Genomic DNA, 72089 nt, shown 5'->3' with positions numbered 1-72089 from the left:
ACGCTAGTTCAGACTAAACTGGTAGGCAGAGCTCGTGAGATATTTGCCGCACTGTCAGATGAGGGGCCAAGAGGTTAAACAGGCTATTTTAAGTGCTTATGAATTGGTACCAGAACCATATAGACAGCAGTTCAGAAACACAAAGAAGGAACAAGGTCAGACTTATGTTGAGTTCGAAAGAATTAAACATAGTCATTTTGATCGATGGGTGCAAGCTTTGAAAATAGATCAGACATTTGAGGCTCTAAGACAGATTATTCTGCTGGAGGCATTTAAAAACACATTTCTAAAGATGGTAAGAATTCACATGAAGGAACAGAAAGTTCATGAAGTGAGAAAGGCCACAGAATTAGCAGATGAGTAGATGTTGGTGCATAAGACAAGCTTCCAGTCAGAATTTTGTCGTGTGAGGGATAGAAGTTGGGAAAAGGGGAGATCCTATACTACAAACTCAAGAGCAGAGAACACTGGTAAGAATGTACCACTGGATAAAAAAGAAGACCAAGAGGGTGGAAAAGTGACGAAAGGCCTCAGGTGTTTCCACTGTGGTAAAGTGGGACAAGTGGTTAAAGAAAGGCGCTATAGGAAAAAATGTGGTAAAAGAAGCTAAGCCAGTGGCATTAGTGAAGGTAGTAAAGGAGACCCCAGAAGAGCTGAAGAGCAGCAGGAGAGTGCACAGCAATGGTAGGGGCTTGATATGGAGTTAGTACCTGATTTCTACAAATAATTTGTCTCTGTGGGTAAAGTTTACTCAGAAAGACCAGGAGAATAAGGACAAGAAGTTATAATTTTGAGAGATACAGGATCTAACCAGTTGCTGATAGTAAGAGATGAGCGAATATGCACTCTTTCTGCTCTGTTATCTGTGAGTGTGGTAATTTGTGGGATAGATGAACAGAAATTTAATGTTCCTCTATATAAGATCAGGTTGGAGTGCCAACTCAAGACTGGGTAAGTAACAGTGGGAGTGATTGACAGAGTGTCAGTTCCAGGAATTCAGTTTGTTCTTGGGAATGATTTGGCAGGATCCAAGGTGGGAGTGACAGCCCTGGCTGTGGAGAAGCCCAAGGAAGACCAAGAAACTGGGGAGTTTAAACAGAAATATCCTGGTATTTTCCCAGACTGTGTGGTCAGCAGATCCCACTATCATAAGTCACAGCACAAAGCTTAAAGTAAAGAGAAAGATGAAGGAGTTGCGATTCAGTTAGCGGATACCCTGCTTGATGTAATGGTCAGGAAAAACCTAAACAGGAAGCGGGTCAGACAGAAGTGTTTACTCCCAAAAGGCTAAAGGACTTGCAACAGCAAGACAAGACAATAAAAATATGTGAATGTGTACTCGGAAAAGGAGGCAGAGAATATTCCAGAGGGTTATTATCTGAAAGATAGAATCCTAAGATGGAAATGCAGACCACGGTAGGTTAGTGCAGAGGAGAAATGGGCTGAAGTGCACCAGATTGTGTTGCCAGTAGCATACAGACAGGTGGTGTAATGGGTAGCACATGAACTATCTTTAGGAGGTCACCTAGGTATTTGAACAACAGGCTAAGGTACAAAAACATTTTTATTAACCTGGAATGCACAAGGATGTGATTAACTTTTACTGTACGTGTCATACATGCCAAATGATAGGGAAGCCACAGGCGGTAGTAAAACCAGCACCTTTGTTGCTAATTCCTGCATTTGAAAAATCTTTCACGCAGGTTATAACTGATTGTGTAGGTCCCTTCCCAAGAACTAAAAGTGGGAACCAGTACTTGTTAACCATACTGGATGTGGCTACCAGATTTTCAGAGGGAATTCCATTATGGAGTATCAAGGCAATAAAAGTGGTAGAGGAGTTGGTATCTTTCTTCACATGGTATGGGCTACCAGAGAGTTTCAGTTGGACCAAGGGTCAGATTTCACTGCTAGGTTGTTTAGGAGGTTAAGGATAGCAGAGGTATACAGCAATTTAAATCCCGTGCATATCATGCTGAATCCCAGGGAACTTTAGAAATGTGGCATCAGACCTGGAAGACCATGTTGAGAGTATACTGTCAGGACTACCCGAATGATTGGGATAAAGGTATTGTTTGCCATTAGAGATACCCCAAATGAACCTACTCAGTGCACTCCCTTCAAGTTAGTATTCGGGCATGAAGTGAGAGGCCCTTTGAAATTAAATAAAGAAAAATTGACAGGACCAAAGTCGGAGATCTCATACTTAGATTATGTATCAGAGGTGAGAGAGAGAGACTAAATCAAGTAGGTGAGTTAGCTAAACAACACCTAAAGAGGGCACGGTAGAGAATGAAGCTGGTGACAGATAAAAGCTCTGAGACTTGGATATTTTCCTGAGGATATGACACGTTAATATGGTTACCAGTGATAGGAGATCCCTTCAAAGACAGGTTTAGTGGTCCCTATCAAATTGAGAAAAAGTTGAGGCAGGTGAACCATTTAGTAAAGATGCCAGATAGGAAAAAAAGGTATCGGGTATGTCATGTGAGCATGTTGAAACCGCATTGTATTAGACAGAAAGAACTGGAGAAACAGGTGTTAGTTACTGACCCGCAGAGTGAAGAATCAAATCCTCAAAATAGATTTTAAAAATGAAGAAGTCGTTGAGGAGTGGGATAGGTTAGTAAGCTATCTGCTCAGGAGTGTAGAATGAATTTTAAAGATATGCTACTGCAGTATAAGGTCATATGTTAGAATCAGATGGTGCGGACTAATGCTATTGTACATGAAGTAGACATAGGGAATACTGCTCTGAGAAAACAACACCCTATCGGCTTTATCCTTTCAAAGTCAGACAGGTCCAGAAGGAGGTGGAGGCCATGCTCGACAAGGAAATCATCGAACCAAGCCAGAGCGAGTGGAGTTTGCCAATTTTCTTAATTCCCAAAGCAGACAGGACTCAACGATTCTGCATGGATTATCAGAAGGTCAACGCCGTTACAAAATCGGACTCATATCCAATTCCTCGAATGGAGGACTGTATTGAGAAAGTCAGAGAAGCTAGTTACATCAACAAGTTGGGCTTAATGCATGATTACTGGCAGATAAGAGCCAGTGAAAGAAATTTCTGCATTTGTACCCCCAACTGGGCTATATCAATTTAAAGTAACAGCCTTTGGAATAAAGAATGCACTTGTCACATTCCAAAGACTCATGAACAGAGTTGTGGCTGAATTGGCAAACTGTGTGCAGTCAATTTGAACAATGTAGTGATCTTTAGTAAGTCCTAGAAAGATCACATGATACAGTTGGCAGAGCTCTATGAAAGACTACGAAAAGCAAAACTCGTGATAAACATACATAAAACTGAATTTGCAAAAGCAGAGGTGACGTTCTTGAGATAAAACATCAATCATGGAACATTGACCTCACAAAATGCAAAGACAGAGGCGTTTGAGGAATTTCCACAAACAATCTCGAAGAAAGAGGTGCTTCGATTCTTAGGACTCAATGGATTCTATCAGACATTTGTTCCAAACTTGAGCAGTGTAGTGGCACTGTTAACCAACTTGCTGAAGAAGAACACAAAGTTTTGGTGGACAGAACCAAGCCAGGAGGCTTTTGACCATTTGAAAGCCATATTAACCACCAAACCAGTTTTAGCTACATCAAACTTTTCAAAACCTTTTAAAGTTGCCATCGATGTCAATAACATTGGAGTTGGAGCTGTACTCCTGCAGGAAGATGAGGATGGGATTGAACTGCCAGTTAGTTACTTTTCAAAGAAGATCAACGTCCAACAGAGGAAATATCCCACAATCGAAAAGGATGTATTGAGTTTGGTACTGGACTTACAGCATTTTAATGTGTTTGAAACGAACAATGTGTCGGAGACAGTTGTGTACATGGATCACAATCCGTTTACATTGTTAGAACGCTTTAAAGACAAGAATATGAGACTATTTTGTTGGAGTCTTTTGTTACAGACTTTTAATTTAAAAATCATATATGTTGTGGGTCATAAGAATGTAATCACAGATGCGTTATCATGGATTTAATTGATAAAGTTTAAATGAGATTTATATTTATTTAATGTTATATATATATTACAGGTATAAGGGAAGAAGTTAATGCGAACTTAGGTTAAAGTTATCTGTATGTTAGGGTAATATGTTTAAATAATGGAAAGAAAAATGAAGCCATCTTTTCATTATGATTATTCTTTTTTTCTTAAGGGGGGAGATATTATGAAGGTGTAGAAGTGTATTATACCTTTAAGAGAATGAAGAACTTGACAAGCACATCGAGTGCTGGAGAACCTACAATGGAACATTTGGTTCAGAGCAGATAGCACTGGCTGAGTTGCTATGAGACAAAAACAAATTCAAATTCGGCCAATCAGTTTCAATTATACCCCCCAAAAAAACCACCAAACTCCAATCAAATTTGAAGTTAGTATATTGACAATCTTAAAAGCCAATGACACAATCCGATGTTTTGGGATCAGGGAAAATTGAACAGTTGGGAGGAGAACTGTCGAGCCACCAGCAAGTAAAGACTGCCCAAGAAATAAAGGTTACCTCTCTTAGAGGACCTTTCTCCATTCTGTGCAGCAGAATCCCCAAGAAGAAAAGAAAACAGGAATACGGAGAAGTACTGAAAGCTGTCTGGTTTTGAAATAAAAAGTTTTGTTTTGTAAATCTTAATCAGGACCTTTATCAGACAAGTATTGTAGAGAGGAAAATAAAAGATAGGTTAGAGGAAGGAGTTGTAAATCGTTGTTAGTTAATTATTCTCTGTTATACTTTAAGAAATAAAGGTGTTAATTTTTACTTTAAATAGTTCATGGTCTCTCGAATTTTCACAGATTACTGCATGGGATAAATCTTTTCTGTGTTACTGGTTTACATTAAACAGGAGGGTTTACCCGATGTTGCAACAGTGGTTTTGAGCATTGGAAATCATGTCTCACTAACTTGAATTTTTCAAAGAAGTAACAAAGAGAATTGATGAGGGCAGAACAATGGATATGAACTATATGCACTTCAGTAATGCATTCGACAAGATTCCTCATGGTAGACTGGTTAGCAAATTTAAATCACATGGAACAGAGGGAGAACTAGCCATTTGGATATACAACTGGCTCAAAGGTAGAATACAGAGGGTGGTGGTAAACGATTGCTTTTCAGACTGGAGGCCTGTGACTGGTTGTGTGCCACAAGGATCGGTGCTGGGTCCACTGCTTTTTGTCATTTATGTAAATGATTTGGATGAGAACATAGGAGGTATAGTTATTAAGTTTGCAAGTGACAGCAAAATTGGAGTTGGAGTGGACAGTGAAGTAGGTTACCTCAGATTACAACGGGATCTTTATCAAATGGGCCAATGGGCTGAGGAGTGGCAGATGGGATTCAATTTGGATAAATGTGAAGTCCTGCACTTTGGAAAGGCAAATCAGTGCAGGACTTATACACTTAATAGTAAGGTGCTGGGGTGTGCTGCTGAACAAAGAGACCTTGAAGTGCAGGTTCATAGTTCCTTAAAAGTGGAGTCGCAGGTAGATGAGGATAGAGAAGAAGGCATTTAGTGTGCTTTCCTTTACTGGTCAAGGAATTGACAACAGGATTTGGGAGGTCGCATTGCAGCTGTACAGGGCATTGTTTAAGCCACTTTTGGAATAGAGTGTGCAATTCTGATGTCCCTCCTGCTGAAAGGATGTTGTGAAACTTGAAAGGGTTCAGAAAAAATGTACAAAAATGTTGGCAGAGTTGGAGGGTTTAAGCCAGAGGGAGAAGATGAATAGGCTGGAGCTAACTTCCCTGAAGTGTCAGAGGCTGAGGGGTGACCTTATAGAAGTTTATAATGTTATGAGAAGCATAGACAGGGTAAACAGACAAGGTCTTTTCCCTGGAGTGGAGGAGTCCAGAACTAGAGGGCACAGGTTTAGGGTGAGAGGGAAAAGATGTAAAAGGGACATAAGGGGCAACTTTTTTTTACTCAGAGGGTGGTGTGTGTATGGAATGAGCTGCCAGAGGAAGTGGTGGAGACTGGTACAATTACAGCATCTAAAAAGCATATGGATGGGTATATGAATAGGAAGGGATAAAAGGCATATAGGCCAAATCCTGGCAAATGGGACTGATTAATTGAGGATATCTCGTCAGCATGGATGAGTTGGGCCAAAGATCTGTTTCCGTGCTGTACATCTCTATAGCTCTATGACTCCATGTGACAATAATAAATTAATCAATACAAAGCAATTAACCTTCAAGGCACCTCCAACCTGAACATACAGGCAGTCAGCTAGTTGCCTGACTTACTGCACAGATGTAGCTTCTAGTCAATGAGGGCTATAGTGTCCCATTTACCTGCCTGCTGCTCCATCTTGTGCATTTGAATGATGTTCCTGATTGCCGACACCACAATGTCATCTCCTGCATTGTCTACAGCACAGAGTCCAGCTCCCCAACTCATATTTGAAGTTCGTGGGGCTCCAGACATTCGCTACACGTATTCACCCTGTGTGGTGTGTGGTAGTTGACACAAACTGCAACAGCAACACAACTAGAGTCTTTTAATCAGTATTTAAGTTATAATTAATTACTCCAGCATTCCTGCTCTTTACACTTGGAGAGTCACCCATTCTTCAATCTTTTTTGTCATTAATTTTCTTTACTTCAGTCTCAATCGTCTACTTAACAAGCTATTTTTTTAGAAACAGAAAGAAACAAAAGAACTAGAGACCGAAACAGAAATTGAATACCTTAATTTAACTATAAATAATAGAAATTCTCATCATTCCTCCTCACCAATCAGCCACTTTCTCTGCAATCATACCAAACTGTAGTGTGTGATATTGCTGGTCTCATTCCAGGTCAGTCTCTCCCTCCATATTTTTATCCTCTCCCCTTTACCTCTCATTCTGGAGCCTTTAAGCTGACCTCTTTTCCCTCTCCGCACCAAATTCTCACTTTGAACCAAATCCCAGATATCCTTACTGTTGTCTTTATCTCACTCAGACTGAATTTCCCCTCACACTCACTGACATGTTCCTTACTTACCTTGTAGTTTAAAAATAATTTTCTTATATTATTGCTTGATGAGTGACCTTTTAGATTTAAAAGCAAAATACTGCAGATGCTGGTAATTTCAAATAAACACTAAGAATACAGAAGAAACCCAGTAAGTCTGACAGCATCTGTGGAGACAGGAACATTTCAGGTCTGATATGACTTCTATTTCTCTCTCCACAGATGCTGCCAGACCTGCTGAATTTCTCCAGCAATTCTCTGTGTTTGCTTCAGTTTTTAAGAGTTAATTCCTGTTCCACTAATTAATGTCTCATTCAGGCAAAAGATTTCAGTTGTTTGATAAATAGCTGCCAATTTTAAGTTATGCAAAGGGTATTAATTCTCGACTTGATTCTGACTTTTACTCTAAAATTGAACTTGAATTAAATACTTACCAGCATGGTTCCCAGATCAGTCTCACCCAGGCAAACTCTCCCTCACACTCACAATGCTCCGACTTATGCTTTTTTAATTTCCTGGTTGGCTGTCCACGAGAATCTATAATTTTATTGACAGCTTGATGGCTGGCCATCAATTTTGCATTGAGAGACATAAAATTCTAACCATAGAGATCACAGGAACTCTCAAGAAATCTTTCGTTGCAACCAATAGCCCGATTGCTTATTGACCTGCTGAAGCAAATTCAAGACAAGATAGCATAATTTTGTGGAACACGCTGGATGAGTTACAGACTTTTTCCCATCCATTACATTTGTCTGTTAGTCAGAGCAATATCTGTCAGCCAGTAGTTTTCTGGGCTCTATCTTGCCTCCCAAGCCAGCATGCTGGAAATAGCTAGTGAACAAATATGCTAGGTTGTCTGATGGAGTCAATCGATTTACCATGGTGACTTTTTTTTTAAATTTTCCCATTGCTGCGTGGCTGTCAAAGATCTTGATCTTTGAAACTGGACCAAAAAGAAAGAGTCCATAGGCTCCCTGCCAGAAACAAAAGAGGCCACAGCTTTGTTGATGATTTTGGCCTTGCTTTCAGACTCTGTCAAACAAGCGCAGGAATACTTCCTCACTGCACCCTACCACACCCCTCCCCCCACCCCCCCAACCGCTGATACAAACCACTGGCCCCTGATACAAACCGCATCCATAGCAGGGAGCGAGGAGATGAGTTAATGGTCAGGGCACAAGTATCCTAGGCAGCTCGAATTGGCTGGCTTTCTGTCAGGTGATCAATGATTAGTCACATGATACCTTGATTGACATACCTAAATATAAGAATTGAGAGTTTGGTGCTGGAAAAGCACAGCAGGGCACAAGCCCTGCACCATTCCTGATGAAGGGCTTATGCCCAAAACATCAATTCTCCTGCTCCTCAGATGCTGCCTGACCTGCTGTGCTTTTCCAGCACTACACTCTGATCTCCAGCATCTGCAGACCTCACTTTCTCCTATAGCCAAATATAATACATATGTGCGTATATGAGGCAGGTGTCAGCAGGGGATACACTTTTGGGCCTGACACAGCCCACCATAAGACCGTAAAATCCACCCCAGAGCATCATAGGTTGGCTGGAGTGAAGGAGGAGGCCAGTCAGCTTATCGGGTTCATTCTGGTTCACTGCAGAGAGTTAATCGGCTAGTCCTACCTGCCACACTTTCCCCATAAGCTTACATTTTGTTCTATTCAGGACCTTATCCAATTCCTTTAGAAAGCCATAATTAAAACAGTTCTCACTGCATTCTTCAGACAGTGCATTCCACATCTTAACCCTTAACTATGTTAAAAAAACCTTCTTCCTCACATCTCTCTTACGTCTTTTACCTATTACCATAAGTCAGTATCCTCTGTTTCTTGATCCTTTTGCAAACGGGGAACAGCTTCTCCCTATCTATTCTGTTTAGGTGTCCAAACATTTTGAATGCCTCTACTGAATCTTCCCACAGGAAAAAGTGAGGGCTGCAGATGCTGGAGATCAGAGCTGAAAATGTGTTGCTGGAAAAGCGCAGCAGGTCAGGCAGCATCCAAGGAGCAGGAGAATCGACGTTTTGGGCATGAGCCCTTCTGCCTGAAGAAGGGCTCATGCCCGAAACGTCGATTCTCCTGCTCCTTGGATGCTGCCTGACCTGCTGCACTTTTCCAGCAACACATTTTCAGCTCTGAATCTTCCCATAATCTTCTCTTTTCTTAGGAAAAATCCTAGCTCTTCATGTCTATTCATACGCTGTGATGAGTATAGAACATATAGCCAAGATTTCTCCAGCCCTAGGGTGGAGGACTGGGAGGGCAGGTTTGGGAGGACTGGGAAAAGAGTAAGAAGATTCCCTTGCCACCAGTTAGGAGTCTGCCAACTTCACTCAGCCTGTGGGATGCCATTGTGATCATCAAGTCAGAGATTTTAAAGCAAGAAAAAGACTTATTGATACATTGTGTTTGATCCAATCATCAAACATCTACCTGTTCCAATCCCATTTTCCAGCACTTAGCTCATGACATTTCAATAGTCAGCTACTTCTTAAATATCTTGAGGGTTCCTGCTTCTACCAGCCTTACAGGTAGGGAGTTTCAGATACAATCCTCTGGATGATTTATTTTTCCTCAAGTGTCCTGTAAACTTCCTGCTTCTGACCTTAAACTGTGTCCCCTGGTTCTTGAGCTTTCTAATGAAGGAAATGTTTCTCAGTGTCAATATCCCTCATAATTTTGTCTAGTTCAGTCAGGTACCCCTCCACTTCCTCCACAAAAAAACACCTCAGCCCTCTCTGCTGTAAGGAAAACAACCACTGCATATCTAATCTCTGCTCAACACTCCAGCTCAGGCACCATCCTGCTTTGCACCTCATCTCATGTAATCACATCCATCTGAGAATGTGTTGAGGCCTTAAGAAAAATCTTCCTGAAGTCCATATAGACTACATCAACTGCAATACTCTCATCTACACAGCTAGTCAACACCTCAAAACATCCCATCAAATTAGTTAGACATCTTCACCCCTTGACACACGAACAGGAGGCAAACAGAGATATAGGAACTGCACATGGGCAATACGTAGTAGGTCTAAATAAGGATTAGAATCAGTACAGGTATGGTGGGTTGAAGGGCCTGTTCCTGTGCTATATTGAATTGTATTGCATTGTATTGACAATGCCACACCGATTATTCTTGATTAATCCATACCTTCCAAGTAGAGATTAATTCTGTCCCTCAGACGTCTTTCAAATAATTTCCCTACCAATGATGTAGACTCACTAGTCTATAGACTCCTGGTTTATCCCTATCATCCTTCTTGAGATGTGGTACCATATTAGTTGTCCTCCAGTCCTCTGATACCCTCCCTGTGGCCAGAGAGGATTCAATAATTCATGTCAGAGCCCCTACAATCTCCTTCCTTGCCTCCCATAGTAGTCTAGGACATGTTTCATTTGGACCTGAGGGTCCATCCACTGACAAGCCTCCTAGCACCATTAATACCGCCTATCTCTCAGTGCTAATTGTTCAAGTATTTCACAGTCACCTCCCTGATTTATAAACCAACATCATTCTTCCCTATAGTAATTCCAGCTGCAAAGTACTCATTTAAAACCTTAGTTCTGTCTTCTGGTATCAGTTTGCCACGTTGATCCCTAATAGGCCCTACTCTTTCCCTGGTTATTCTTGCCCCTGATATACTTCAAAAATATCTTTGAATTTTAATTAATGTTACCTACCAATGTTTTTTTCATGCTCTTCATCAATCTCTTTATTTCATTTTTAAAGAACCCTCTGCACTTTCAACACATGGGCATTCATTGCATTGAGCCCGCGATATCTGCTAGAAGCTTTCTTTTTGACATTGTCCATTCCTTGCCATCCAGGGGTCTGCACTTGTTGGCCCCAACCTTCACCTTTACGGAATATGTTGGCCCTGCACACTTACTATTGCCTTTTTGAATGAATCCTGTTGCTCTGGTGAGGATTTTCCTGCAGGTAGCACCTTGGCTGGATCCTATCTTATTTTAAAATTACCTATCTCAAATTCAAAACTTTTATTCTCAGTTCATCTTTGTCCTTATCCATAATAACCTGAAATCTCACTGAATGATAGTCATTATCACTAACTGACATATTACCACTTGCTCAACCTTGTTTCCTAAAAATAGGCCTAGTGCTGCCTTCTTGGAGATAGTGAGGAGTGCAGATGCTGGAAGATCAGAGTTCATAAAGTGTGGAACTGGAAAATGTCCTGATGAAAGGTTCTGACCTGAAATGTTGACTCATCTGCTCCTCTGATGCTGCTTGATCCACTGTGCTTTTTCCAGCTCCACGCTTTATCAACCCAGTACCACCTTCTCTCTTGTAAGATTTCTTTTTAGTGCTGGCTTTAAAAGCTCTCCTGGACATACTTTGCCCCGTCTATGTCCTCCACACTTCATCTATCCCAGTTAACATTAGGGAAGTTAAATGGCCTCCTATCATTTCTGTATTATTTCTATACTTCTCTGAGATTTGCCGACATATCTGTCTCCCCTATTGTTTGGTGCCTATGGTACACCCCCAGCAAACAGCCTGCCCTTGTTTCATGTCTTTATGTTGTATCCATATGGCCTCAATTGAGGAACCATCTAATTCACATCTCTCCGCCTTGCAGTAATTGATTCCTTGATCAGTATTGGAATATCACCTCCTCTTTTACTTGTTTTTTTCACACCCAAAGATTTTACATTCTGGAACACTGCACTGGTAATCCTGTCCCTCTCTCAACCATGTCTCTGTAAAAACAATGGCATCTTATCCCCATGCATTAATTAATGCCCTCAACTCACCTGCTCTACTCACAAGATTCCTTGCATTAAAATAAATGTGATCCAGCCATACCATGTTCCCTTCTGCCTTAACTTGACTATATTCATACAGCCTTTTAGACTGACTTAGTACTTCTAACATACATGTCTACATCTCATCCCTTACTGTACCTCTGTTCTGTATCCCAGCCCCCTGCCAAATCTGTACAACCCCCACACTAGCAAACCCTTCCCCACAAGGAAGTCAGGCTCATTCTGGTTCAAGTGCTACCAATCAAACTCATCCCACCCTCTCCAGAAATGGACCCAGTGATTCAGGAATCCAAAGCCTACCCTCCTGCTCCAACACTTCAGCCAAGCATTCAATTGTACTAACTGCTACTTCCTATACTCATAAGCACTTGACAGCAGGAGTAAATTTTTTTTATAAGGTTACAGCCTTTGAGGTCCTGGGTTTCAATCTGCTACCTATCTCTGAAATAATCCATGTGCCAAACAGTGGACCATGTGAAGAGGAACTCTCCAGTGATACAGTTGGAAAGGCTAGATTGCCTGGTCACTCTAACTTTAATGTTGGTACTTAACCTCAAAGCCTCAAAATGAAGGCTTATCTCAGTAGTGGCCATCAATCTCAGTAAGATGAGAAGATATTCAAACTTTTATACTTCTAAATAGAGCAGCGTCTACATCCAACCTGCCACCTGTAATTAGATGGTGATCCTTCAGGACACTTGCTGAGCCAGTCAGACTGCCAGCAAATGGATGCTCAGTCATCCCTATGCATCCCAGTGTCAGAATCATAAAGCCCGTGGTTAAGATACGTCTATGTCCCTGGACCATTAGCTCTGCCCTCAGAATTATTACTCCAGTAACAAAACCAGAGTGCTGTCATCCACAATGCAATTGTCTCACAACACACTTCACCAGATCCCTGTGAAGAAAGTTTAAAAGTTGTTTTGTCGAAATCTACATCTGGTCTTTAATAGCATTTCCAACAGCTGCAACAATGGTAAAGCATTTTAACATGCATGTTAATCTACAAAGCTCTCTGTTTAATCCTGTCCACAGACAGGATTGCCCAGAAAGGCAAAAATGCATCTTTTAGTTGAATTCAAGAAACAAGATACTTTCGAACGTGAAATGTTCTGGAGCAAGATGAAAGTCATTTAGTGGTGAGTTGCAGTTTGAAAGAGTTAGTGTTCAAAACTGGAATGGGTTAAATTCCTGATGCCATCTGGCATTTTAAATGAATGTAGACATCACAATAAGAGTATTCCAATTTCTGTGGGAATGACAGCAGAATGTGAGGAGACGGCTCCAAAGCTACAACATGACCAGCTGATTCTTTTCGAGCTCGGCCTGAATTGTGACACTGTGACACTGTGACCCTTGACAGTGGATGTGCTGCACAATTTGTAATGACACAAGCATCAAGAAATTATAAGCAAAAGCTATTTGACAGTTCACTCAGACTGCCTGACATGACCCAGCAGAAGAGGATACTAGGATTTCGATTGCAAACAATTTCCTTTTCACTAATTTAGATCAAAACCATTCTTATAATTCCTTCCAACTTTATTTTTGTCATCTAATCGACAGAGGAACCATGAAACACAACTTGGGTAAAATACCAGCCAAGGACAGTTCAACCTTGACCAACAGAGACAGCGGTCAGGTGTGTAAAAATAAGCTTATAAATTGTACTGATACTGATAGTTTAAAAAATATACTCACAAAGCCATAAGTTATTTTTCAGAGATCATTGCTTAAATAATGCTCAGATGCCTCTTTCGTCTAGCAATGCTTCACATTTAAAATTCACCTCCTTCTATTCAAATCACTTGACAATCACTATCTCAATAATCTCCCCAAAACATGCAACACTGTGAGAACTTTACTTTCTCCGATATGGCCTCTTGCTCATCCCAACTTTCAAATGTCCATCCAAAGACAGTTGTGCGTAGGCCCGAAGTTCTGAAGTGTCTTCCCAAGCCCCCTCTGGTCTTCTTCACTTGCTTTCTTCCTTGCAAAAGCTCAGTAAAAACTAGCTCATCGATCAAATATTCAGCCACCTTGCTGATATTGGAGAGGCAATGGCCTAGTGGTATTATCACTAGACTGTTAATTCAGAGGCCCAGATAATGCTCTGGGGGACCCGCGTTCACAATCCTGGCATGGCAGATGGTGGAATTTGAATTCAATAAATATCTGGAATTAAGAGGTTAATGATGACCATGAATCCAATGCTGATTGTTGGGGAGAAAAAAAATCTGGTTCACTAATGTCCTTTTGGGAAGGAAACTGCCATCCTTAACTGGTCTGGCCTACATGTGACTCCAGACCCACAGCAATGTGGTTGACTCTTAACTGACGTAGAGGCATTTTTGGATGGGTTACAAATGCTGTGCTAGCCAGTGATGCCCTCATACTGTGAATAAAAAAAAAACATGACTTGGTGTTGAATCCTGTCTGACAGTACTCCTGTGAAACATCTCAGAAGGTTATATTACATTAAAGTGCTGTACAAAAGCAACTTGTTGCTAATATTCACAGCAACAATTTGCATCCTGTTTGCATATAGAGCCATAGATGTAATTAAGCATTGTCAGGCACATCACAGGAGCACTGTCAGGCTAAATACAACAAAGCCACGTAACTTGTTGGTTCAAGGAGGTGGGTTTTGAGGAGCAATTTAAAGAATGATAGAGGGTTGGAAGGGTGGAAAAGCTCAGGGAGGAAATTCCAGAGTTAAGAGAATGAATGCCTCCTGTGGTAAAGAGGTCAGAATTGGAGGAACTAAGGCATCTCAGAGGTGGCAGAATTGGAGAAGCTTATAAAGAAAGAGAAGAGCAAAACCATGAAAGGATTTGAAAACAAGATTAAAAATTCTAGTCGTGTGGTGCTACTTAACCGAGTGGATTGGTGAGCACTGGGCTGATGGGTGAGTGGGATTTGATGCAAGTTAGAACAGGGCAGTGCAGTGTTGGGTAAAGTCGAGTTCACAGAAGATTGAATGTGGCAGATCACCAGGAATTTGTTTGAATAGTCAAATGTAAAGGTAACAAGGGTATGTCAGAATATTTCAACGGTGAATAACCTGAGGCAGATATGGAGCTGGCTGATGACACAGGCATTGAAGTAAGTAATCTTAGGAATGTTGAGGATATGTGGTCAGAAAGTCATCTCAGGAAGAAGTACAACATTAAGGTTACAATCAAGTATTGGTTCATACTCAGTTTATAAGTTCATGAGATATAGGAGCAGAATTAGGCCATTCGACCCATCGAATCTGCTCTGCCATTTGATCATGGCTGATAAGCTCCTCATCCCCATTTTCCTGCCTTCTCTCCATATCCAACTCCTCCTTAAATTTACTCCCTGTTCCAGTATCCACCACTCTTTGGGTAGCACATTTCACAGATTCACAGCCCCTTGGGAGAAGTAGTTTTGCCTCAACTTTGTTTTGAATTTGCTGCCCCCTTTATCCTAAGACTATGACCTCTCATCCTAGAATGCCTCACAAGAGGAAGCATCTGCTCTGTGTCTATTTTATCCATACCTTTTATCATCTTGAATACCTCAATTTGATCTCCCCTCATTCTTCTAAATTCCAGAAAGTATAGGCCTAAACTGTCCAATCTCTCTTCATACAATAAACCACTCATCTCTGGGATCAATTTAGTGAACCTCCTCTGAACTCCCTCCAATGCCATTACATCTTTCCTCAAATAAGAGGATCAAAACTATGCACAATACTTCAGGTGCAATCTCACCAATGCTTTGTATTGTTGCACCAATACGTTGTTACCTTTTTATTCTTTTCCTTTCGCTATAAAAACCAACATTCCATTTGCTTTCTTTATTATCTGCTGTACCTATATACTAGTGTATTGTGACTCATGAACGAATACACCTGAGTCCCTCCGCACAGGAGTATATCCTGAAGTCTCTCCCCATTAAGATAATAGGTTGCCTTCCCATTTTTTTGACCCAAATGCATGATCTCTCACTTGTCCACATTAAACTCCATCTGCCACATTTTGGCCTACTCCCTTAACCCATCTATATTCATCTGTAAGGTTTTTATTTCCACATTGCAATTTACTTTTCTGCTTGTTTGTGTCATCTGCAAATTTGGCTCTAGAAGCCTTCTATCTCTATATCCAAGTCGTTCACGTAGATTTTAAATAGCTGGGATCCAAGGACCAAACCCTGCGGCATCCTGTTACTTCGTGTCATCCAACAAAATAGAAGAGAAGGAGTCAGTCAATGGCTTTAAAATAGAGGCCTTTGATGAGAGTTGATGAGAATAGCATCATTTATCTCAATATTGCACAATATTGCATAATATTGTTATTATTTAACAAGTAACATCAAACATAAAACATGACCTGATTGATGTCATGTCATACACTTTCAAGTTCACCACATGGGCAGGAACAAGGAATTTAAATCACTTGGATGTATAATAAAAGTGAAACATATTCATCAGATTATCATCCATAAAGTCAAGTGGAATGTTCACCCTACCCTAGTTCCTTTACAAATAAAACCATGAATTCACTGGAATCAAAAATCACCGAAAAATAACGTGGAGGGCAAAAGAAAGGAGTGAAATTGAGTTACATTATCATGTGAAACAGGCTTGTAACAAATTAACAGCTGATTTTTCCCCTTTCCTGATCTTCTTCCATGTTGGGCCAATGGGCTGAGAAGTGGCAGATGGAGCTTAATGTAGATAAATGTGAGGTGCTGCATTTTGGAAAGGCAAATCAGGGCAGGACTTATACTTTTAATGGTAAGGTCCTGGGGTGCGTTGCTAAACAAAGAGATTTTGGAGTACAGGTTCATAGTTCTTTGAAACTGGACTCACAGGTAGACAGGATAGTGAAGGTGGTGTTTGGTATGCTTGCCTTTATTCGTCAGTGCATTGAGTACAGGGATTAGGTGGTTCATGTTGCAGTTGGATAGGCCACTTTTGGAATATTGTGTGTCAATTCTAGTCTCCCTCCAATAGGAAGGATGCTGTGAAACTTGAAAGGGTTCAGAAAAAAATTACAAGGATGTTGCCAGGACTGGCAGGTTTGAGCTAAAGGGAGAGGCTGAATAGGTTGGGGCTATTTTCCCTGGAGGGTCAAATGCTGAGGAGTGACCTTATAGAAGTTTATAAAATCATGAGGGCCCTGGATAGGGTAAATAGACAAGGTCTTTTCCCTGGAGAGGGGGAGTTCAAAACTAGATGGCATAGGTTAAGGGTGAGATGCGAAAGATTTAAAAGGGACCTAAGGGACAACCTTTTCATGCAGAGGGCTGTGCATGTATGGAATGAGCTGCCAGAGGAAGTGGTGGAGGCTGATACAATTACAACACTTAGAAGGCATCTGGATGGGTATATGAATAAGAAGGGTTTAGAGGGATACGGGCCAAATGCTGGCAAATGGGACTAGATTAAGTTAGGTTATCTGGTCAGCATGGATGAGTTGGACTGACGGGTCTGTTTCCATGCTGTAAATTTCTAATACTTTGGAGGGATATGGCCGGGTGCTGGCAGGTGGGCCCGGATTGGGTTGGGATATCTGGTTTGATGGACGAGTTGGACCAAAGGGTCTGTTTCCATGCTGTACATCTCTATGGCTCTATAGCAATTCACAAAACAATACCTCAAACATATGTTGGAGATTTGTTTTCTCATCTGACTGTCATTCATAATTGGTTTGCGATTAAAAATCTTGCAACATTTCACCTCTGACAAAGATATGAATCTTCAACAAATGTTTGTCCATATGCATTACATGTAAGAAGAATGTGGTATGAGGAAAGTGAGATGTTAAATGGTTCTGAATGAGATGTGGTACACTGACGTTAAAGCATTATATGATGCATATACCTGAGATTCCTGTGAGATGTTCACCCCAAAACTCTGTTTTCAGTCGTAACCATATCCTCTCCATGTTCACAATTTCCACCACTCCCAGCATGATGTCACCAAAAAGCCCGTACACTCCTCCACTCCCATTTCAGCTTTCCAAATCAATTGTCTCATGATGCTTTCTCCTCAACAATGGAGAGGTGAAACGTAGACTGTCAGACCACATTGTGGGGCACTTCCATTCAGTCTGCAAGCATGACCCCATCCTTCAGGTCAACTCTATTTTACATTTCTCCTCCTCTCCCTGTCTGACTTCTAACCTCATCCACAACATAGCAATTGAAGCTTCACCTAAATTCACATCGTCAGCACTTTACAGGTCACTGATATAAACATTAAGCTGAACTGCCCTTAATTAGCCATTGAAACAGGCTCTGGTATTACCCTAGATCCATCTTTCCTTTCTTTACTTCTCCCATAACTATACCCTTTTGCCTTGTTCCATTTTCCCATTTGTGATTCCATCCCTCCTGCCATTTACCTGATCACAAAACTTCCCTTTGTTAATCTGTCCATCCCCACAACACCATCCCCTCTCCCAGTTGATATTAGAGCCACTCTGAATTCAATGGGGAGACAGTGCAGCACAAAGGTTTGCATGGTTAAGTTGTCAAATACACTGAGCACCGGGGACGAGTAGCACTTCTATAGGGTTTGATGATAGGATGAGGCTAAGGACAAGTAACCTTGGTTCTTAAATAGCAATATATTTCTGAAGATGCACTTGTATTTGCAAAGAAGTATTAGCTGTGCCACCTTTGTGGGCTGCGAAGCACTTCTTTTTGGTTCCCTTTCCACTATGGGCATGGCGAAGGGCAAATGCAGCCTGGCAGCATTTGATTTGCTGTGCAGCTGGGATGAGGAATTGGCACCAGTGCCATGAATCCAGGGAGGTCCTGATAGTGGCAAGCACTCCCTCCTCTGGCCAGAAGGAATGTAGGACAAGAGTGGTGCGTAGCTGTATGGAGAGTTTGGACAATAGTGTGAGAAATCTCACTGGGGCTCATAAAGAGAAACCCTTCATGAAACTCTCCAAAACTGAAACTTTGCAAATATAAGGGAGAGTTTTATACAATTACTCTTCTGTTCATTATGGGAACATAACTGTGCAGCCTTCATGATTTTCAATGCAATTCCTATTGAAACAAAGAACTACGGACGCTGGAAATCTGAAACGAAAACAGCAGTCACTTGAGAAATTCAGCAGATCAAACTTCGAGTCCAGCTCTGAAGGAGGATCACTGGAATTGAAATATTAACTCTGCTTTCCTCTCCACAGAAGTTGCCAGATGTGTTAAAACTTTCCAGCTCTTCAGATTGATATCTGGGATAAATATTTTCTGTTGGCCCGAGCCCATTGAAAAGCAGCTTCAGTATGCAAGCAGAAGACATTCATCTCACTAATTTAATGGTAGAATCTTGGTGTCATAGTATCATTTTAAAGTATTTAAAATATCCAAAGAACTCTTCAAAATATGCTTCTCTATTAACCAGATGAACAACAGCTCCCCCTGACCATTGCCAGATGATGAAAGACATTTTGGCTCATTGAAATTGGAACATCTAATTTTGACATGATTGTGTTGTAGTTTTACTGTGATTTTAATTGTATCATAAAACTTGGAACAAAGAACAGTACAGCACAGAAACACACTCTTCAGCTCACCAGGTCTGTGTCAACCATGATGCCATTCTCAAGTAATCCTGTCTGCCTGTTGATGGTTCGTATCCCTCTATTCCCTTACTGTTCATGTATCTGTATAAAAGCTTCTTAAGTATCACTATCGTACCTGCTTCTATCACCTTCCCTGACAGCACGTTCCAGGTACCAACCACCCTCTGTGTAAAAAACATACATCATACATTATACGTTGACCCTCTCACCATAAATCTGTGCCCCGATAGTATTTGACATTTTCACCCTCGGAAAAAGACCCTGGGTATCCATTCCAACTATGTCTCTCATAATTTTATTTACCTCTGTCAGGTCACCCCTCAGCCTCCGATGCTTTAGCAAAAACAGACCAAGTTTGTCCAACCTCCCCTTATAGCCAATACATTCCAATCCAACATTGGTAAGCCTCTTTTTCACACTGTCCACCACCTCCACTTCATTCCTATAGTGTAACAACTAGAACCACACACAAGACTCCAAATGTGGCCCAAGTAAAACTTTTTTAATGTATTTAATGATAATCCATATGTTATACTGACAGAAACAAAATCTCTAAAATGCATCCTCAGTGACCTTAGTCTGCTTCATTGAGACAAATCAGACAGATTAAGAGCTTCTATTTTGCAATGTGGTAACTATCAAAAATATTCAAATACAGATACTGTCATATTATTTGGCTAGTCCTATATAAATATCCATTAACTGGATACTAAGACCACACTGATAAGTATTGTTCAAGGGGCAAATTGGACCTGATACAATTCCACATTAAAAATACCAAATGGGGCAAGTTTGTGCTGCCAAATTACATGGAAAATTCAAAGACAGCTGTCAATTCACTCCTAGGCATCACACACGATTAATTGTTGGGTTCCAGTTGAGAAGACAAAGAATGAGTGGAAATACTTCCATGCCCTAGTGAACCATTCTCTACCCAATTTTGTTTCTTTTCTCCTTTTCCTTAAGCCTTTGATTAAAATTCCAAGGAACAGTCGCACCAGCTTCAAGACATTGCTAGGTCGGTCATATCCACAGACCGTTCTTTGCACAGGCATTAACCTGCTGCCTGATCTTGTCCTTGGGCACCATCTCAACAGCGAGCAAGAGATATTAATGAGGAAACAGCCTGATATTGATGATCGAAATCTCATTGTTACCATGCAATGTAATAAAATAAAGAACTGTGGATGCTGGCTATCTGAAACAAAAACAAATTGTTGGAGAAATTCAGCAGGTCGAACTATGAGTCCAACTCCAAAGGAGAGTCATTGGACTTGAAGAACTCTGTTCTCCTCTCCACAGATGTTGCCTGACATGTTAAGTTTCTGTTTTTGTCACAATTCAAAGCTGGGTTATGGCTAAGATCAGCTCACTCTGTGCCACAGCTAAATCCATCGAGGCGCGCAGCCCCATAAGCCCAGCAAATTCAGGAAAAGATAACAAAGTGGTGTCACAAGCCAACTGTCTTCCAAATGTTATGCCTGTCTCTTGCACACCTCTAAAAACAAGTTGGCAATTATCAGATGGTGTTTGCCTCAACACCATCTGAGGTAGGCACACCACCAGACCATGTATGGCTTTTTATCAATCATGTCCAGAGATGTGCAGGTTAGATGGATTGGTCACACTGAACTTATCCTTAGTGTTTAGGGATGTGTGGGCTAGATGGATTCGTTGGGGTAAATGTGGAGTTACAGGATTTGGTATGGGTCTGGGTGGATTGCTCTTTGAAGGATCGGTGCGGGCTTGACGAGTCAACTGGTTTCCTTCTACACTGTAGGGGTTCCACAATTCTATTAGGCCTTCCAACTCAGAATCCCTGTACTACAGCAGAATCCAGTCAATGATGAAGCATTCTCTGGAATGTGTCAAAGTTGATCTAACCAAGTTAGTTGGTTACACAAGACAAGTGGAAATTTGTTTCGTGTCTGCTATGTAGACTTCCCATCAGCCTGACCAGGTTAAAGAAAATTGGGTTAGAACTATTGCTGGAGTTGACCACAGACTGAACTAAACTAGCCATGGAAATTCTGTCAGCACAAGAGCAGGTCAGAGGAATCCTGCAGGGACTATGTCACCCTCTGACTCCCCAACAGCCTGCCCAAAATCAATAAGACACAAGTCAAGAGTGTGATGGAATAGACCCCACTCATTTGGATGAATGCAGCTTCAACAATACTCACGAATCTTCACATAATGCAAGACAAAGCAACCTACTTGAGTAGCACAATATCAGCAAAGATTTACTCTTTCCACCACAGACAATCAGTAGCAGCAGCATGTGGCATCTACAAGATACACTGGGGAGATACATTTCAGTTCCTTAGACACCACCTTCCAAACCCATAACCACTACCATCAAGGAAACTGAGGGCAGCAGATATATGGGAACATCATCACCCTTCAGCCACTCACCATCCTGACCGAGAAGTATACCACCGTTGCAGGAAGTTCTAAATGACAGAAACATTCTCTTGGTTAGTAAAGAATGGGATGGAATGATGTGTGTTTGCGTTCAGCAGGATATTTTACCTGATGTGGCACAGTTTATATAATCATCCATGATATAAGAAACTGGGTGTGAAGATCATGGAGTTGAATAAACTAACGGACACTTATGATAGCTAATGAATATGTCCAACCACTTAATGTACAAGCATATTAATGTCTAGACTAACATTTAGCTTTTAGAATAGAACAGGGAGCAACATGCTTCTTGTAATATGTCATTCCTCAAGTGATCCCAGGGTAAGATGGAATATGAGAGTTTTACCCCCTAAGGTCACATACTATTAATACACTGATTATGTCACAAGCATGACATTTAAAGATATATACAGCTTGAATCCTTTATCTGAAAACATCGGGATCAACTAGTTTTGGGATAAATGATATTCCCAGTTTTCAGATACACTTACCATGAAAGATCTATTTGGGGCCATTCAGGCCCTTCGCAAAAAAATACCTTCAGTTTAAGTCCATCCGACCAATCATGTTTTTTGGAAAAATAAACTTTGTTTTAAAATGTAAAAACAAAGCTTTATTTTCCAAATGGCCTGAACATATCTTTAAGTTGTTTATGTCTGCTTTCAAAAAAAAAGGTCTTTTCTGTTTTAGGACATGTGAATAAAGGATACCCAAGCTCTACTGACATACTGACTGTGTCACGTAACACAGCATTGGATTTGTCACCTATCAACTTTGCAGTGTCTTCATTTGGTTCTGATACTATGCAAACAGCTGTATTTGCATGCCAGGTATGATGGTTCAGTGGTTAGCACTGCTGCCTCACAGTGCGAGGGACCCGGGTTTGATTCCATTCTCAGATGACTGTGTGGAGTTTGTACATTCTCCCTGTGTCTGTATGAGTTTCCTCTGGGCACTCTGGTTTCCTCACACAGTCCAAAGATGTACAGGTTAGGTGGACTAACAATGTTCAATTGTCCAAAGTGCTCAGGGAAATGTAGATTAGGTGTATTAGCCATGGGAAATAGGCAGATTGGGTGTGGAAGTGGGTAGTGGGTCTGGTGGTATGCCCTTTGGAGGGGCAGTGTAGACTCAATGGGCTACTTTCACACTGTTGGAATTCTACGATTAGCTTTTGTTTGTTCAAGATCCAAAATCTATCATATATATCTCCTCATGGATACCATTTGTTTTGCCTCCAATGCCACGTTATTTAACTTCCTTATGTTGTAATTATTCTGCATTAATTCCTCATACAGTTGCTGTATGTGCAACTGTTAAGAGTTCATAATGGAATGGGCATGTCTCTCTTCACTGTTTCACATACTGAAAGTTTGAATCACTTTCTTTCTTGCTTGCTTAGATATAGAAATTCAATGTATTTTCCAAAGTTGACTTTTATTTTCTTGTTAGATTCATATTAGGCCCTTCTCAAACAATGAACCCGAAAAAGGAAAACTATGAGTTCGGACCTTTACCATTTAGGTAGCACAAATTATCATCATGTGCAGGCTTTCCTTCATTTCAATCCACTTCAATATGAGCCAAGTGTGTTCCTAGGATTTGATCTGACTTTTTCTCATTTCCTTGCTTCTGTAGCCTCTCCTTATGAATCGTAAGCAATCGTATTTTTTTGGGTGTTAAAGATATGCTTGCTATTTGCCTGTCATAAATAACATGATGATGATGCTTTGGGAGTTTGCAACACCACTTTGATATTATTCCCATTTGAATTGTGAGGCCTTCACAAGTATGCATGTGCTAACCAGCTTTTAGAGGAGGGATGATTTGGAGATGATGGTATTGGACTGGAGTGTACAAAGTTAAAAATCACACAACACCAGGTTATCATCCAACAGGTTTAATTCGAAGCACTAGCTTTCGGAGCACTGGACTTCATCAGGTGGTTGTGGCAGTGCTCCAAAAGCTAGTGCTTCCAGTTAAACCTGTGTGAGTTCCTCTCGCAATCTAAAGATGTGCAGGTCAGGTGAATTGGCCATGCTAACTTGCCTATAGTTTTAGGTGCATTAGTCAAGGGTAAATATAGGGTAGGTGAATGGATCTGGGTGGGTTACTTGTTGGAGGGGTGGTGTGCACTTGTTGGGCTGAAGGCCCTGTTTTCATACTGTTAAGAATCTAATCTTGATGCAATCTCGCCTGATAAGAAAATCGTGCAATAGCTGCACCATTTAAACTAATGGGGCCGGAATTGCATTACAGCTTCTATAGGTAAGGGAAAATTGCGTTCTACAAATAACGCTCTAATGTTTAAAATCGCATTTAAGCCAATTCGCATTGAAGAAACACGTGTTATAGCAGAACTGACTAGAAACATTTTAGGCAAAATTTTATTATAATATACTCATGTCCAAAAAAATCACTGTTGCTAGTAAATATTGCAAATCAATTCAAACACTAGAATTAGCCCCTTGGTCTACCACTCCTCTGTGTGTTCTTCAGTGGAGCTAATCAGTTCATCACCATTTCTCTTCCTCCTTAGATGTGCAGAGATTTCCCATCAAATGTTTATCCTATTTTCCTTTGAAAATCTGCTTCCACCACATTTTCAAATATTCATCAGTTATGTCATCATTAGCAGAGCCATGTGATTTCTAACTGTGGAAAAGAAGAATAGAACAAATGAACAAAGAAAACTTTCTCTTTATTGCCAAATGTGGTCACAGATCACTCATCAATGCCTTGCACAACAGGATTTCATTTGCAGGTGAATTAAAGACTATATATATTAAAAAAAACAAATTGAAACTCTGACCTTTACTATGACCTTGGCCAGAACTGAACACTGCATGTCTTACGTGACAAAGTACTAAGCTCACAAATGTTCACAGACAATTTCAAAAACAGCATCAAACAAACTCAAACCACAGAGCAATACATTCCCTTAAAAAGTGACCCTAAAAAAAACTAACGTTGTATTTTGCATCATGTTGTGTTTAATAACTTTATTAGGGTTTTGAAATTACATTCTACAATTCAGACTGTTTGTCTGAAAATGCTGATGTGTAATCGCATCAGCTAAAATATCAGAAAACGTAGATACAATTTCATGAAAGTAGGACTTGAAACTGTCAGAACCCAATTTTTAGTTATACTCATTATTTCTTTAGTTTTGCAAGAGGAAAGTAATGGAAATCACTGTATGGATTTCCAGTGCATTAATTAAATATTTGAGAAGCAGAAGATGAGGACAGAGTTCGACAATTTTATTTCTTGGGTGTCTGGAGGCATGGACCCTTGGGTGAACCTGATCTTTCCATTAGCGGTGCACTTTCCAGCATTTTGGAACCCACTTTTGTGCTTTGGAAATGAAAAATGGTGGTCAGTGGAATATAATGAATGCTTGCCTAACTCCAATAACAAATGGCATCTCCTGAGAAATGGAGATTGATTCAAAAGGCTTTAGGGCAATTGGCATCCATTTATTCAAATTGAATGCATGATAGTCAGTATTTCCTTTCAAAAGCAGAAACTTTTGAGAGACTAACTTTCAAGGGAGAATGAACTGTGTGAAAAAGCAATTTTCACGAACTGTTAGAGAGGAGATGGGGGAAATATGTTTTAACCAGAGAGTGACACAAAACTGGAATATTCAGCCTGAAAGGGTGATTAAAGCAAAACCTCTCAATCTGTTTGCAAAGCTCTGAAGTCTGCTGACACCTCCCATTTTTCAATAACTGGGCACCGCATTTAAAAGACACCCAGGTAATACTTCACTCTCTGCAGCCCAGGAATATCATTCAACATATACTCACTACCCGCACCAACTCTAAAGATGTCAGAGGCCAGTCAAAAGCCACACCATGCTTTAGCAATACCTGCCTACATATTGTCCTGGAAGCTGTCCTATAGATAAGTTATTTTCCACAGGAATGGCAATGAGAGGCCACCTTGACTGATGAAGGCAGCCTGGTGAGAGGTGACTGCAGAGGTCAAAGCCTTTGGGCAGCTCAAGAGAACTTGGCTCCAGTGCTACAAGAGGATGATTGATCTGCTAGACTCTGCCATGGGCTGTACTAGTGCTTTATGTTGCGATGTGTGTAATGGATCATTTTAAACCTGCCGCTGCACTGGACTGTCACAAACAAGATTGAGGACCAGGTATCCATCAGATGTCTTATGCGCAATAAGTGTCTGCCACTCCATTGCAGCTACCAATGTGGCACTATACAACATACCACAGTGCTATAGCATCGATCACATCTGCTAGGTTTCACACTTAAAACATAAAAGCAGCTACAATTCTTATCAGCTCACTGACATTTCACCAAATCTTGGAGAACATGTCCATCTGCAAGTTTTTTTTAAATCAAAGGTTTGCCTGAGACAACAATGGCCTTTTGAGTTGAGCTGCAGGTTTCCAGGTATCAGCCCGTATTGCTGCTTGACCAGAACAGGCTTGTGGACACAGTCAGGTTTCACTCCTAACATCAAGGGGCTGAATCTCAGCTATGTCCAAGACTTCTGTAGAAATTTCTGCAGCAAGGACTAACAGGGATTTGTGCCGTATTTGAACAAATTCACCTTGTTCACTGCCTACCCTGCCAATGGGCTCCATCACATTTGATTGTGGCTCAATCTTATCACATGCTGCCAGTGTTCCTGTAATTTTCCTGTTGGTGTAGTCTGAGTAAAATTCACATTGCAATTGTTCCTGCAGTGTGTTTATTAAATATTAAAAGTGCGTTTTCATAATTTTTCACAATTATATCTGTCCTGCTTGCTGAAATAAACAAAATTGTTTGCTCAGCATCTGGGGACCCATTTAGAGTCATAAAGATGTACAGCATGGTAACAGGCCCTTCCTATCCATGCTGCCTAGTTTTCACAAATAATCTCGTCCTGTTTGACTACGTTTGGTCCATATCTCTCCATACTGATCCCAGTCGCCTTCACCACTATAATAACCCCTGGCAGCCTGTTCCAGACACACACTAGCCTTTGTGTGAAAAATATTGTCCCTCTGGACCCTTTTGTATCTCTCCCTTGTTAACCTTAAAGCTTTGCCCTCTATATTTAGACTCCCCTAACATGGGAAAAGCTGTTGGCTATCTACTTTATCTATGCCTGTGATGATTTTCTAGACCTCTATAAGGTCACCCCACAATCTCCTATGCACAGGGGAAACAAGACTAAGCCTATCCAGCCTATTGTTTTAACTCATTCCTGATAGCATCTGAGTAAATAGTTTCTGCACCTTTTTAGTTTAATAATATCCTTTGTATAGTAGTATGCCCAGAATTGCATGGAGTACTCCAAATCTGACCTTACGAATGTCTTGAACAGCTGTATCAAGTCTTTTCAGTTCCTATGCTCAATGCTCTGACTGATGAAAGCAAGAAAACAAAAAGCCTTCTTCATCACTCTGCCTACCTGTGATGCCATGATCAAGGAACTATGAACTTGTACCTGTAGATCTCTTTGCTCTATAATACTCAGCCCACGACCCAGTTGATCAAGATCTCACTATATTCCCAGATGAATCTCTTCACTGTCAACTATACCACCAATCTTGGGGTCATCCACAAACCCACTAACCATACACCCTAAATCCTCATCCAAATCATTTACATAAATGACGAGTAACAGTGGACTCAGCACTGATTCCTGTGGCACACTGCTGGCCACAGACCTCTAATCCGAAAAATTACCCACTACCACTATTGTCTGTCTTCTGTCTTCAAGCCAATTTTGTATCCAATTGGCCAGCTCTCCCTGACTCCTGTGAGATTTAACCTTACTCAACAACCTACCTTGTGGTAATTTGTTAAAAGCCTTTGTCCATGTGAACAACATCTACCCCACTGCCTTTATCTACTTGCTTGGTCACCTCTTCAAAAACTAATGGTTTGATGGTGGAGCTATGTACACCGCATATTTAATGTGACCGAAAGATGTTTATTCAGTTCTTTGCTGAGAGCCATTTGCGGCCCTATGATTGTACTCCACATCAAGTTGATATTTTGTCCAAATAAAATGTACGATTATATTTGCATCAAGTAGTCTGAGTGATCTATCTCCACACTATTTCTGATTCACACTTAATCAGGTCCGTGAGGTTAAATCCAAGTTCAGAATAAACACATGGTGCCTCAAGCGTTATACAAATATACAAAAGAATGGATATTGCTCAAAACTGATCTTCTTTTAAGGTATAGCACACCAAATCACTGAATGTCTGAATGAAACTAGTCTTGACATTTTTCACAATCATACATTTTAACTCAGAGTGCAGCTCACATATATTTGTGGCTACACTCTTGTCATTGTTTTATAAAGGAGGAACAGTTTGATATCAGTTGCATAATATCGTCTTTTTCCTATTCATAATCATTCGTCTTGGTGATTGAGCCCAACTAAATCTAAATTATTTCAAATTCTGCTCCAGGAAATCTGTTTTCGAAGTGGTCTCCTAGTAACTGAATACATTGAAGGATGGTCGCAGTGTCCACATTACTGTGAGAACAACAACAACTGTCCTAACCTCATCACTACAATAAACACTTTCACACAGATACTGAGGCAACATTGTACTAACTTTGGCCTTTGCAAATTGCAAAGCTTCAATTGTTGTTGAACCGTTTCTCTGAAAGAATTTGCCCAGTGATGCCAGATCACCAAGAAGCTGTCAATGCAATGTGATATTGTGGCTTTGTAAGCATTTCCAGGCAATATTTGTTTATTGGATCATTGCACTCATTTGCTTGCTCTGTGTAGTGGTTGATCAAAACCTTGTAGTTTTGCATTAATGCACTCACTGTAAACTGTATTACATTCAAGGTTGAAATACCACTGTATCACACTCTTGTGACTTTGGCAAAATCTTCAAATTGTCCTTTCTACACAGTTGATCTACTGAATATTGAATATACTGTTCTCAACAACTTGCATATTTGGCACTTGCATCCAAGTGTGATCTACTCCCTGATCTTCTCTGTGAGTAACACAATGCTGTTCCAATAAATGTTTGATTTCATGTTGCATTTTTCTTTCACAACAGAAGCTCCACCTGATGTAAGCATCACCATCTTCTGCAAATCATGCTCACTGTTAATATAACATGGCTGGATTGCTGTCACATTGTCGCAAGCAGTCAGTTTCAGAATTCCTGCAAGACTCAACATAAGCAAGTTCCGATTCTGGTCAAAACGTGATATACAAAATCAATATTTTTTCATCCTGAAATGCCTGTACACTTGCCCACTGTCAATGTTGAAACTGTGATTAGTGATTCAATGTCTTAGTACAATTCAGCCTGGAATTGCCTCTGCTTGATAAAGTCAATACAATCTACAAAGGCATAATTCTTGCTGTGCCAACTCTCAATAATTGCTATGCATTTTGCCCACGTAATCATGAATACATTGCACAGCAGGGATAGACAACATAAGATTATAGACCATTCCATATAGGAGCAGAACTAGGCCATTCGGCCCATCCAATCTGCTCACCATTTGATCATGGCTGATATGCTTCTTAACCCAATTCTCCTGCCTTCTCTCTGTAAACCTTGATCCCCTTATTAATCAAGAACCTATTTATCTCTGTCTTAAATACACTGAATGAGCTGACCTCCACAGCCCTCTGCAGTGATGAGTTCCATAGATTCACTACCCTCTGGCTGAAGAAATTCCTTCTCATCTCAGTTCTAAAGGGTCGCCCTTTCATTCTGAGGCTGTGACCTCAGGTCCTAGTCTCTCCTACTCATGGAAACATCTTTGCCTTATCCACTCTATTCAGGCCTCACAGTATTCTGTAAGTTTCAATCAGATCTTTCCTCATCCTTCTAAACTCCATCAAGTACAGACCGAGAGTCCTCAACCACCTCTCATATGATACCCCCTTCATCATCAGGACCATGCTTGTAAACATGTCTGGTCGCCGTCCTAGGACAGCACATCCTTCCTTAGATATGGAGCTCAAAACAGCACACAATATACTATATACAATCTGACTAGAGCCTTATACAGCTTTGACTACACATTTCTGCTAGTATATTCTCAACCTCTTAAAATGAATGCGAACATTACATTTGCCTTCCTATTGAACTTGCACATTTTCCTTAAGAGAGTGCTGAATAAGAACTTTCAAGTATCTTCTTCCTTCAGATATCTGAAGTCATAGAAAATATTCTACGCCTCTACTCATCCTACCAAAGTGCATAACCTCACATTTTCCTACATTATCTTCTATCTGCCATTTCTTTGCTCACTCCCCTGGCCTATCCAAGTTCTTCTGCTGCTTCCCAGCTTCTTCAACATGATCTGCCTCAGCTCCTAATGGACTGGAAAATCCAACCAACCTCCCTCCCTTCTTAAACAAGTGTGTTACATTGGCCATGTTCTAGCATCGTCCTTGACTCCAGTGATTCCTGAAAGATTGCCACCAATGTCTCCACAATCTTCTCAGCAAACTCCTTCAGAACACTGTAGTAAATCCAGTCCGGGTGATTCATCCATTTTCAGACCTTTCAGCTTCCCCAGCAACATCTTTTTAGCAATGGCCACTGCACTGACCTCTGCCCAGAGACTCTCTTGAAGTTCGGGTATGCTGCTGGCATCTTCCACTGTGAAAACTGATGCAAAGTACTTATTCAGTTCCTCTGCCGTTTCTTTGTTCCCCATTATTACTTCTCCATTGTCATTTCATCTGCAAGGATGACAATATCAATGAGGACTTCCAACATATTGAAACTGTTTTTTCTGTGTTCCGAATGCACTCTATCCTCATTCTCATAATCTCCTCATATTTCGGTGAACATTCATAATACTCTACTTTTACTGCCATCCACCTCACAATAAGTGAATTTTTTTTCCAATTGCTACCTTCTGCTTTTGAGTTCTGACCTGGCTTTTCTTCAGGCTTGGTTTTTATGATGGTACATGAAGGGTCTTGGGATTCATGGGCCACCCACAAGTGGCTGCCAGAAGTTAGCGAATGCTGTGTGGCCCTCGATAAGTCCTTTGTGAGCTGTCAGTAGTTGCTGATTCCACATCAAGCATGTACAGAGGACCACAGGGCACACACAGGTTATTCCACGGAATGGCTGTGCGTGCACACTGCTTAACAGGAAGCGCCAGCACTGTTCCCAGTGCAACTAGCCACTCATAGGTTAAACAGAATTCACAGGAATTCCTTGTGCCCCCACCATCTTTAAAAGACTTTGGTGTGCCCAGAGCTGCCAAGCATGTTCTTGACATTTTCCATAGTGATGGCAGACAGGAGAAATTTGGCAGCTTGCTGTGCAGGCCTCTACCCCCAAGACCAGCAGTAGAGGTCACAGCACAACACCTGACCACTATGCCAGCCTGGTCCAAGTTTGCTAAAGCAATGTCAACTATATGGAGGAATAACTAGTGCTGAAGGAAGAAGGTTAACAACCTTCTCCACTCCACAGTGTAGGTGCCACCATCTTCTCTCTAATAGCTTACATTCACCCATTCTGCAACTGCACCTACGTCCCACCGATGCTTGGGGCTACCACTCTCACTATTTCCTGCACCATCTTCCCTCCTTCACACTCATCCATCACCAAACCCTGATACCATTAACCTGGCATGCCCTCTGTGCTGCCTATTCATTCTTCAGGAGATTTTCTCACCTTCACCAAAAGTAAGAGCTGTGCCACCCACTTCCACTGAGGGTCAGAAAGACTCAAGATAGGTGATGGACTGCCCAACATTTGACTCCTGATCCCTTCTAGGAAGAGAATACTGACTCTGTGCATCCCAAGTGCCTGATGACTGTTACCAAGTTCCCAGATTAATAATGAAAGCTACCATTGATTGACCATGCCAGGACCCAATGACCAAAGACCATTCCCCTTTTATTTGACGGAGGCTTTCTGATGTTGAAGTATTTTAGGTGTTGGAGGTGATTTCCTCGAATTCCAGGAGCAGCAATTACTGTTTTATATGCTGTTGCATTGTTTTGGAACTTTGGAGAGAAAAAAAAGTCAAAACAACAGCACTTTTAAAAGGGAGAAGCACAGACAAAGGAAGCACATGGTGAGGTCAGTGCAGGAGTGAGAGAGAGAAAGAAACCTACATTGCTAACTGACAGAGCAGTGAACCTGCACAGTTACTGCGTTTGTTGTTTGAATTCATGTATCGCTGGACACCGGAGTGTGTCTGGGAAAATTAACAACGGTGAAGTCCAGAACTGATCTTGGAGGAACCTGTTTGGGAAAGGTCACAGCATAGAAACAGAGAAGTGGATTTTAAGCGTGGCCTTAAAATAAGTCTGCAGTAGTGAGTAGAGTGGGTTCTTTCTTGATTATATGTTTTATTCTTGATTAAACTTAAAATATAAGCCATAAGTATTAATTTAACCTGGAGCAGCATTTTGTAGAGGAATAAGACAGTGTTATTTTCAGGAGGGCAAAAAGGGAACATGAGATAGCTTTGAGAAATAGAGTAAAGGAGCATCCAAAGGGTTTTTGCAAATACATTAAGGTCAATAGGGTAACTAGGGAGAGAATTGGGCCCCTCAAAGATCAGCAAAGCAGCCTTTGTGTGGAGCCACAGAAAATGGGGGAGATACTAAACGAGTATTTGCATCAATATTTACTGTGGAAAAGAACATGGAAGATATAGAATGTAGGGAAATAGATGGTGAAACTTTGGAAAATGTCCATTTTACAGAAGAGAAAGTGCTGGATGTCTTGAAATGAATTAAAGTGGATAAATCCCCAGGACATGATCAGGTGTATCCTAGAACTCTGTGGGAAGCTAGGGAAGAGATTGCTGGGCCGCATACTGAAATATTTGTATCATCGATAGTCACAGGTAAGGTACCAAAAGACTGGAGGTTGGCTAACGTGGTGCCACTTTTTAAGAAAGATGGTAAGGACAAGCCAGGGAACGATAGACCAGTGAGCCTGACGTCGATGATGGGCAAGTTGTTGCAGGGAATCCTGAGGGACAGGATGTACATGTATTTGGAAAGGCAAGGACTAATAAGGGATAGTCAACATGGCTTTGTGCGCAGGAAATCATGTCTCACAAACTTGATTGAGTTTTTTGAAGAAGTAACAAAGAGGATTGATGAGAGCAAAGTGGTAGCTGTGATTTACATGGACTTCAATTTGGCGTTCAACAAGGTTCCCCATGCAAAACTGGTGAGCAAGGTTAGATCTCATGGAATACAGGGAGAACTCGCCATTTAGATACAGAACTCGCTCAAAGGTAGAAGACAGAGGGTGGTGGTGGAGGGTTGTTTTTCAGACTGGAGGCCTCTGACCAGTGGAGTGCCACAAGGATCGGTGCTGGGTCCACTACGTTTCATCATTTATATAAACGATTTGGATGTGAGCATAAGAGGTATCATTAATAAGTTTGCAGATGACACCAAAATTGGAGGTGTAGTGGGCAGCAAATAAGGTCACCTCAGATTACAATGGGATCTTGATCAGATGGGCCAATGGACTGAGAAGTGACAGATGGAGTTTAATTGAGATAAATGTGAGGAGCTGCATTTGGGAATGCAATTTTTAGCAGAACTTATACATTTAATTGTAAGGTCCTAGGGAGTGTTGCTGAACAAACAGACCTTGGAATGCAGGTTCATAGCTCTTTGAAAATGGAGTCACAGGTAGATAGGATAGTGAAGAAGGCATTTGACATGTTTTCCTTTATTGGTCAGAGTATTGAGTACAGGAGTTGGGAAGTCATGTTGCGGCTGTACAGGACATTGGTTAGACCACTGTTGGAATATTGTGTGCAATTCTGGTCTCCTTCCTATCGGAAAGATGTTGTGAAACTTGAAAGGGTTCAGAAAAGATTTACAAGGATGTTGCCAGGATTGGAGGATTTGAGCTATCAGGAAAGGTTGAATAGGCTGGGGCTGTTTTCCCTGGAGCGTTGGAAGCTGAAGGGTGATCTTATAGAGGTTTGTAAAATCATGATGGGTATGGATAGGGTAAATAGACAAGGTCTTTTCCCTGGGGTGGGGGAGTCCAGAATTCGAGGCCATAGATTTAGGGTGAGAGGGGAAAGATATAAAAGAGACCTAAGGGACAACCTTTTTACTTCGAGGGTGGTACGTGTATGGAATGAGCTGTCAGAGGAAGTGGTGGAGGCTGGTACAACTGCAACATTTAAAAGACATCTGTATGGGTATATGAATAGGAAGGGTTTGGAGGGATATGGGCCAGGTGCTGGCAGGTGGGACTAGATTGGTTGGGATATCTGGTCGGCATGGATGAGTTGGACTGAAGGGTCTGTTTCCGTGCTGTGCAACTCTATGACTCTATGACTCTATGCCCAAGACAAATGTCCATCTTTTGCTCCTGCACTAAATCGCAAAGCAACACATCTATAATCTGAACCTGGTATATCTGACTGAGGGGGCAGAGAGCAAATGGGCAAGACAAGCCAGTGCAAGGCAGGAATGCTGTGAGCATCCAGGTAAACTCAGAGTGAGTGAGCACTATGATAGTGAGGGAAGAGCCTGGTCCATTCCGTGAGCTGTGTGTGTGTATGTTCCTGAGTGCACACTGTCCTTGCTGCAGTATTACAGAAACGGAACCATCGCACCTGAGGTGTAACACTGAAGTGCAAAATCATGCTGAGAGTGGGTCAGAGATGTGCCACAAGTGTTCCGAGAGGCTAGCACATATGCAATGCCAGTGTCTGTAGACATGGGGTCCACTTGGTAGTGCCTATGGAGAATGCCCTGAAATGTTGATATCTGGAGTCCAACATGGTATTCCTTTGGAGCAAGGGGCATGCTGAATTCATTAGGGACCCATCTGATTTCCATGTCGAGTTTCCTTAGTGTCTAGCTTGTTTGACACATTTGGTAAGGTATCATGCTGAACATTAGAGTCATAGTCATAGAGGCACAGAGATGTGCAGCATGGAAACAGATCCCTTGATCCAAATTGTCCATGCCAACCACATATCCTAAATTAATCTAGTTCCATTTGCCAGCACCTTGGCCCATATCCTTCTAAACTCTTCCAATTCATATACCAGTTGCCTATTAAATGTTATAATTGTACCAACCTCCATCACTTCCTCTGATAACTCATTCAATGCCCACACCACCCACTGCTTGAAAAAGTTGCCCCTTTGGTCCCTTTTAAATCTTTCCCCTCTCACCCTAAACCTATGCCCTCTACTTCTGGACTCCCGCACCCCAGGGAGTCTATCCCTATCTACTTTCCCTATCCATGCCCCTCATAATTTTATAAACCTCTGTAAGGCCACCCCTCAGCCTACAACGCTCCAAGGAAAACAGCCACTTCCAAACCTTTTCACTAATGAAGAAGTTTGGCTGTTAAAAAGACATTTAATAAACAATAATCTCCCTTCATTGGAAACTTGCTGCTATCTAGCAAGAAACTTACTGTTCTGTTTGGCAAGAGTATAATAGTTGGAACAGGGTAATTCAGTCAACAAGATCTGCCTGACCAGACTTAGAATCTGTCACAAACTCTTTCATGTCACTCAGCATCTATCCCCCTCCTCCCCCAATAAGGTTCAACCCGAGGTGTTTTTATCAACGGCAAACTATACCAAACCTGACTGAGATTTCTCATGAGCTGATCAACAATGGGAGGCTTCCCCACGAACACGTGTGAACGTGCATGTGAAAACAAAGCTCTGTTATGAAGAAGCCAAGAAACAGAAGATGTTTTCACTGACATGTGCTTTGCAGGAAGAAGTCGATTCCACCAGGATCACTCTACACATTTATAAATACATGTATTATTTATTTAATCAGGATGGTGAAGTGATGCTTTTCCTGTGAACAGAATTATGACCATGAATGCAATTTCACTGGGCTGGGGTGTTAATCAGTATTCATAACATGATAATTAATGCAAAACAGGAAATCTGACCCACCCCTCAGGTTCTATATCTTAATCAGAAAAATTTAACCTGCTGTTGGGGAACTAACTATTTGCTTCCCACCCAATTAACTTCTAACAGCTCCAGGCAGGATTGGAAAACTCTGCCTAATGATTCAAGGTGATAGTATTTCATCACATAAGATAATTGGCAAAGAAAGCCAAGATTTCATTAGAAAAGGCCATTAATTTAGTGAGTGTTTTTCTTGACCGGAATACAATGCTTGAGAAATATTAAGGAAGATTCAAATTTTTAAAAGGAATTGCATAAACATTTAAAAAGGAAAAAAACATTATATGGGAAAACAGCAAGGGGGTAGGACTAATGGCTTCAAATGACTAACAAAGGAAAGATGGGTCAAATGGCCTCTATTTTGGTCTTTTACTCTAAGTTTCTCAGCTCAGTCTCTCTCTTTTAATGTCTATTCCATATGTGGGAGATGGATATGTCACATCAGCAATTCAGTTCTCCAGCGATAATGGAGTAAGCCTCCCTTGAGTGATGCAGCTGACAGATTGATTGGGACAACACACATCTTCATGCATTAATGCTCAGATTCAGTGAGTAAATACTGGCATGGATCACATTAGCACGCAGAGGAAAAATTATGCTGCTCGGCTATTCTGCTCATACCTGGATTTGGGCAGCAACCATTGCTGTACCACTGCCTGACATTGTGGGTCATTTGCTGCCAGTGTAAAGCTTTACACCAACGGCAGGTCCAAAGCTAAAACGTTTATTCAGAACTTTATTTGTGTTGGCCTGTAGTGAAAAGGTGCTGTTAATCTGCTGCAGCTTGAAACTAAAAGCTACCAATCTCACCAGACAGTTGATTTAACCTCATACCTCCTGTAATGGAAACGAACACAGCCTGGTCTCATTTTAAACTGAGAAGATAGGTCACGGACATTATGAGCCTAAACTGGATATGCCAACTTGAAAGTCTAAATGGGACCCTACAGTTCTTCAGCTATTTCTAGCAGTAAAGTGCATTTTAAATGCATTTTAGCAAGTGTGTTGAAAAGTCATGTTGTCTTCTGGGTCATGCAAAATGCAGCCCACCACATAATTCTTTATACAAGATTTCCAGTTTTGCATTAAAATGCCATATTGTTCAGGCTGCAGCAGTGATCCTCACCTCTCAGTGTGAGCCTGACCTGACTCTGAATATCACCCCATATTGAGCAAGTTGTCAGCAGACATGCTGGAGGGCGTCACAGTTGAACCTGGGCTAATTTGTCATAATTATTGGCAGTTAATGGGCTGCCTCTGTTTTTTCACAAACTTCGACCTACAGATTTCATAGACAACATTTTTCCTGTCATTATTTCAGTCAACACAAGTCGTTTTCATTGCACGGGGTCAAAGGCCTTCACTTACTCTCACTGGGATCCAGCCAGAACTCAGTTTGAAAATCACAGATGGCTCAGGACTGACATTCAGAACTGCAAAGGAAGCTGATCGCTGCAAAATTAATGGAAGTACTGGGTTGATCAACCCTGCTGATAAACATTAATTGAGGAGTTCCCACAATGACTACCAGGCTTCAGGTTAGGTCTCACTAAGGTCGTGATGAGACAGAAAAAGGCCAAAATGTTTCCTCCACCCTCCTGCCTCACCGCACCTCCCCCGTCCCCACTTCCCTCCACCTCAACTGACAATTGTATTGCTCTGAATAATGCAAAGAATACCAAAACATCAATCTCCTGCCTTGTCCTGTGATAGATGCAGTTTGGATCATTCATTAAAGATAATAGCATAAAATTAAGAAGTTAATTTTTAAAAATGCCATTCAAAGATCGTTGGGTAGATGGTGACGTGGAATTCAAAACACAAACATATTAGTCATGATTTTATTGGATGATGGAGCTGGTACAGGAGCCAAATGACATACTCCTGCTCCTAGTTTGTGTGTTTCTATGAATAAGCCTCTAACTAGAACCATGGAATGTACAGCTTTCTACCAGGTAATCTTGGTTGCTAATCGTGAATAGTGAGAGGCATTTTGAGTTTCTCATTCTTAATTACACGTGGGATATTACATCACCTTCCCCCACCACAAATTCCTCTGTTTTCTTTTCAAAATCTGACCCCAAACCCCCAGCATATTTTTTGCTTTCTTTCCTGATGATATTGTCTCCCCCTGGAGTTATGACTGCTTGAGCCTCGATTGCATCTATTCAGTTATTTTTTTCATTCAGATTCATGCAGTGAATGCCAATCGACTGTTACAAAAGAATTTATTACAGAAAATTCTGCATGGACCTGACATCCACACACATACACTTCCTGCAAGAATTAATGGAAAATGTTCTATACCAGGTTCCTTAATTTATCATTTTCCTTTCCCAATCTTAAATGATGATATTAAATCTAACCCTTTGGTCTCCCCTTTTACACCTTAATTTGAGATCAACTGATTGAACAAAGATGGCGGAATGTATTATCTCATTGATACATTTACCAGCCAGATGTAGTAGGAGCTTTGAGTGTACATTTTAAATAGTTTTTGGATATTCACTAAAAGGAGGGAAGCTGCATACTGTGAGCTCTCTCTCCTGCAAGTGCAATGTGTCAAAATGTCAAGCGCATTGCTCCAAAGTAAAATAAAAGTTTTGATTGATAATATATATCCTTTTTTTAAAAAAAGCGAGGTTGGTCTGAATCTCATCAGAAGTTAGCCAAGTGCTAGTTTTGTCATTTTACATAGAGGGCTTCACAGTGTGAGATATAATAAGCTTTCTTGCACAATTGTATCAATCCCACTTCATTAACCCCATTGCATGCTCCAATTGTGCCTCTCTCATCCATCCTTACCCATGAATCCCATCATTACAGTTTTGTCCTGTTCACCATCATAATACCATACACCTGCTTCAGAAGCAATGGTGGTGGTGACCATCAGAACAACTTACCCCCATCCCACCCACTCCCCACAGCATCCCATACACTTCCATGTACCACTGGCTCCCTATTGTCTCCCTTCAGTTCCTTTGTATGCTGAATTTCAAATAATCATGAAGCAAACTTGTGAAAGCCCTAGTTTCATGAAATTTGTTACTGCCCACAACATGTCCTGGGTATCAGATGGCAAAGCTGTTTTGGAGGAATTTTCGTCAGGAGTGAGGAGGTGGCATGAGAGTGAATGCCAGTGGGGCCTTGTTGCATGCAGTTGCAGAGGCTGTGAGTGAAGGTGGCTTAGACTTCATTTATTCACTGTTTTTATTACCCATCCATAGATGCCACTGACAAGTTAGTGGTGAGCTGCCTTCTTCCAGATCATTTGGTGAAGGTATGCCAACAACATCACGAGGCAGGGAGTTCCAGAATTGTGACCCAGCAACACTGAAGGAACAGCGATATATTACCAAATCAAGAATGGCAACTGACTTGGAGAGGAACCAGCAGATGGTGGTGTCCCCATGTATCTGCTGCCCTTGCAGTTCAAGATGGAAGTGGTTGTGGGTTTGGAAGGCGCAGTCTAAGGATCTTTGGCGAATTTCTGCAGTGCATCTGGTAGATAGTACACACTGCTGCTACTGAGCACCAGGTAGCGGAGGGAGTGGATGTTTGTGGATGTGGTGCCAATCAAGTGGGTTGCTTTGTCCTAGATGGTGCCAAGCTCGATCAGAGTTGTTGCCCATCCAGGGCAAGCGCTTGCAGTAACCACAGTGTCTACAGTGTGACCAGTGTGACCTGATCGAGACACACGGTTGGGTTCAGACTCCCCTACCTGTCATACCTCTAATTGTTCACCCTCCTCCTGGATGGCTGCTTGTTGGCTGACTGAGTTTGATATGCCTTGCTGAGCAGGGGAGAAGGAGAGTGAGCAGACCACTCACTCTCCACTCCATCTTCCTCACCCTGCCAAATTCTGGCAGATTTAGCACCATGTGATCAGTGGCACGTAACCCTGAGGACTAGCATCCAGCTCATCAAGCCCATGACAGCACTTCCATTGTAAACAATTCATTTTTACACACTTATCCAGTTTCCTTATAAAAGTTTCCTTTGGAATTGCTTCCACCTCCCCATCAGGTGGTGCATGAAAATAAAATCCCCTCTTTTCCCCCATAACTCTTTTCTCAATTATCTTTAAGCTTCGTTCTCTAGTTACCAACTCTCCTGCTGGTGGAAGCAGTTCTTCCTTGCATATTTGCTCTCACTGCCCCCTCCCCCACCCCTCCGAATCTTTCACCATTTTTCAAAGACTTTGGAGAGACTCATGAAACCAAACAAAAGCACCCTTGAAGTGACAACACCAAATGTGCTGAATGAAAAATGCAATCCGCAAGACCGAAGCATCTATTGTAAATCTTTGAGTGCTGAGTAGGAGCTTGGTCCAAAGCCAATCCCAATATCAGCAGCAACCTTCCAGTAGCTGATAGGAGGCTGTATCATTCCTCATAGTTCTGTAACTTTGAGCATTTCTGTTCCAGCTCATCTGCTGTTAAAAACTTCATCAATGCTTTTGCTGTAGGTACATCCAACTTCCAGTGCTCTTGGGACTTGTCTCCTATCCTGTACCCTTTCTAAAATATATCTCCCCAGATCTCTGCTGGCCAGAATCTCATTTACACTAAGTTCCATTCTCTTACTTTGCACAGAGGGTGGTGGGCATCTGGAACGCGTTGCCAGCAGAGGTAATAGAGGCAGGCACAGTATATTCACTTAAGATGCGTCTGCACAGATGCATGAGTAGGTGGGGAGCAGAGGAATACAGATGCTTAGGAACTGGGCGACAGGTTTAGACAGTAGATTTGGATTGGCTCTGGCTTGGAGGGCCGAAGGGCCTGTTCATGAGCAGTAAATTTTCTTTGCTCATTGTTCTTTGTTCTTTTAACCCTATGCTTATTTTGGCTTTATATCAATCCAGGAATACTTTTATCTTAACGTTTTGCATCCTTCTTTTCAATAGCCATGTATGGAAAAATGGTGGAGGCAGCTTTAATTGAGGCATTCATTGGATGGTTACTTGGAGATAAATGGTGTGTTTGGGTTTGGGCAAAGGTAGGCGATTGGCACTAAGTCATAGAACCAGAGCAAGCACAACAGGCTGAATGGCCTCCTTCTACGCCAAAACAAATTCTGTAACTCTGCAAATTACCCTTTTGGCTCAAAACCTACCTCTTTGTTTAACTTCTGATCAGCCAAACCAACATCCCCGCATGTGGCTTTGTGTTGAAGCCTGTTTGCTCATGTCTCCTGTGAAGTACCTTGGAATAATTGACAACATCAAGGGCTTTCTGAAAATGCGAGCTGCTATTGCTTGTTCAGGATCTGCTTGTGTTGGCAAGTTATCACATCACACAAATCATGTACAAATGATCTTCCTGTTCACCACTCAGGAATGAAAGCATCTTCAAAAGCAACTTCCAAGCTCCTGACCTTTATTGCTCTGAGGAACACTAGCTGCATAGGAACACCATAAGCTCCAAATTCGCTCTGAGCCACACACACACAATCCCAGTTTAGACAAATATCAAAATTCCTCCATCATCCTTTTTCCCTAACAGTACTATGGGTGTACCAATACCATTTAGGGTACAGCATTTCAAAAATGGTTGGCAAATGAGTTCCTGCTACTTATGGAATATGGTTAACATATGGTTAGCGAAAATCATTCAGTTGGATGCAGGCAGCTAATGGTGTCTACTCATGATAGCCAGTTCTTCACACAGTCAGTGTTAATAATGCCATTCATTGACGACATGAATTAGTCAGTGTTCTGAAGCCAAAATATCCCAGCACTACTTAAAGATATCTTGCAGCTTTCAAAAGGAGATTTGAAAGAGATGGGAAAATTTTAAAGCACATGGTCAATATGCAAAAGAAACAGTCAACATTTGAGGTCAGTTTCAGGAATGTTACTGCAAAGAGCTGGTTGTAGATGGGGATGTGTTTAACAGTCTTTTGCAAGTGACCAAGGATAGTGAATGCATCTCCAATTGCCATACCTTATTAATGGAATTATTAACTTCAGTCACTGGTCAAATCCTTACACCCTCTCACCCAATGGCAAGGTGGCTCAGTGGATGGCACTTCTGCCTCAGTGCCAGGGACTTGGGTTCAATTCTACCCTTGGGTGACTCTCTGTGTGAAGTATGCACATTCTTCATGTGTCTAAGTGGGTTTCCTCTGTGTGCTCTGGTTTCTCCCCATAGTCCAAAGATGAGCAGGTTGGGTTGATTGGCCATGGTAAATGCAGAACTACAAGGATAGGGTAGGGATGGGTCTGGGTGGGATGCTCTTCAGAAGGTTAGTGAGGTCTTGATGGGCCAAATGACTTGTTTCCACACTGTTTGGACTCTATGATTCAAACTATCAATAATTGCTTTCAGTCAGATCTTGCACATCATTGCAGGACACTCACTGTCTCTCCCGTCTCTATTGTAGAAGGTAAAACACAACTAGAGTTGACCAGCTGGGGTGAGGAATGCTTCCAAGGAGGTGGTAGGGCTAACCATTATCAGAACAGCTGTGGCAGTGGTAGGGCTGAAAACACTGAAAATAATATAATGTTCATACTTAATTGTCCTACCTCTTACTTTACCTACAGCTCCTCACCACAATCTTACCCTTGTTTCTTTCAGATACCTAGGAGAGCCAGGCAGTGGAGAATCGTCAAGAAGAGAGTGATGATGATGACACACCATTGTTTTATTTTATTCTTGCACCCATCGGCTGAAATCCCAGCATTGAGCTCAGAGGAGAGAGATTCAGGTCAGTCACATCACTGGGAAGGTATTCTAGGCCCCTAAAATGTCAACAGGAAATAAAGGAACAAATATGTAGACTGTTCACAATAAGAGTAATAATCGGATAATTATACGAGGGAATTTCAACTTTCCCAACATAAATTGGGATAATCATAGTGTTAAGGGCTTAGATGGGATGGATATCTTGAAGTATCTCCAGGGAAGGTTTTGTAACCATTTGTAGAAGGCCCAATAAGGAACAGCGTATTGCTGGATCTGGTTCTGGGGAAGGAAGCTGGACAAATGTTCAAAACGACAGTGGGGGAATATTTTACTGATCGCAACCACAACATGGTGTGGTTCAAATTTGTTATTGGCAAGGATAAAAATAGCCTGCAAAAGATGGCTTTGGATAGGAGGAAGGTAGGTTTTGTTTAAAGTAAAATCTGGCCAAAGTTAACTGGGAACAGCTCCTTGTGGTTAAGTGTTCAGATAACAGTGGTGGGCTGAAGGAGCTGAGGGGAGTACAGGTCCAACATGTACCTCTTGGGTGAAATGTAGCAGCAACAAGTCCAGACAACTCTGGACATCTCAGATAATTCAGCACTGGATAAGGAAGAAGAGAAAAGTTTTTTTTAGAAGTCCAAAGAGAGCAAGGCAGCTGCAGTCCTCCAGGAATATAGGAAGTGTAGGCAGAATTTAAGGAAGCAATTAGAAGAGTAAAAGGGGGCATGATAAAGGATGTGAAAGCAAGATGCGGGAGATTCCTAAGATATTTTATAAATAAATTAATGTGAAGACATTAACTAGGGAAAAGGTAGGAAAAGGTAGGGGACCACTTGTAAGTGAAGTCGCAAGATATTGGAAGGGTGTTTAATGAATATTTCTCTTCAGTGTTTATTCAAGAAAAAGAGAATGTAGATATGGAATTCAGGAAAAGGGATTGTGAGGAACTTGCACAGTTTGACATAGGAAATGGGGAGGTATTGGAGGCTTTGACAGACCAACACCCCGGCATGGATGAATTGCATCCCACGCTGCTGTGGGAGGCGAGGCAAGAAATTTCAGAAGCTTTGACATAAACTTTTAATTCCCTTCTATGCCATAGGGGATGTGCCAGAGGACTGGAGCACGGATGATGTGGTTCTACCTTTCAAGAAGTTTGGTAGAGATGAACAATGGAATTACAGACCAGTCAGTCTCCCAGCAGTGGGAGGAAAACTATTGGAGAAAATTCTGAAGGGGTGAATTAATACCCAAGTGGAAAAGCATGAGTTAATTAGGGATAGTCAACATGGCTTTGTTAAAGGAGGTCATGCCTAACAAAACTTAGGCATTAGGTTAAAAAATATAATTGAGTATGTGGATGAGGGAAGTTCAATTGATGTAGTTTATATGGATTTTAGCAAAGCTTTTGACAAGGTTCCATATGGGAGACTAAATGAGAAGGTTAAAGTACTTGGAATTCAGGGAAACTTGGCGAGATCGATCGGAAACTGGCTCCATAATAAGACACAAGGGGTAGTGATGGGAAGCTGTTTGAGTGACTGGAGGCTGGTGTCCAGGGGTGTACCACAAGGATTAGTACTGGTAAATTTAAACAACTATAAGCAGAATCAAATGCCTGTAGACAACAACAGCCAAAAGAGACCAAAGCAGTCCACACAGGCCCTCTGAAGAGTAACCCACCCAGACCCATTTCCCTTTGACTAATGCACCTAACACGATGGGCAATTTAATATTGCCGCAGGAAGACCCCCACCCCAGGAAAAAGACTTTGTCTATTTAGCCTATCCATGCCCCTCATAATTTTGTAAACCTCTATAAGGTTACCTCCGACGCTCCAGGAAAAACAACCCCAGCCTGTTGAACTTCTCCCTTTAGCTCAAATCCTCCAACCCTGGCAACATCCTTGTCAATCTTTTCTGAACCCTTTCAAGTTTCACAACATCTTTCCGATAGGAAGGAGACCAGAATTGCACGCAATATTCCAACAGTGGCCTAACCAATATCTTGTGCAGCCGCAACATGACCTCCCAACTCCTGTACTCAATACTCTGACCAATAAAGGAAAGCATACCAAACACCTTCTTCACTATTCTATCTACCTATGACTCCACTTTCAGGGAGCTATGAACCTGTACTCCAAGGTCTCTTTGTTCAGCAACACTCCCTAGGACTTTACCATTAAGTGTATAAGTCCCACTAAAATTTGCTTTCCCAAAATGCAGCACCTCGCAGTTATCTGAATTAAACTCCATCTGCCACTTCTCAGCCCATTGGCCCATCTGATCAAGATCCCTTTGTAATCTGAGATAACCTTATTTACTGTCTACTGCACCTCCAATTTTGGTGTCATCTGCAAACTTACTAACTGTACCACTTACGCTCGCATCCAAATCATTTATGTAAATGACCAAAAGGTAGAGGACCCAGCACCATCCTTGTGGCACTAGACTGGTCACAGGCCTCCAGTCTGAAAAACAACCCTCCACCACCACCCTCTGTCTTCTACCTTTGAGCCAGTTCTGTATCCAAATGGCTAGTTCTCCCTTTATTCCATGAAATCTAACCTTGCTAACGAGTCTCCCATGGGGAACCTTGTCAAACGCCTTACTGAAGTCCATATAGATCACATCTACCGCTCTGCCCTCATTAATCCTCTTTGTTACTTCATCAAAAAACTCAATCAAGTTTGTGAGGCACAAAGCCATGTTGACTATCCCTAATCAGTCCTTGCCTTTCCAAATATATGTGTATCCTATCCTTCAGAATTCCCTCCAACAACTTGCCCATCACCGACGTCAGGCTCACTGGTCTAGAGTTCCCTGGCTTGTCCTTACTACTCTTCTTGAAGAGTGGCACCACGTTTGCCAACCTCCAGTCTTCTGGCACCTCACCTGTGACTATCGATGATACAAATATCTCAGCAAGAGGCACAGTCATCACTTCACCATTATGCGTTTCAAGACATCCAGCACTTCCTCCTCTGTAATATGGACCTTTTGCAAGGTGTCACCATCTATTTCGCTACTTTCTATATCTTCCATATCCTTTTCCACAGTAAAAACTGATGCAAATTACTCGTTTAGTTTCTCCCCCATTTTCTGCGGCTCCACACAAGGGAGTCAGTCAATCAGGGAGCTGGAAAATGGAGGGCCTTAAGTAGCCATTAATTCACCATTTAAAGGTTTTGATTGTTGGCAAGTTGAGAAAGTCACCCATTTACTCCTCTCCAACATTTAATTGCCCTGCTGTCAAGAAGGTGGCAACTCTACCTAGGTCCAACTCACTCAGTCATTTCAACATCTCATTACTCCTTTCACCAACTCCAGGGTGAGGAATATTCTGCTCTCAGTGCCTGCAGAACCTGGAAGGCTTTATATTGCCATATATAGATGTATAGGTTCCTATCTGGAATTTGGCAGCTGTAATCGTACATATTAATGGAGATGCATATTTCAGATCGATCCAGCATGGAAGAGGGCAGAAATTAGAGGAGAGAAAAGTAATTACTGATAAAAGGAAAGTTGATTTCTATTATAGTCTTTCAGCCTTTCCAAGCTCCAGATTATAAAATATTGGAACGCTGTTAGTTATTTAATTAAATGGTCGGCCATTGCACATTATACATGATGATTAATTTTCATCCAGGTTTTGCAGATGAGGGAAGCAGAATATATGTCACTATATAAAAAATTCTATACCTCTTCTATAAAGTACCACTGATCTGAGAGAGAATATTTGTCTAAGCATATCCATGCAGCATTATTATCTCCTGTCACATGAACATAGTTTTGTATGCATGTGAAAATTATTCCTTTCTTGGATGGCTTCTAATGAGTTTGATGTTGTTCCATTATACTGAGCAGATTGTTTCAAGAAAGTGTTACCTTCCAAATCAATAAATTAAATCCAAACACAGATTGTGTTGCTGAAACGCACATTTTGTTAATGTGAATTCATTTAATGTGATTGACGAATTAGGAAAATTGTTTCTAAAGTGCGTACTTTTAAAGCGTGCATTGGTTATAACATGATTCCAGATCCATTAGTTTAAATGGTGCTGCCATTATGCAATTTTCTTATAACACAGGATTACATGAGAACAGAAAAATCACGTTATTGCAGAACTGACTGCTCAAAAAAACAGCACTGGAGGGAAAATGAACTCCCAGCCATATATTGCAATGGTAATTGTAACAAAATGTTGGGACAATTGAAAGCCACAGGATGATGTGAAGATCCCAAAGCAGTTAACTTTGCAAGTTCGCCTTGAAAGTCTTGATATGTATATTTCAAAATGGAAAGGGTTGATCAGGCCATCCTGTTTGAAAATTTGGACTCATAAATTGCCAGGCTTGACAGCAGTGCATGTGTGGAATAACAAAAATACAGAAATTCTTCATCAAACATTTAAATATTACAAGAGCAGGAAGGTAATGCATGTATCTCGCCCTCTCAGGAAAACGCATCAATCAACTGAGAAAAAAAAATCACACTCGTGCCAGAGTTAAGAAACAATGGATAATTAATGAGTTCCATAAACGGTATGCAGTGCACTGGTCAATAACAGGTTTACTAGCAACTTCCCCACTGACACAATGTGCTGTTGACTATAAATGGTGTAATATTTAGGAAATGTAAAACAAGAACTAAAGGAAAATCCTCTGTGGTGGAAGTTTGCGTTCCAAGGCCAGTTTGTACCACATAGCTACTCTGCTGTACTTTTTACCAAAACGCTTTTACAGCTTGATCGACTCACCAGACAGTCTTTTGGCATAGTGCCTAGTTGCACAACCATTTCCTTGACAGTTCCCTTGACAGTCCCTACAGCCTCCCCTCTCCCCCACATCCCCCAACCCCCCCCCCAAACTCACAATCCCTGGACTGGACAGCATTTCATTGGGGGAATGAATGCTCCTGACGATCCAACAGCAATGTTGGTTTGTGTTGCATTCAGTGCTTACAGAGCTTTAGTTTGTCTAGCCAAAGACCTTCGCAGCATGTGTCAGCTTTACCATTGGCAGAGACACGCTGTTCCTTGTTTGATTATTTAATGGTTAAAGGCAGCCTGCTGGGTTTAATCTGTCTCCTCCCAGCTTGCTGATCTTTTGTCTGCAGATCGTTAAAGGAAGGGGGACAGTGTTCTCCTGTTCCAATCTAAACAAAGTCGACAACAAATTTAATAGCAACAGAAACGTAGATTGAATATGTGGAGCCCATTAATTTTAATCATTATAGACTGTTATTTTACACTTCATGATTAATGCTTTTTTAACCAAACTTTTACGCATGCCAGTTCTAGCTCTTTAAAATGACATGACAACTAGCTGTAACCCTTTTTAATCTATTCTAGCCCTTTTATAATTACTGTCTGAGATTAGCATCTGAACTTGTTGTCATGTCACTTGTGTATTGTGGAACTGTGGTGAAAATGATGCTATGGCATGGATAATAAATCTACCCAAACTCCTTTACAGGAAAGAAATCACACATTGTCATTACACTGAATTGGAGACTGAAATTGCAATCTGAGTGATCTATTGAATGATTGTCTACAAAAGTGAGGGTCAATGAATTATAATAAGGAAGTACGTTGCAATGCGAAAATGTATAATCTGCTTGAAAACACTAGGTGGAAAAATCATGCCTCCTACAATTTTGTGAAGTTTGAGAATTAAGCTGTCTTAAATCTGCAAAGTATCAGTACACATTAGCCCAATATAGCTGTTCCATGCTCTGCCTCAGGGCTATCTTTTCCGTGTTCCTATCAAACTCCATTTCCCTGCTCCTTTCCTATATATTTTATATGTTCATGCTCATATGCTAATGACTCATTAATCAACAGAAATAACCTTTCACTGTTGATTTCTCAAATCTTTTCAGAAATTGGGTTGGTTCTTAACTTTCTCTGTGCAAGCAAAGCATTCTTAGTTTTTTCTCTTTCCCAAATATTTTGGATTATGTCACAAATTTCCTTTTTTTTTGCTAAGATTGAAAATGGGTCATTAGCAGGAATTTGGAACGGAGTTAAGAAGACCAAACTAGCAAATAGTATTCTTTAAAACCAGCCTTTGGCAACAGAAAAAAAGGAAGAATATTTAGTTTGGTATTATCAGCCCCAAGCTAAGAAGGAAGGGAAAAGTTACTGGTGTTCTTTGTTGGATCACCATTCAGGGAATGTTGCTGGATTTTAAGTGATGACAGCTTCACCCAAAACCATCTTACCAATGGTCAATTACTTCCACAAACAAAGCTGCCACTAATTGCTAAAAAATGATGCCCTCACTGGATCAGTATGCAAACATAGGATCTTAAATTCACAGAGTGTGGTCATTTGGCCAATCACATCTTTGTGAGAAGATCCAACCATAATCCATATCCGAATTTACCTCATGACTGGTGTGCTCTCTCCCGATAGATTTGCATTTTCCTCTATTTCAAATATATAACAAAATTTACTGAAAAAACTGCCTCAACTGCTCTTTGTGGCAAATTATTCCCTGAGCCAATAATCTATAATGTCAAAACATTGGCACTAATGTCTCTCTTCACCTTTTTAGTGGCAATTTTAAATTGATCAACTGGCCCTCCAAATATTGGTACAAAATGCTGATGGTAAGATCCTATCAGAATAAATTGGATCATATCTCCATGAAACTAGTGGTGAGCATATTTAATGTGAGCATTTTGTGCCTGGGTGCAATAATTATTTCACTTTAATATAATCACATAACCAGTTATGTGTGTGTTTTGTGTGGAGACAGTGTTACAAATTGACGAGGTTGTACCCAATGTGGATATTGCAAAAATATAACAATTGAACATACAGTGAACACCTCAAACAGGATGAGCACCTTGATCCTTCTGGGGCCTGCAATACCCATCCAGCTGTTTTGGGTTTTGGGTCTGGGTGGGTTACTCTTCAGCGGGTCGGTGTGGGCTTGTTGGGCTGAAGGGGCCTGTTTTCACATTGTAGGGATTCTAATAACTTTCTAATGCCATGGTATCATTCCAATCTTGCTAACAAGACAAAGGACAGTCTTCAGTCCTGAATGAGTTAAGCACAAACATAAAAGCAGATACTCTGAACCAGGGTTTTGAAAATCCAAAGGAGAAATACACTGGGAATTTTTTTTTAATAGCAGCTCATTAAAATGAGCTAACAATTCTGAATTATATGTATTGCATTATTTATGTACGGAAGTGTTACAGATTCCTCTCTTTGGATTAACACAGGTCATGGTTATCTGCAAACTGTCATAGTGAATAGTTTACAGTAGCTGACAGCTCAACACAAACAGTTAGCATGCAATAACCATCAAAGAAATTTAGATAAATTGCCTTTGAAACATTGGGGTCATGTACCTTGGACAAGGCAAAAAACAACACATTTCCCAGTGTGGAATGTGATTTTTCAAACCCCAAAATCCACAGCTAAGGAAACTGTTGCAACTGTATCCCAAAATTTCACAAGCTACTAATAGGGGTGTATTGTGTATACCCTATTCTTGGCTGTTGGTTAGATGCTTCAACGACTGATTGGCATCAGGAATTCTGTCTTGCAAGATAGTAATTGTCACATTGAACAAACTATCTATAAATATTCCATGTGATGTTGCAACATAGGTCTGCCACGAATTTTACTATTAGTTTGAAGGATTGAAAGACATTAAAATTCATTGGAGAAATGTCATCCTCCCTATCCCTCAATCATACTGGGTAACAATACTCGGCTGCCTTCTAGAAGGGCGGCACGGTGGCACAGTGGTTAGCACTGCTGCCTCACAGCGCCGGAGACCCGGGTTCAATTCCCGCCTCAGGCGACTGACTGTGTGGAGTTTGCACGTTCTCCCCGTGTCTGCGTGGGTTTCCTCCGGGTGCGTTTCCTCCGGGTGCTCCGGTTTCCTCCCACAGTCCAAAGATGTGCAGGTCAGGTGAATTGGCCATGCTAAATTGCCCGTAGTGTTGGGTAAGGGGTAGATGTAGATGTAGGGGCATGGGTGGGTTACGCTTCGGCGGGGCGGTGTGGACTTGTTGGGCCGAAGGGCCTGTTTCCACACTGTAAGTAATCTAATCTAATAATCACCAAAGTTGAAGAGAAAAGGAGAAACACCAGTACAGGAACAAAATTAATCACTGCAAAATTTTAAATTTAATGTTGATCTCACTCTTTCTGCACCTTCTCTGCAACCCATAACATTGTATTCTTTGCTCTGTTCTATGACTGCATGCACTTTGTATGGTATGATCTGCCTGTACTGCACGCAAAACAAAACTTTTCAATGTGCCTAGGTACCTGTGACAATAATAAATCAAATCAAATCAAATCAAAAGGCTGGGTGAACTGGATGACTATAAGTCATTACCTTTCAATGATCTGGTAAAACATACATTTTAATATTTGTGTTCAAATCCCCCCATGTCCTTATCCTTTAAATTTCTACAACCTCTTTCAATCTTAGGCACCTCCTGGAAATCTGTCGTCTTCTAATTCTGGCCTCTTGTACACACTTGGTCTTTATTAAGTTTACCATTGACAGCTGTGAATGTAGCTGCAAAAGCCCTGTGATCTGACACTCCTTCCCTCAACCCTTCCAATTCTGCCTCTCCCTCCTCCTTAACATGCTCCATCAAAATCTACCTGTTTCAACAATCGTTTAGTCATCTGTCCTGATTGTTCTTTAGATGACACATTCTCTGTGAAAACACTGCTGTAGAACACCCTGCAAGGTTTTACTATCTTTCAGATATGATACAGATGCAAGATGTTGTTGTTGTGATCAACTGAACTCTAGACAGGAAGGAGAGGCAAGATAGTGGTTGACTCAAGGCAGCAGAGGTGAGAAAGTGTAAATGTACTAAGGGACCTAGTTATAGAGAAGGCTAATAGAATCCAGACATTATTGCTGGATGATCCGAGCATCGGAGTAGTGAACTCTTGCCTCAATTGCACAGGAACGTGTTTAGGTCAGACCTGGAGTACTGTGTGCAGTTTTGGTCTCCATACCTCAGGAAAGGAATTATTACCATACAACAAGTGCTATGAAGGTTCACCAGATTTGTTCCTAGGATGGCAGGACTATCTATGAGAGACTAGGCAAAATGGACCTGCAATTTCTAAGGTTTCAAAGAATGAGAGGTGATCTAATTGAAACTTACAAAATACTTAACGAGGTAGCTACAGATCTTTCCCAGGTTGTAGATTCTAGAAGCAGGAATTACCTTTTAAAATTTGCCACTTGGACTCAACGATGAAGAGAACTTTTTTTTACTAGAGGATTGTGAATCTTTGAAATTCTCTACCACAGGGAACTGTTAAGGGCTCGGTCTTAAGGTAGAGATTGATGAATTTCTGATTATTAGAGGTGTACAGTGTTATAGGGAAGCCATGGGTACGGGGCATTGAAATGTTTGATCAGCCATGGTCAAATTAAATGGCAGGGCAGACTCGAAGGGCTGAATATCCTACCCCCATCTCGGTAGAAAGGACTTGCTTTGTTCCCTATTGAAACCCATTCGTATTTCTTGTTCCATCATCCATATCTGTAAAGCTGTCTCATTTGTATCACTCAGCTTCTTTTGCTTCACTGAATGTAAATCGACTATTAACTCCTTTGTATTGATTTCTCATCTTTCCAGAATATTATTTCAACAATGCCTTCCACATTTCCACAGCGTAAATTAATTTTAGTCAAACACATTCCCTGAATCCGACTTAAATTAATAGATATAGAGGACAGGTTTCAGATTTGGTGGTAATGTACAGCATGCACCTGTAGAGGGGGCGGGTGAGCAACAATTACGTTTGTGGGGAGTGAAGAACACACATCTAACATTGTCAGTATTATAGACAAGTCCTGAGGCATATGCATAGATATGTTCCAAGCCAATGAGGGATAGACTGTCCAAAAATTTGCATTTCACAAAAATCTTTGTCAAGGAAGAGATGAAGAGGCACATTAGGCTTTGCTAAGGTAATTTCAAGCAGTAGGTCAAAGCTGTTGAAAGTTCTCTTTTCAATAGCAAGGTGACAGGTGAAAAGAAATGCACAAAGGTCACAGGCAAGGCAAAAGCCATGAGTGGAATTAAGGCAAGGATGAAGAGCTCAAACATGAGACACTGGGGAGAAATGCAAGAATACAAGTAGGCAAAATCAGGGAGAATAAACATAATGAGGCATGAGGTTGGGATAGCCTCCACTCCCCTCCCAATTTAGACCTCTTTAACTTATCTGGTCTTGGACACCTAGACTCTGAAAACTGCTTAATACTCCCAGTACAGGTCACTGCACCCTGCTGGGAGAATAGAGATGCTGGCCAATCAGATTGGTTTAATCAATCTTTCTATACTGTTATGGACCAGACTATACGCCCCATTCCCCCACCCCATCCCCACCCCGCTTAAAATGTCTTAAGAAGATAACATAGACCCCAACTTTTTCTTATTTTAAAGATATTGCGTTCTGGATGCAATTTGATTGGTCAAACTACCAGGTTTGAAGTAAAACACACTTTATTCTTACACTACAGTTAAAATACAAACAAAAGAAAGAAGAATTGGAATAACTTAACTCTACTGGAAAGCTTAACTTAATAATAGATTATTTAACCACTAAAGTGCACCTTATCCATTATAGTAGCATCTCATAAACGTATCCTTGGCAAAGGCACATTCAGTAAAATGGCTTGTTTCACATGCAATTCGAGCAGCAGGAAGACTGCTCAAGCATTTTGCTGTAGCAGGGAAATATGTATGGCAGCATCCAAGCCCCAAAAGCTCCTGAAAGTTAAACTAAAATCCTGGATCTGTGGGAGATTGAACCCACCCCTTCAAGCTGCTTCTATTGTTCCAACTTGTATAAAATATCCAAAGCCAGCTACATTGCTTGGCTCAGAGCAGACAGCTCCACTTCAAGTTTATCACACTTGTTTTTAAAAGAAATATGACAGAACAAATCTTAAAGGCACATCTCATAACAATGCAATGCACAGAATGATAAGTGGCAATGATCCATTCCAATCATGTGGTATGACCTTATTATTGTGTCCTTGTCCCTTGAGCATTGCCATGAGATTTTTTGAGTTAGAAAACCACAGAATCTCAGTGTTAAGGACTTTATGTTGCTAATGGATTCCAAAGATCTTTCTCAAGCAGCACACATGAAATGAATTCAACCAGCATTCCTGCTCCTGATCTGTAGTCCAATTTCCAGCTTCACGTGACAGTCTACTTTATATACAGGCATTGTAGATTCTTAGTCATGTGGCAATTCAGTCTTTGGGATTTTCTATGCTGCTGCCTGGCTCTTTGTAAGTGGTATGGTGGCACGATCAAAGTTTATGAAGGGGACTGGAAGTGAATATTGCAGTAGAAATGGAGGGAGTTATGGTTAATCCATGATTTTGTTTATTGTTGTATGGGATGTGGGCATTGTCAACATGGCTGGCATTTATTGTCTATCCCCAGTCAACCTTGAACTTATTCACTCTCTGGAAGCAGCTGTGGGCTTGAGAGAGGTAATTGAAGGGTTAAGACAAGATTGCATGTGGAGGTGAACATGTACACCTCCAGACCGTGTCATTGAGGGTCAGCATGTGAATGAGAGAGAGCCAAGGGGCGTTAGGGAGCAAGAGATGAGACAATATTAGAGAAGAACAGATGAGTTAATGTTGGGAATCTGATGAAGGAATTGAAAAAGCAAAAGGGTAATACTTGCATAAAGGGGATTGTTTTCAAAGTCTGTTGGAATAGCAACCAAAACACAGAGTTGAGAGGTGAGAGATTGTGTGGATCATGGAATCCAGAGATAGATCTCAGTAAACCCACAGAAGAAGGCAACACCAGCAAGGGTCAATACAGTAAGCTGTATTTAATGGAGGTGACAGGGTTTGCTCCAGATGGTTAGAGAGTTGGAAATAGCCTCAGATTACCACTCATATGAAAAGTTCACTGATCAAAGTACCGTTTGGGCACTTAACTGAGCAATACAAGGCATTTTTCAGGATCAAGGAAACCAGGGGCATAACTCCTGTCTCCCTGCCAAGAGCTGCCAGACAATCAAAGGTCAGCAGCTGTAGTCTTAACCCTTCAATTACCTCTCTCAAGCCCACAGCTGCTTCCATGCTGTTGGGCTGTTTATCCAGACAGTGAATAAGTTCAAGGTTGACTGGGGATGGACAATAAATGCCAGCCATGCTAACAATGCCCATATCACATACAACAATAAAACAAAATCATGGATTAACCATAACTCCCTCCACTTCTACTGCAGAGGTACTGGCTAGTCTCAGTTACAACATCACCCAAGGTCACAGGTGAGTGATTGTTGAAAAGTGCAGTCTGGGAATGGGGGTCATCTGGGAGAGGGTGAGGTGTCAACAGCAAGAGCAAGTGTGAGGCTCACTGCAGGATATTTCTTCCCAGTGTCAGTCCCTTGATCAGAAACACAATGCCCTTGAATGAGGAGGGGGGACACAAACTATCACCTTGATTGGAACCCAACCTGGGGTAATACGCTATAGTAGCGGGATGAAGCCCTGAAGTGGATACTAATTGTTTACCCAAGGGTCTGAGTTGGCAGCTTGGTGAGAAGGCCATCCACAGTCCATACTGCCATTAACATTGGAGGGGGTGCAGAAAAATGGTGTTGTCCCATCATCCATCACCAAATGTATTTTGAGGGAAGGTATAAATACCACCCTGCATCACTAAAGCAGTGATGAGAATTGATCTGACATAAAGTCTACTTCAACATTAAGCAAGGGATTCAAACGTGAATTCCGCTACCTTTGTTCTTTATATGAAACAGAGACTCAAAACAGAGAATGTACATTCATCACCAATAAATCTGACAAAACCTCCCAGCCATTTGCTAACAAAACTGGTCATCATGAAATTCAACTGAAAGCAAAGATCATTGGAATGGAAACAAGCACTATATAAGGACATGCTTTGAAATTTCATGTGATCTCTCCGTAAGTCAAATCAACTTAAATGCTTGTAAATGATCGAGTGCCAAATAGTAAAAGGAAGTGTCAAGCAATGTGGCTAAGTATGCATCTCTGTCCATATATGGTTCTGCCTAGAAGAGTTTCCCGAGGTGATTAAATGTAAAGATATGTCATTAAAACTGAGCTCACAGTGCCATTGCCAATTTTGGTTGCATCAAGTTCAAAACTAAATTACCAAAACATATTTGTGCAGTGCCGCAATGTTCTTTTTTGATAATATATAATGGAGGATTCTTCATGAAACATTCTAAAGTCGTTGCCTCAAATTACTGGCATGAGAGTTGGGGTGAACTGACTGATGATTGGATTCTCAGGAAAAAATTCTAACCCCGAAATTATTGATTTCTGCAGAGTCCAAATGTTTCTCTTCAACAGCCAACTGCATGAATGAAACTTCCAAAACTATCTTCAAGCATAAGTGTCAAGTTGATGATCCATCTCAGCCTCCTCCTGAGCTCCCCAGCATCCACAGGTACGACTTATTAGTCAATTGGATTCACTCCACATGGTATCAAGAAACAGTCAAAAACATTGGATTCTGCAAAGACTGTTGGCCCTGAATAATACCTGGATGTAATACTGAAGACTTGTGCTCCAGAAATACCTGGGCTCCAAGCCAAGCTATTCCAGTGAATCTGCAACATTGGCATCTTACTAAAAATTTGGAAAATTGCCCAGGTATGTCCTGACCACCAAAACAGGACTGTCCAATCCAGCGAACTCATAACATCATTGGTCTACTCTCGACATTTAGGCAAATTGATGGGAGGCATTGCCCATAGTGCAACAGACCACTGATCTGTTCACCAATGCTCACTTTGAATCGTATAAGGCTGAGTCAGCTCTGGACTTCGTTACACTGCTCATCCACGTGTGAGCAAAAGAGCTGAATTTCAGAGAAAAGGTAAGATTAATTGTTATTGACAGTAGGGCAGCCTTTGACTGAGTGTGGTATTAAAAATTCCTAGCAAAATTGAAATCCTGGAAATTCGGGGAAGATCTCCTGTGAAAAGAAGGTGTTTGTAGTTCTTGAAGATCAATCCAGATGTTGTGAAACTTGAAAGAGTTCAGAAAAGAATGACAAGAATGTTGCTGGAGTTGGAAGGTTTGAGCTATAGGGAGAGGCTGAATAGGTTGGAACTATTTTCCATGAAGCATCGGAGGCTGGGGGAAGGTCAACTTATAAAAGTTTATACAATCATGAATGACATGGTTCGGATGAACAGCTAAGGTCTTTCCCCCAAGGTAGCAGAATCCAAAATTAGAGGGCGTAAGTTTAAGGTCAAGGGAAAAGATTTAAAAGGGACTTAAGGAGCAACTTTTCCATGCAGAGGGTGGTGCGTGTATGGAATGAGCTGCCAGAGGAAGTGGCTGGATGGATATATGGATAAAGGGATATGGGGCATGTGCTGGCAAATGGGACTAGATCAGATTAGGATATCTGTTTGGCATGAACAAGTTGGACTGTTTCCATGCTGTACATCTCTGTGACTCTATCTTAACTCCAGAACATCAGCTACAGGAGTTCCTCAGGGAAGTACCTTAGGCCAAAACAGCTCAATATGCTTCATCAATTACCTTCCCTTCATCAGAAATTCTGATGTTTGCTGTTGGTTGCACAGTATTCATTCTTCATGAATGGAGGTGAGGATAGGGGGAGTTGTGGATAAAGAGAAGGGAGGAAGGGTCATGGGTGGGGAGGGGGCAGAGTGGTGGGGTGTTGTTAAGTAATGCAGGTCATAGATAGACCTGATAATCGGGTTTGCTAATGAGGATTAGGCCCTTCCCCAGCCTCACATTGTCCAGATGATGTATCGCCACCCCCAAATTGTACAGATAATGTATCTCTCCCTCCTCTTCTTTCTCCCATACCTCCTAATCCACACACATCGTACCAACCTCTCTGTCCATCAGATGGCGTGATATTCGAAGACCTCAATATAAAGAGTTCCATGGAAATAGCCACTGGCTTCATGCAAGTGAGGCATGACCTTTTAAGTCACCACACACCTACTGGTCACATATATGGGCTACTGGCCACCACATTCCAAAAGCAAGAAGCCCAAAAGTCAAAATTCATCTCTTTCCACAGCATTGTTCAATATAGCTCTGTGTTTGGCTCTGTCCTGGCTATTGAGTGCAACTGAGTGGATTAAATTGTCATTAGTTTTGACCCAGACCTATCCAGTTAAAGGCAATTCATTACCAGTGACAATAGCAAACTTACAGTTTGGTATCGTTCCCACAGATAATGGAGCATATTTTGTGTTGAGAAATATGTTAGCTTTTTATGCCTAACACAATTTGGAATTCAATGCATAATGTAATTAATGTCTTTGATAGCACGACTTTGTAGGTCTGGCTATGGCCCCAGTTAAACCATATTTCTTTTCCCAGTTGTTTTAATGCAACTGAGTATTCATGATATTTAATTATTTCACATTAACTATTTTGACACATAGGCGTGTCTTATGACATATTGTGCTTCATTTTATCTATAGTGGTCTGGTATTCTATTTTTCATTCCAAAAGGCAACACAAAATCTTTTGGCATTCTCAGTGTTTGGTGTGTTTCTGTTCTATTTTCTCCTTTTGCCTTTTTTCAGGGTTTCCCATGTCACCCACCAATCATGCACTGGCCATGAGAACAGTTAGGTCATTTCTCATGCCTCTCAGAACCTTGCTCTTTGACAAGCAGCACAAGAGTTGCCTGGGTGATCGACAATCTGATTATTCTCTCCTTTCCTGAGGGGAAGTGTCTCTGCTAAGCACCTTTCTCCATCAGAATGGCTGAAATTGGAATATTTCTTGTGGAGAGTCATGTGTCAACAATATTAAATACTAATGTGCAATTTAAAATTATTTCATACTAATTTTTCTATTGGTAGCCATATGTTGAATCGTCTTTGGATATAAACTCTGCAATTCCCTCCATAGCCCTCCCTACCTTCTCCTTTTCCTTTAAAATGCTCCTCAAAATAACTTTAACTGAATTATTTTAATATCTCCTTTTGTGGTTTACTGCTACATTTCATTTGATAACACTCCCATAAAGCACATTGGGACTTTATGCTAAAGATTTTATATAAATACAAGTTGTCGATAATGTTGTTGTTGAACAGCAAATATTTCCACCAGCAGCAACATCCTCCCTAAACCCTTGTCTCTTGGACCTTTACCCCCAACAATAACCTATAGAGATTTATAAAATCACGAGGGGCATGGATAGGGTGAATAGCTAAGGTATTTTCCCCAGGGTACGGGAGTCCAAAACTTAAGGTTTAAGGTGAGAGGGGCAAGATTTAAAAGGGACCTAAGGGGCAACCTTTTCACACTGAGGGTGATGCATGTATGGAATGAGCTGACAGAGGAAGTGGGGGAGTCAAGTACAATTACAACATTTAAAAGGCATCCCAATGGGGATATGAATAGGAAGAGTTTAGAGGGATTTGGGCCAAATGCTGGCAGATGGAACTAGATTAATTTAGATATCTGGTCGGCATAGATGGGTTGGACCAAAGGGTCTGTTTCCATGCTTTACAGCTCAATGACTCCATGACTCTAAACAGCTAAAGGACCTCTTTGATTCTAAGATGGAGACCATCCAATCAGCTGCTGACGTTGCTTTCCTCCTTCACCCTTACCAAGGAAACTAAAGTCTCCCCAGCCAAGCCTTCAGACTTATCCTACCAGCCTGGCACATTTCACCATCTAATTCTCTCTCTGCTGATGAATCTCTCATTGATGTCTTAGCCAGCTTCAGAATTGGCAGTTATAGTGCTCCCTCGGCCAGTCTTCTCTCCTTTAACTCACTCAAAACATTGCTGTCCCTGTCCCTATAGGGTATGACACCACATCTCCCAGACCTATATTGGCTGCTGAGCCTCAATCAACTTCAACATTAAATAATCAATCTCATCTTTAAATCCCTTCAAGGGTTCATCACTGTCTAAGCTCTACACGCCACTGTCACAAACACTGCAGTCTTCAAACTCTGATGTCTGGTGTATCCCTTCCCTTCACCCCATCATCTTTGGTCATATCTTTAGACATCTAAACTTCATATTCTGAATTTCCTTCCCTAAGATCTCAAATTTTCAACCTATTTCTGCTGCTGGAAGCTTTTCTTTTAACTTTATGGAATATGAAAAGCATTGAGCTCATGAGTTCAGTCAACTTCATGGTTAAAAAAAAAGACCAGAATGACTTGGCAAATAGAATTAAGGAGAATCCAAAGAGTTTTTTTCAAATCTATTAAGGACAAAAGGGTAACTAGGGAGAGAATAGGGCCCTCTCAAAGGTCAGCAAGGCGGCCTTTGTGTGGAGCCACAGAAAATGGGGGAAATACTAAATGAATATTTTGCATCAGTATTTACAGTGGAAAAGGATATAGAAGATATATACTGTAGGGAAGTAGATGGTGACATCTTGCAAAATGTCCAGATTGCAGAGGAGGAAGTGCTGGATGTCTTGAAACGGTTAAAGGTGGATAAATCCCCAGGACCTGATCAAGTGTACGTGAGAACTTTGTGGAAAGCTAGAGAAGTGATTGCTAGGCCTCTTGCTGAGATATTTGTATCTTCGATAGTCACAGGTGAGGTGCCAGAAGACTGGAGGTTGGCAAACGTGGTGCCACTGCTTAAGAAAGGAGGTAAAGACAAGCCAGGGAACTATAGACCGGTGAGCCGGTGGTGGGCAAGTTGTTGGAGGGAATCCTGAGGGACAGGGTGTACATGTATTTGGAAAAGCAAGGAGTGATTCAGGATAGTCAACATGGCTTTGTGCATGGGAAATCATGTCTCACAAACTTGATCGAGTTTTTTGAAGAAATAACAAAAAAGATTGATGAGGGCAGAGCAGTAGATGTGATCTATATGGACTTCAGTAAGGCTTTCGACAAGGTTCCCCATAGGAGACTGATTAGCAAGGTTAGATCTCATGGAATACAGGGAGAACTAGCCATTTGGATACAGAAGTGGCTCAAAGGTAGAAGACAGAGAGTGGTGGTGGAGGGTTGCTTTTCAGACTGGAGGCCTGTGACCAGTGAAGTGCCACAAGGATTGGTGCTGGGTCCTCTACTTTTTGTCATTTACATAAATGATTTGGATGCGAGCATAAGAGGTACAGTTAGAAAGCTTGCAGATGACACCAAAATTGGAGTTATAGTGGACAGCAAAGAGGGTTACCTCAGATTTCAACAGGATCTGGACCAGATGGGCCAATGGGCAGAGAAGTGGCAGATGGAGTTTAATTCAGATAAATGCGAAGTGCTGCATTTTGGGAAAGCAAATCTTAGCAGGACTTATACACTTAATGGTAAGGTCCTAGTGAGTGTTGCTGAACAAACAGACCTTGGAGTGCAGGTTCATAGCTCCTTGAAAGTGGAGTCACAGGTAGATAGGACAATGAAGAAGGCATTTGGTATGCTTTCCTTCATTGGTCAGAGTACTGAGTACAGGAGTTGGGAGGTCATGTTGCGGCTGTACAGGACATTAGTTAGGCCACTGTTGGAATATTGCATGCAATTCTGGTCTCCTTCCTATCGGAAAGACGTTGTGAAACTTGAAAGGGTTCAGAAAAGATTAACAAGGATTTTGCCAAGGTTGGAGGATCTGAGCTACAGGGAGAGGCTGAACAGGCTGGGGCTGTTTTCCTTGGAGTGTCAGAGGCTGAGGGGAGACCTTATCGAGGTTTACAAAATTATGAGGGGCATGGATAGGATAAATAGACAAAGTCTTTTCTCTGGCGTCGGGGAGTCCAGAACTAGAGGGCATAGGTTTAGGGTGAGAGGGGAAAGATATAAAAGAGACCTAAGGGGCAACTTTTTCACGCAGAGGGTGGTACATGTATGGAGTGAGCTGCCAGAGGATTTGGTGGAGGCTGGTACAATTGCAACATTTAAGAGGCATTTGGATGGTTATATTAATAAGAAGGGTTTGGAAGGATATGGGTCGGTTGCTGACAGGTGGGACTAGATTGGGTTGGGATATCTGGTCAGCTTGGACGGGTTGGACCGAAGGGTCTGTTTCCATGCTGTACATCTCTATGACTCTATGACAAAGCATGGGTTCAATTGCAGTTCGAGCTGAGGCAGATTTCAGACCTGCCTCCTTGTCCTGCATTTAGGTAAAGATAAAATCACAATAGACTCAGAGGACTACTCTCACATGAAATAGAGACATCAGTGGTACGGTTAACCTTAGACTCACCATGCCATAGGACCATAAGCTAAAGGTGCAGAACGAGCCCATTTGGCCCATTGAGTTTGTTCTGCCATTAGATCCTGACTGATATGTTTCTCAACCCCATTCTCCTGGATTCTCCCTGTAACGCTTGATCCCCTTACCAATCAAGAACGTATCTATTTCTGTCTTAAATGCACTTATTGACTTGGCCTGCACAGCCCTCTAGGCAATGAGTTCCACAGACTCACCAGTCTCTGGCTAACAAAAATTCTACTCCTTTTCACATTCCAAAAAGTTTCTAGAAGTAGGGGCAGATTGAAAAATTGTGATCTGAGGGAAGGAAATTCAGAATGTGAAGCTTGGATGCCTAAAGGTATGACGAAAGATGATGGGGTGAAGGGACAGGATACATCAGACATCAGAGTTTGAAGACTGCAGTGTTTCATTCTGAGGCAGTGCCCTTGGGTCCTATCTGTCCTACTAGCCTCGCTATCCTGGCCTCTCAGTATTTTATAAAATTCAATCAAGTCCTTCCTCATCCTTCTGAACTTCATTGAATACAACCCAGAGTCTTCAACCGATCCTCATATGACCAGGCCCTTTGTGGCCTGGGATCATTCTTGTAAACACCCTCTGGACTTCCACCAGGGCCAGCACATTCTTCCTTAGAAATGGGATCCAAAACTACTCACAATATACCAAATGTGGTCTAACCAGAGCCTTATTTATCTTCTGCAATACATCTTTGTTCTTATATTACAGTCCTCTTCAAGTGAACGTAAACATTGCATTCACTTTCTAATTGCCAACTGAACCTGCATGTTAACTTGATTCGAATCCTAAACTTGGACTACCAAGTCACTTTGTGCTTTAGATTTTAGAAGCCTTCCCCCATTTAGAAAATAGTTTACACCTCTATTCTTCTTACTAGAGTGCATAACCTCACAATTTCACAGATTGTGTTCCATCTGCCTCCACTTTCCCCACTTTCCTAGCCTGTCCAAGTCCTTCTGCAGCCTCTCCACTTCCTCAACACTACCTGCCTCTCTGTCTTTCTATGCATTATCTGTAAAATTAGCAACAATGCCCTCTGTTCCTTTCTCCAGATTGTTTATGAATAATATGATTGTTCTGGTCGCAACATGAACCCTTGCAGAACTGCACTAGTCACCAACTGCCATCCTGAAAAAAATCCTTTTATCCCCACTCTGCCTTCTGCCAGTCAGCCAATTTTCTCTTTATGCCTGTACCTTACCCCTCACACTATTCTGTCCGCAAAGATTTCTAACAGATTTTTCAGGCATGACCTCCCCTTAACAAAGCCACCCTGACTCAGCCGTATTCTACTATGCACTTCCAAGTACTCTGCAATCTCATCCTTTATAATGGACTCTAAACTTCTGTCAATGACCAAGATCAGATGAATCAGCTCATAGTTTCCCTGGCTTCTGCCTCCCTTCCTTCTTAAATAGGCAAGTTACATTAACCAAGTTCCAGTCCTTTGGGACCCTTTCTGTCTCCAGTGATTCCTCAAAGATCACCAACTCTACAATATCCTCAGTTATCCCCTTGAGATATAGTCGATCTGGACTGAGCGATTTCTCCACTTTCAGACCTTTCAGCTTCCCTTGCACCTTCTTCTTAATGATGGCCACTACACTCACTTCTGCCCCCTGACTCTTTTGAAGTCCTGATACACTGCTGCTGTCTTCCATGAAGACTGATGAAAAGTATCTTCTCAGTTCTTTTGTCATTTCTTTGTTCCCCAATGCTACACCTCCAATCTGGTTTTCCATTGGTCTCATGTCCATTCTTCCCTCTCTCTTTTACCTTTTTGATATCTAAAAAATTTCTTGCAATCTTCTTTTGTATTGCTAACTAGCTTACTCTCATATTTCATCTTCCCCCCTCCTTATTGTTTGTTTGGTTGTCCTCTGCTGATTTTCAAAGGCTTTCCAATCATCTGACTGCATACATTGTATACTTTCCCTTCTGCTTTGATACTGCATTTCTTCTCATAGTGGTCATCTTATTTGCTGTGCCTGAAGTTAGATTCCTGACCCTTTCTTTGCGCTACTATTTGTTATGGAAACTTTACTAACCTCTGCTGAGCCCTCCTCTCCTTCAACATTTTCCATAATTTTCCGGGTAACTGAACACACACCTCCATTATTTAATTTTAAGCCCTATCCACGCCCTATTTAAGTGATTTGCCAGGACTCTGGTCCCAACATGATTCAGGTGGAGCCTATCCTTTGGGAACAGCTCCCTCTTTCCCGAGTACTGGTGCCAATGTCCCATAAATCTGAGTCTATTTCTCCCACTTCAGTCACACATTTACCTCTTTAATCTTGTTGATACTATGTCAACTTGCTCGTGGCTCAGGTAGGAATCTGAAGATTTTTGACCTTTTGTTCTGTTTTTTAATTTCGCCCCAAGCTGCTCACAATGCCTGAGCAGACCCTCTTTCCTCTTTCTACCTATAACGTGGGTGCCTACGTAGACTGCAACAACCGCATCTTTCCCTCCCCCACTCCGAATTATTCCTCAGTAGCCCAGATGAGATATCCTGAACCTGGGAACCAGGCAGGCAACACTGCCTTCAGGAATCTCAAACCTGGCCACAAAGAACAGTATCTATTGCTCTGTCTGTATTATCCCTGATTACAATTACCAGAATTGGAGAGTATGGAATGGGAGCAGCTGTTTTACGGTAAATCCACACCTGAGATGTAAGAGTATTTTAAAGACCCGTGAATTGCAGTGCAGGACAGGATTTTTCCATAAAAATTAAGGACAGGAATGGCAGGATTCAGAAACCTTGAATGACAGGGGTAATTATCAGGTTAGACAAATAAAAGGAAGCATATCTAAGGTCTAAAAACAGACCAAGTCCTTAAAGGATATAGAGAAGGTAGGAAGGAGCTCAAAAGTGGAGTTAAGAGAGGGAAAGATGCCATGAATTGCTCTTGGCTAGCAGGTTTAAGGAGAATCCTAAGGCATTTTATACATATTAGGAACAAGAGGATAGCTAGGAAAAGAGAAGGCACATTTAAGGATAAAGGCGGGAGGTTGTGTGTGTAGCCAGAGGAAATGGATTAAATCCTTAATGAGTATCTTACATCTGTATTCACCAAAAACAGGAATGTGAGGGATGTTGAGGTTAGGGAAACGTGAGTGAATACTCTCGGATAGGTCTATATAATGAAGGAGGAAGTGTTGGGTATCCCGAAATGCATTAAGGTAGACAAGTTCCCAGGGCCAGATGTGATCTGCCCCAGGTTATTGTGGAAGGTAAGGGAGGAAATAGTTGGAGCCTTAACAGATAATCTTTGTATCCATTTTTGGCCTCAGGCGAGGTTCTAGAGCACTGGAGAATGGCTAGTATTGTTCTTTTGTTGAAGAAGGAAAGAGAGATAAGAAGGTAACTACAGGCCGGTGAACCTGATGTCAATGTTGGGGAAGCTTTTGGAAAAAATACTGAGAAACAGGATTTATTCACATTTGGAAGTAAATGGACTTATTAGTGATAGGCAGCATGGGTTTGTGTGAGAAAGGTCCTGTCTCACCAACTTGATTGAAGTTTTTGAGGAGATGACAAGAATGTTTGATGAGGGGAGGGTCGTGAATGTTATCTACATGGACTTTAGGAAGGCAGCAGATAAGGTAGTAATGGCAGGCTGTCACAAAAGGTCTCATGGGATCTGGGTTATACAGGCTAGATGGATGGAGAACTGGCTTAGCCATAGAAGACAGAGAGTAGCAGTGGAAGGTTGCTTTTTGGAATGGAGATCAATAAAGAATGGTGTTCCACAGGGATCTGTGCTGGGACCATTGCCCATTGTAATATATATAAATAATCTGGAGAAAATGTAGGTGATCTAATTAGTAAGTTTGTGGATGACACCAAAATTGGCCACAGATCCCTGAAAGTGATAAGATGGTCAAGAAGGCATATAGTATGCTTGCCTTCATTGGCCAAAACATTGAACATAAAAGTTAACAAATTATGGTACAGCTGTATAAAACTTTAGTTAGGCCACATTTGAAATATTTCATGCAGTTCTGGTCACCATATGACCAGAAGGACTTTGGTGCTTTGGAGAGGATGCAGATTTACCTGGATTTTGCCTGGTCTAGAGGGTTTGGGTATGAGGGGAGGTTGCTTGAACTCAGATGGTTCTCACAAGAAAGATGGAGGCTTGGGGGTAACCTGTTAGAGGGTTACAAATGATCAGAGGCATAGGTGGGTTGGGTGGTCAATGGCTTTTTTCCCAGAGTGGAAAGGTCAACTGCAAGAGAGCACAGATTCAAGGTGAGAAGAGGAACGTTTAAGGGAGAAGTGCAGGGAAAATTTCTCACACAAAGGATGGTGGGTGTCTGAAATGCACTGCAAGTGGAGATGGTGGAACCAGGTACGTTAGCAACATTTAAGGCATATCTTGATAGACACATGAACAGGAGGTGAAAGAGGGAAACTTCTTATGGGCAATAAGTAGCGGATTTAAATAAGGAATGGAGTCCGTGCCAAACAATCTATTCCTGTGCTGTTTTGTTCTATGTACTCCTAGCACTTCCTACAGATGTAGCCAATATGAGCCTCCACCAGCTCCTGCCACAGTTGATGGGCAACGTTGAGAAGGTAAGACATTCATAGCATGGATAGGAAAGGATCAGGAGGATATGGGCAAGTGCAGGGAAATGGGTTTAGCGTGGATGGACATTTTGGTCGACATGGACCAATTTGGGCCAAAAGGCCTGACTCCGTGCTGTAGAACTCAATGAATCTAAAATCACCGCTGAGAATAACTGCTAATGAAAGTGGCTCAAAATGGAGCATCAGCAGACGATGAGTCAAGGACTTACCTTTGGGCAGTGCAAGAGTGGAATGGAATTAAAGTTATGTGGGGTCCTTGGTTCTTTTTAAAAATAGAGCAGAATACAAAGTAAAGGACTGGTGATAAACCATGATAAATCATAGGTTTTATCTCAGGCTGGGGCATTGAATCCAATTCTGAGCAGCCATTTTGGACATTTTGTCACTGCCTTTGTGAGGACATTGAGTCCTCACAGAAAATAAGCAAGAATGAGGGCTGTGAAGAGGATTGAGAATTTAGGATTTTGTTTTAGAGGAAAATAGTTACTGGACTGAAAGAGTAATGTGAAGTTAAATGGAGGAGTAAATGGGGAGAAATTGTTTTCTTCATCTGGAAGGTTGACACTGATTCAAGCTCAGAGTGAAGTGAGAAAACAATTTGTAAAAATTTAGTTCTGTTATGACCTGGAAATGCACTTCCTGAAATGGTAGTTGCAGTATAATCCACAATAGCTAGCAAAAAGGAGTTAGATATAAATTGTAAAAGAAAATTAATTAGCATTGACAATAGAGATTAAAAGATCTCCTGTGCTGTATGATTCCAGAATAAGTGCAATTTTGTTCTTCTCTACACTTAGTGGTTAAGAAAAGCATTTAAAAAGAAAGTAATTGACTACAACTGTACTTTTCACTGTGTAAACTCTTATTTTCAGTTAAACAGCTGTTAGAAGCCAATGACACCTTGGTAGAATAATATTGATTTGGCTCCACTCAGAAAATAATGCACTCCAACTTTCTTCATCGATTAGCTTTTTATTTAGGTTATATTCTACTCAAGGGGACTCAAGTAGTTTCAGTTTCCAAAAAGATGATGTTTTGTGTATGTGCATAAAGACAATCACAAATACACACAGTCACATGCATAATCAGACACTAATACAAACATACAAATACATTCACCAATTCTTACAATTGCAAGCATGTACACGCTTATGCATTCATACAAGCCTGCACTCACAAACACATGCACATTTAAATACTCACACACAATTGCAAATACATACTCATGCAATTGAGTGCACATCCTCATACACAGTTGCACACACATTCCCACACACACGTGTATTTGAGTAGTGCATGGGTGAGATGACATTAGTCATATGTGAGCTTTGATTTTGTAGTTATAGATACAGAATTTTTAAAAAGTATTTAATAAAGCTATCATGTATAATCCATGTATAATATATTGCTAAATAATTCAGATGCGTAATTTATCTTACAGCAATGCAATGATAATACGTACTAAATCAACAACATATTTATTTACAGTACTTTAAACCATCTCAGAATTCACAGGATTTTTAACACACAGAATCAGTGAGTCATACAACATAGAAACAGACCCTTTGACCCATCGAGTCCATGCTGGCTCGGTGTCTGATATAGCTCAGGGCTTCAGCTCTTTCTGACATTTCTCAGTTTTGTTATTTTGTTGGCTTCATCCAAAAGTTATAAGCAATCAAGGTTAGTGTTCATGGGCCAGTGCCCCGAATAATATACAGAATACTATAATCTAATTAATCAAATTATCGAAGAATACAGAAGTGACGAGGCTCTTACCCATCATTTGGAGAGCTCTGTGTTACCTCCTTTAAGGAAGGCTTGTCACATCATTTTCCTGTTAAAAATGGATTGCAGTGAGTCTACACATGGATAAAGATTCCCAGATGCAGAAATCTCACTCCCTTGACATCAATGCTGTCAAACCAGTGGCTGACAGGTGAAATAGTGGTACTGCCCATAATGCACCTACCTAATGACCGGGATCACTAAATGTCCCAGGCCATAGGCATATGATATTGGGCTGTGAGTGGGGGTAAGGGGTGAGAAAAGAAGAAAGAGCAGGTTATGGCTCTTTGTGAGTTCTTCCTTTCCAATGTCTCGCCTATCGAAACACACTGAATCGCTTTGGACAAGGGACCCTACCAGGATGCCCTTTTCAAACACCCCCCTACTCGCTGTTGGATGAACACCAGTGCTGGCAAAATATTGCATTGATTGTCACCTCTGGCCTGATTAAATGGCCCCCGCTCCCACCTTTATCTCAGGGCAAGGCATGAAATTCTGCACCACCACCTAGTCAAGCGAATCACAATCGCAGTTACATTTCATTTCAAGAATCCAGTCAGTGTGCTGAAATTGAACTCTCATGGTCTTGTTGATGGTCTATTTGTTAAGATATGAATTACTGGAAAGGCTAGGGGCTTACATTCCATATCCGAGCAGTGACTCACACTGCAAAATAGTTCTACTGGGGCCAATGACCCTCCAGGTGGCCAATCTTCATGTGATAAACACATAATTTCATCCACCATTTCAAAGTGTTTTGACAATTAGTCTCCCACAACTTAGTCATTTTTCAGAATTTTTGTTTTGTTTCTCCAATTTCAAAATAGCCTCCTGCTACCACGTTAAATTGACCGTACTTCCTTTACTGCTGCACCCCAATTAACCACAAGTGATAGAAGCTGTGCAATGAACTACTCTGGTACCAGAGCAGAAATTACTTTCACATAACAAAGTATTTTCTTATTTCTAGGAACGCACACTGTGACTTTGGCTGAGAAGGCAGTGGAGAACATAGAATATAGAATGTTATAGCGCTATGGAAGCCCTTCAGCCCTTGACGTTACGCCAAACTGTGAAATTAATCTGATTAACCGCTCCATTATTATCCATACATATGTCCAATGCCCATTTAAATGCCCTTAACATGGTGTGTCTATTCCTGTTGCAGGCAGGCCATTCCATGCCCCTACTACTCTCTGAGTAAAGGAACTACCCCTGATATCTGTCCTAAATCTATCACCCCTCAATTTAAAGCTATGTCCCTTCATGCTAGCCATCACCATCTGAAGAAAAAGGCTCTCACTGTCCACCCTATCTAACCCTTTGATTATCTTACATGTCTTGATTAAGTCACCTTGCAACCTTCCTCTCTCCAACAAAATCTGCCTCAGTTCCCTCAGCCTTTTCCTCATAAGACCTTCCTTCCATACCAGGCAACATCCTAGTAAATCTCCTATAAAATCTTTTCAAAGTTTCCACACCCTTCCTATAATGCAGTGACTAGAACTGTATGGAATACACCAGGTACGATCTTACCAGTGTCTTGTACAACTGAAGCATGACCTCATGGCTCTGAAACTCAATCCCCCTACCAATAAACTCCAACACACCATATGCTTTCTTAACAACCCTATCAACCAGGGTGGCAACTTTCAGGGATTTATGCACCTGGAACGTGATCTCTCAGTTCATTGACACTGCCAAGAATTTTATCATTAGACCAGTACTCTGCACTTCTGTTACTTCTTCCGAAGTGAACTACCTCACACTTTTCCACATTAAACTCCATTTGCCACTTTTCAGCTCAGCTCTACATCTTATCTATGTTCCTCTGTAACCCATAACATCCTTCTGCACTATCCACAACTCTGCCTACCTTAGTGTCATCCGCAAATTTACTAACCCATCCTTCTATGCCCACATCCAGATCATTTATTAAAATGACAAACAGCAGTGGCCCCAAAACAGAGACTTGCAGCACACCACTGGTAACTGACCTCCAGGATGAACATTTCCCATCAACCACCACCCTCTGTCTTCTTTCAGCTAGCCAATTTCTGATCCAAATCGCTAAATCACCCTCAATCCTGAAATTCCGTATTTTGTGCAATAGCCTACTGTGTGGAACACTATCAAACGCCTTACTGAAATCCATATACACCACATCAACTACTTTTTCTTCTTCACATGTTTTGTCACCTTCTCGAAGAACTCAATAAGTTTAGTGAGGCACGATCTATCCTTCACAAAACCGTATTGACTATCCCTAATCAAATTATTCCTTTCCAGATTATTATAAATCCTATCTCTTATAACCTTTTCCAACACCTTACCCACAACCGCAGTAAGGCTCACTGGCCTTTAATTACCAGGGTTGTCCCTACTCCTCTTCTTGATCAAGGAAACAGCATTTGCTATCCTCTAGTCTTCTGGCACTACTCCTGTCAATAATGAGGACATAAAAATCAAAGCCCAAGGCTCTACAATCTCTTCCCTGGCTTCCCAGAGAATCTGAGGATAAATCCCATCCAGCCCAGGCGTCTTATCTATTTTCAGATCTTCCACATTTGCTAAAGCCTCCTCTTTGTCAACCACAATCCCATTTAATCTAGTAGCCTGTATCTCTGTATTCTCACTAACATTGCCCTTTTCCAATGTGAATATTGATGAAAAGTATTCATTAAGTGCTTCCCCTATGTCCTCAAATTCCACACACAACTTCCCACTCCTATCTTTGATTGGCCCTAATCTTACTGTAGTCATTCTTTTATTCCTGAGATACCTATAGAAGGCCTTAGGGTTTTCCTTGATCCTATCCACCAACAACACCTCATGTTCCCTCCTAGTTCTTCTTCGCCCTCTCTTTCAATCTTTTCTGGCTAACTTATAACTCTTAATCCCCTTAACTAAGCCTTCATGCCTCATCCTCATATAAGCCTTCATCTTCCTCTTGACAAGAACTTCAACTCCTTCAGTAAACTATGGCTCCCTCTTTCGACAACTACCTCCCTGCCTAATAGGCATATATTTATCAAGGACCCATAGTAGCTGTTCCTTGAATAAGCTTCCCATTTCAAGAGTTTCCATCCCCTGCAGTTTCCCTCCCCATCCTATGCATACTAAATCTTGCCTAATCGCATCATAATTGCTTTTCCCCAGTTATACCTCTTTTCCTGTGGCATATACCTATTCCTGCCCATTGCTATTGTAAACATAACCAAATTGTGATAACTATCGACAAAGTGCTCACCTATTTCCAAATCTAACACCTGGTCAGGTTCATTCTCCAGTACCAAATCCAATATGGCATTGCCCCTTGTTTGCCTGTCTACCTACTGTGTCAGAAAACCCTCCTGCACACAGTTAATCACCCCATCTGGCGGTGGGTTGATTAAATATTTTCAAGGTGGAGGTAGATATAGATCTGTTAGACAGGAGTACCAAAGATTATAGGGGCTAAAGGCAAATGTGGAATTCAAACTACAAGCAAATTGACCACGATTTTATTGAATGGCAGAATAGGCTTGAGGGGCTGAATGGCCCACATCTGCTCCTAGATTGTATGTTCGCATGTAGATTTCTTCCATTCATTTTCCCTCTTCACCAATCTGCCCTTTTCTTTTACTTACTCACTTAAGAGTGTTCATTTGCCATCTCTTTTCTCCCCTGCTTGCGGATTATTATTACCAAGGTGAGGGTACAAAGCTGCTGCCACCTCTGTGGTCTAGGTTATAATTTTCACTCTTCATTTTACTGAGTAAGTAAAACCGCACCTCTGATCCTACCTACCCCTCCATTATCATGATTTTGGGTCCTCACTGCGAACACTCATTCCTTCTCCCATCCCTGGTCTCCAGAAACATAAGCCTCATTTCCAGTTATTATGTTCAAATGTTTGATATTTCTTCATACATGTTGGCAGACTATTCTCAGTCCTGTGCATTATTAGTCAATCCTGTTACAATGAATCTACTGGAGAAAGGGAGGCTGAAAGTACTTTGGAAGCTTCAGGTTAGGGACATTTTCAAAAGCATCTGCAATAAATTTCTGTT

This window comes from Chiloscyllium punctatum, chromosome 8 (assembly GCF_047496795.1).
Source record: "Chiloscyllium punctatum isolate Juve2018m chromosome 8, sChiPun1.3, whole genome shotgun sequence".
NCBI lineage: Eukaryota > Metazoa > Chordata > Chondrichthyes > Orectolobiformes > Hemiscylliidae > Chiloscyllium > Chiloscyllium punctatum.
The sequence above is the reverse complement of the archived record's forward strand: the minus strand, read 5'-3'. Positions refer to the sequence as shown.